Below are 72,089 nucleotides of genomic sequence, written 5' to 3'. Positions count from 1 at the left end.
TAACTAAACTAGGCCGTGAGTCCTTTGGGAAGAACGATACTTGGTCTTACCAAGTTTATTACTTGAACGATTCGGTCATACTTGCCGATTGAAAAACAAGTTTGTGACATCATATTTTGGTGCTCATAAATTTGTCCATCAAGTTTTTGGCGCCGTTGCCGGGGACTCGTGGTTTAACTGGTTAATTTGTGTGATTATTGATTATCTTTGACTTTAATTTTGAATTTCTGTTTTTATTTTTTTTTGGTTATTATTTTATTTTATTTTATTTTATTTTATTTTCTGTTTTTATTTTATTTTATTTTATTTTTCTGTTTTTATTTTTCTTTTTTTATTTCCTATCTTCTTATCTTTTCAATTATATCCTTTCATTTTTTTTTTCTATCTTTTTGTGCTAACAAATATTTCCTAGAGTTTTGTGCCTAATGTTTGCAGGATGCAATTTGGTCAAGAATTTAACTATATGGGCCCTCAATTCTACCAAAGTAATCTCAACCACTGGTGGGAACATGACTTAAGCATGGATCAAAGCAAATTTTGGCAAGCTGCCGGACAATTTAAGAACCAACCACAACAACAATGGCAGCAACAAAGCTTTAAAATCAACAAAGGGAAGCAAGAGATCTCCTCATTTAGACAAGGCATGGAAGAATCACTGGGGCATGCATGGGACAGGTATAAAAGCCTATTACGAAAGACTCCCACGCATGGATTTAACGAAGGAGAAGTAGTCCTAATCTTCCTTGGAGGTCTTGGTTCACAAACCATGATGATGCTTAACGCCTCAGCTGGAGGCAATATCAAATGGAAGACTTCAGAGGAAGCCACAGAAATAATTGAAAACATGACTACTAATGACAATAAGTGGAACAGTGAAAGAGGAGCTCCTATTCAACAAAAAGGAGTTCTACAGTTGCAATCCAATTATGCCTTGATAGCTCAGAACAAGTTAATAACTCAACAATTGGAGAATCTCTCAAAGATACTTGAACAATTGCCACAAGAGTTAAAGACTGTTGCACAGGTACAATCCCAGTTATGCGAATTGTGTGGAGGTGACCATATCAATGGTCAATGTGCCTTTCCAGTTGAAGCCGTAGAGGATGTAAACTACATGACCAATCAGTACCGTCAAGGGAGCTACAATCAAGGGTGGAAACCACACCCAAGTATTGGTCAGGAACAAAGTGGGCAAGCTGGACAAACTGGGAAATTTAACAAGCAACAGCAACAAACCTTTCTATCAGGAAGTTTGGATGACACCCTTCAACAATTTTTGAAAAATTCTGACGCTACTCAGAAAAGCATTGAAGAATCATGTAAAAGGATGGAGATGCAGCTTCATTCCATTAGTCAGAGATTGAATGATGAGGTTAATACTGAAGTTAACCCTAAGGAGGAAGGGCAAGCCATTATCACTGAAAGTGACAAGATTCTTGATGAGAAAAAAATAGGGGGCGATGAGGAAAAGATAGAGAGAAAAGAAAAAGAAGAATTGAGTGAGAGAAATAAAGATGAAGAAAAAGAGAAAGAAGTGGTTGAGAGAGAAGAGAGAAAGAAAATTTGTGTGAAAATAAAGAAGTTGAAAAGAAAAAGAAAAGGGAAGAAAAAAATAAAAGAAAAGAAAAAGAGAAAATTTAGGGAGAGAAAAAGGAAGAAAAAGAAGATGAGAGGAAAGAAGAAGAAATCATATGAAAAATCACATCCTCATCTAAAGAAGAATCATAGGAAGGAAAAGAAATTCAAGTGCTTTATGGAAATCTTCAAGAAATTGGAGATTAAAGTTCCTATGATTGAGACACTACAACAGGTTCCTGGTTTGATCAAATTTCTAAAGAAGTTCAGTAGAAAGAAGAAGGAACATGAGCTTTATTGGGTCAAGCTAGTGACGTTAAAAGAGCGCTTGCTGGGAGGCAACCCAGTGATTTAAAACTTTTTAATTTTTGTTTTGGTGATGTAATTTTGAACTTTTGGGTATTTTTGTTTTTGTTATAATTTTGTTGGATATAGCATCTACTGAAGGATGCTAGGTGGTTAAGTATCTACTGAAAGATACTCAGTTTGTAACACCTACTGATGGGTGTTGGTAAGTTTGTTACACCTACTGATGGGTGTTGGTGGATTTTGGGTCAGGCTCGTGACGTTAAACAAGCGCTACTTGGGAGGCAACCCACTTGATTGAAAATTTTTGTTTGTTAGGGTTTGCATAAGCATTTTTAACATTGAATTGCAGGGAATCAGTGAGGGGCATGTATGGGAGGCATGTAGGTCAAGAAAAGAAGTAGAAGAGCACATCACGAAAGTGCCGCTGAGCGGTACTCTCGCAGATGGGCTTTGGTTTCCCCTCAGCGGGACCCGAGCCCATTAGGGTATTTTTATACCCCAAGCTGCGTTTTAGGGTTTCTTTCCAGACTTTTCTCTGCACAAACACTTCCACACACCTTCTCCTAGGTTTTCCACATTTTTTCACTCTTCCCTCTTAAGAAAATATCTCTTCCACTCACTTTTTCACTAGTGTGCCATCAAAGTTTGGGGTTGGAAGAGAGCATTCTAGCTTGGGAGCATTCTCATTGCATCTAGTATATCCACCCAAGTAAGTAAAAAGCATTTTGTTCATTCTAGGGTTCTTGAATTTGAATGTGATTGTCAAAGCATGAATATTTAGGGGTTTTGATTTCTATGCATGATTTGATGATATATTTGATGTTTGAACTGATTAAACTACATGATTATGAACTGGAAAACTGGAAATTGCATTTGGGTGGAGTTAGGAAAGCTTTAAAACAGGTTTTTCAAAAATCTGCAGAGTTACCGCTGAGGGGTAAACTGCCGCTGAGCGGCACTCTGCCAGATTTGACTTTTCTGGTTTTTTGTGATCTGGAATGTGGTACTGGTGGCGCTGAGGGGAAATTCTGGCCCTCAGCGGTGGTTTAGCTTCGAAAGGAGTTGTGTTCTGTGTTTTACTAATGGTTAACATCATGTTCTGTGGTTTTGTATTTGTGTTTGAATGTAGGAATGGCATCCTCATCAGGAAAAAGATTGAAAACCATGGCAACCAAGAGAAAGGAAAAGGAACCAGAGCAACCCCAATCTAGCAGGTTCCTCTCTAGGAAACATGAGAAGCACTTTAGGGTGGTTCAGGACAGGAGACTTCTGATGGAGAGAAAGGTTGGAATGATACCTAACTTTGCTCCTCAATTTGGAGAGCAAGTGTTAGGGAATGATTGGGGAAAGCTAGCCACTTATCCTGCACCTGCCAACATAGCTGTGGTGAAGGAATTTTACACCAATGCAAAGAAGATTGGTGATTATCCAGCTGATAATTATTTGGGCTATGTCAGAGGCCATGCTATCAGGTATGATCCTGATTCTATCAACAACTTCCTGGATACTGTGTGGGCTGGTGAGCAATGTCAGTTTGCTCTTTGCATGGAGGAAGGTGCTGATTTTGAGGATGTGGAGAGAGTGTTGTGTATACCTGGAGGACACTTCCAAAGGAATAGATCTGGCTCAGTGGTTAACATTAGGAGGACAGATTTGAATCCTCTTGCAAAATATTGGATGGCATTTTCTCATGCCAACATTCAGCCATGTTCACATGTGTCAGATATTACTCTCAGCAGGGCACTATTAATCTATTGTGCTATCAGAAATTTGAATGTTAATATTGGGCAGGTGATAGCTGATGAAATTAGTGTATGTGCTAACACCTCAAACAACAAAGCACCACTAGGACATCCTTCTTTGATCACTCACCTTTGCAAGCTAGCTGGGGTGGACACTTCTGTTCCACCATTTGAGAGGCCAAGAAAAGCTATTGATGAGGCTTATTATAGACAGTACTGTGGAGGTGAGGATGTAGCTCAGCCAGTTCCACCATGCCGGGGTCGTAGAGAGAGAGGGCCAGCACAGAGCCAGACATCTGCTGATACACATGAAGCAGAACCATTCCAGATGAGGGACATGTATATGTCTCTTATAGGTGCTCAGTTGCAGTCCATTCACAGAGGGCAGGTGGCCACTGCTGAGATGATAGTGGGGATGTATGATACACCTCCAGCCCACAGGTGGACTATGGATGAATTCCACAATGTAGTAGCTTGGCCAGAAGAACCAGTACATGGAGGAGGAGCTGGAGCAGCTGAAGCTTCAGCTAGAGATATGGAAGAAGATGAAGCTGAGGAGGAGGATGCATTTGATGATGATGAAGATGAGGAGGAAGAGGAAGATACAGAGGACAGCTCAGACTGATGAGGAGCTGAGATAGCATTTACTGATGAATGCTATCATATGATTATGCTTTTGTGGTTTAAGTTTTCTGAACTTATTTATTTTTGTTTTTAGATTAGGTTTGATGTACTCTATTGGACACCTGGTTTGATGATGGTTTGCTATTAACTATGATTTTGTGATAAGTAATGCTGAATGATGCTTATTGATTGATTGATGTTGAGATAGATGTGCACATTAAAATGCTTATACAGGTGATTCACAAGCTTTGTGAACAAATGCAGGATATCATGATTGTGATTGTGAAATTAAGCAGGATGTGTATGTCAAATGTGAATGAGCTTATATGTGAGGTTTTGAGCTCCAGAGTTTTTGGTATGATTGAATGCTATTACTTTGAAAGCATGAATGACTTTGCCCAGGTTTTCTATGATTGAATCAATTGCTTGTTTTGCATCATATGATCAAGGCCGTTTGTTGGAACCCTTTTTATTGGCCAAATTCATAAAGTTAGCCCACTAAAAGAGAACACTTTGTGTTCTATCCTTTGAACCCTTAGCCTTGAACATACACTGAAAACCCTTGATTGAAAATCTTTACCTTGAGTTAAGTAGAAGATCTTCTGTGGTATTATTAAATGTTCAAGTTTGGGGTTGTTTGGAAAACATGAAAAAGGAAAAGCATTGAGCTAAGAGCTAAAAAGTAAGAATATGCAAAGAAAAAGAAAAGAAAAGAAAAAGAAGCAAAGCTCAATGCGAAGGCAAAAGAAAGTTGGGAATGAATAAGAATGATTGTGTTGTTATGATTCTCTTAACTCAAGGATTTTGTGATCCAGAAAAAACCAATTTTCTTGTTAGCCCAGCCACATTATAAGCCATTGAAAAGTCCTTGTGATGATGCATGCTTGTGAATGTTTTTGATTGTGGTAAAATGAAAGGCAAAGTTGATTCATGTGACATTGTGATAGTAGAGTGAATAAGTGATTACCTCTTATACACTTGTGTGTTGAGTGAAACACTTTACCTAGTGAGGAAATATTCCATAAGCACATGAACATCCATGCTTAATTGATTGATCATTCATGAAAAATAGCATTTATTGGAATTTAAATGACTTTGTGAACACTAAAGCATGTGCACATCTTGATTGAACTCTTGGTCATAAGTTTGAGTGAAGTTGTTACTTATCTTGAAAAAGAGGATTTTTGAATGAGTGAACCATCATATGAATTGGTTGAAGATTGAGTTACATCTTGTTTGCTTGAGGACAAGCAAAGTTCTAAGTTTGGGGTTGTGATAACAGTTGAAAAACTGTTATTTTCAAGCTTAAAACTGACACAAAAAGCAACCTTTACACTTAGAAACTAGCTTGAAATCATGCTTTTATCCATATTTTCAGAAATAAGAGAGCTGGACAGGTTTATGCTTGATTTTAGTGTTTTTGTGCAGGTTTTAAGGTGAATTTAGGGAAAGAAGTGAAGAAGGAGAGAGATGGAATCAGAAAAGTCAACTAGAAACCAGAAAAGACAACCAGTCAACCAGAAAAGTCAACCAGTCAACCAAAAAGTCAACCAGTCAACCAGAATACGAAAAAAGTCAACCAGACGAGTTTTGGGCCAGTTTTATGCGATTTTATGATCTGTTTGGGCCTGGACCCGTTTTCTATTATTTTTATGTCCTATTTAAAGACCTAGATGTCTTAGGGTTGGTATCTTTGACAGAAACGAGGCAAACACTCTCTCTTCCACCCCTTTGAAGGAGGATCTTGGATGCTCAGGCTACCTCTTCACCTTTATTGGGTTTATTCTTTCATACTTTCATTGTAATTCATCTAGGTTCACCATGAATATGGTGAACTAAACCTTGTATGTGTGTTGGGGAATCAATGTAATCTCTTGAAGCTCTCATATATGGAATTTATGCTTGCATCTTAATCTAAGATTTATGCTTTCTTTCATCATTAGTTAGGGTTTTTCCTCTTTGCTTAATGCTTGCATTGTTTAACTCATTCGATGCATGATTATTGGTTTTGTCGATACGGGAACGTACGGGGAAGTCTAGATCCGGGGAATTTCTCCCAATATGATATTGGTTGTCGTTAAGCTCCTGCACTTATGAACTGATCATTAGGAATGCTAGGAATTGTATGAACTCGTGATTGGGGAGAAGCCTTCTAGAAAGGTACTTTAGAGAGTGGCATTAACAATGATGATTTGAATGTTGAATTCCTAAAATATATGAGAGTGGATAAGATGAAATTGACCCCCAACAACATATTCATTAATATATTCCATTGAAAGTGTGTGTCTTTTGTTTTAGCCATTGATCAAAACTTCATGCATACATGTTTATTTTCTGTCTTGCATATTAAACTCTAAATATTTCGTCTTTAAGTCTTAGCTAATCAAGAAATCACATAACTAAACTAGGCCGTGAGTCCTTTGGGAAGAACGATACTTGGTCTTACCAAGTTTATTACTTGAACGATTCGGTCATACTTGCCGATTGAAAAACAAGTTTGTGACATCATATTTTGGTGCTCATAAATTTGTCCATCAGGAGGAAGTGGAGGAAGTGAACGAAGTGGAGGAAATTGACGAAATGGACGAAGTGGATGAAGTGGACGAAGTTGTTGAAGTGGACGAAGTGGACGAAGTGGAGGAAGTAGAGGAAGTGGACGAAGTGGAGGAAGTGGACGAAGATGACGAAGTGGACGAAGTTGACAAAGTGGACGAAGTGGAGGAACTGTAGGAAGTGCAAAAAGTGGGCGAAATAGACCAAGTGGACGAAGTTGGCGAAGTTGACGAAGGGGACGAAGTGGACGAAATGGAGGAAGTGGACGAAGTGGAGGAAGTAGAGGAAGTGGACGAAATGGACGAATTGGAGGAAGAGGACGAGTGCACGAAGTGGACGACGTTGAGCAAATGGATGAAGTTGACGAAGTGGACGAAGTGCACTAGGTGGACGATCTGGACGAACTGGACGAAGTTGACGAAGTGGACGAAGTTGACGAAATGGACGAAGTGGACGAAGTGGAAGAAGTGGACGAAGTAGACGAAGTGGACGAAGTAGACGAAGTGGACGAAGTAGACGAAGTGGACGAAGTGGACGAAGTGGCCGAAGTGGACGAAGTGGGCGAACTGGACGAAGTGGACGAAATGGACGAAGTGGAGGAAGTGGAGGAAGTGGACGAAGAGGAGGAAGTGGACGAAGCGGACGAAGTGGACGAAGTGAAGGAAGTGGACGAAATGGACAAAGTTGACGAAGATGTCGAAGTGGACGAAGTGGAGGAAGTAGAGGAAGTGTAGAAAGTGGAGGAAGTGGACGAAGTTGACGAAGTTGACGAAGTGGTCGAAGTGGACGAAGTGGAGGAAGTGGAGGAAGTGGAGGAAGTGGACGAAATGGACGAAGTGAAGGAAGTGGATGAAGTGGAGGAAGTGGAGGAAGTGGAGGAAGTGGACGAAGTAGACGAAGTGGAGGAAATGGGGGAAGTGCAGGAAGTGGAGGAAGTGGAGGAAGTGGACGAAATTGACGAAGTTGACGAAGTTGTCGAAGTGGACGAAGTGGACAAAGTGGAGGAAGTGGAGGAAGTGAACGAAGTGGAGGAAGTCGACGAAGTGGACGAAGTGGATGAAGTGGACGAAGTTGTCGAAGTGGAGGAAGTGGAGGCAGTAGAGGAAGTGGCGGAAGTGGAGGAAGTGGAGGAAGTGGACGAAATTGACGAAGTTGACGAAGTTGTCGAAGTGGACGAAGTGGACAAAGTGGAGCAAGTGGAGGAAGTGAACGAAGTGGAGAAAGTCGACGAAGTGGATGAAGTGGACGAAGTTGTCGAAGTGGAGGAAGTGGAGGAAGTGGAGGAAGTGGAGCAAGTGGAGGAAGTGGACGAAGTTGACGAAGTTGACGAAGTGGACGAAGTTGACGAAGTGGACGAAATTGAGGAAGTGGAGGAAGTGGATGAAGTTCACGAAGTTGACGTAGTGGACGAAGTGGAGGAAGTGGAGGGAGTGGACGAAGTGGACGAAATGAACGAAATGGAGGAAGAGGACGAGTGCACGAAGTGGACGACGTTGACGAAGTGGACGAAGTTGACGAAGTGGACGAAGTTGACGAAATGGAGGAGGTGCAAGAAGTGGACAAGGTGGACGAATTGGACGAAGTGGAGCAAGTGAAGGAAATGGAGGAAGTGGACGAAGTGGACGAAGTTGACGAAGTTGATGAAGTGGACGAAGTGGAGCAAGTGGACGAAGTGGAGGCAGTGGAGGAAGTGGACGAAGTGGAGGAAGTGGAGGAAGTGGACGAAGTTGACGAAGTGGACGAAGTAGAGGAAGTGCAGGAAGTGGAGGAAGTGGGCGGAGTGGACGAAGTGGAGGAAATGGAGGAAGTTCACGAAATTGACGAAGTGGACGAAGTTGACGAAGTGGACGAAGTGGACGAAGTGGAGGAAGTGGAAGAAGTGGAGGAAGTAGAGGAAGTGGACGAAATGGACAAAGTGGAGGAAGAGGACGAGTGCACTAAGTGGACGACGTTGACGAAATGGATGAAGTTGACGAACTGGACGAAGTGCACTAAGTGGACGAAGTGGACGATCTGGACGAACTGGACGAAGTTGACGAAGTGGACGAAGGTGACGAAATGGACGAAGTGGATGAAGTGGACGAAGTGGATGAAGTGGACGAAGTGGACGAAGTGGAAGAAGTGGACGAAGTCGACGAAGTAGACGAAGTGGACGAAGTAGACAAGGTGGACGAAGTGGACGAACTGGACGAAGTGGACGAAGTGGACAAAGTGGAGGAAGTGGACGAAATGGCCGAAGTGGAGGAAGTGGACAAAGTGGACGAAGAGGAGGAAGTGGACGAAGCGAACGAAGTGGACGAAATGGACGAAGTGGAGGAAGTGGAAGAGAAGGAGGAAGTGAACGAAGTGGAGGAAGTTGACGAAATGGACGAAGTGGATGAAGTGGAGGAAGTGGACGAAGTGGACGAAGTGGAGGAAGTTGAGGAAATCGAGGAAGTGCAGGAAATGGAGGAAGTTTAGGAAGTGGACGAAATTGACGAAGTTGACGAAGTGGAGGAAGTGGACAAAGTGGAGGAAGTGGAGGAAGTGAACGAAGTGGAGGAAGTTGACGAAATGGACGAAGTGGATGAAGTGGACGAAGTTGTTGAAGTGGACGAAGTGGAGGAAGTGGAGGAAGTAGAGGAAGTGGACGAAGTGGAGGAAGTGGAGGAAGTTGACGAAGTGGACGAAGTGGACGAAGTTGACGAAGTTGACAAAGTGGACGAAGTGGAGGAACTGTAGGAAGTGCAAAAAGTGGGCGAAATGGACCAAGTGGACGAAGTTGGCGAAGTTGACAAAGTTGACGAAGGGGACGAAGTGGATGAAATGGAGGAAGTGGACGAAGTGGACGAAGTGGAGGAAGTAGAGGAAGTGGACGAAATGGACGAATTGGAGGAAGAGGACGAGTGCACGAAGTGGACGACGTTGAGCAAATGGATGAAGTTGACGAAGTGGACGAAGTGCACTAAGTGGACGAAGTGGACGATCTGGACGAACTGGACGAAGTTGACGAAGTGGACGAAGTTGACGAAATGGACGAAGTGGACGAAGTGGACGAAGTAGACGAAGTGGCCGAAGTAAACGAACTGGACGAAGTGGACGAAGTAGACGAAGTGGACGAAGTAGAGGAAGTGGACGAAGTGGACGAAGAGGAGGAAGTGGACGAAGCGGACGAAGTGGACGAAATGGACGAAGTGGACGAAGTGAAGGAAGTGGACGAAATGGACGAAGTTGACGAAGATGTAGAAGTGGACGAAGTGGACGAAGTGGAGGAAGTGTAGAAAGTGGAGGAAGTGGACGAAGTTGACGAAGTTGACGAAGTGGTCGAAGTGGACGAAGTGGACGAAGTGGAGGAAGTGGAGGAAGTGGACGAAATGGACGAAGTGAAGGAAGTGGATGAAGTGGAGGAAGTGGAGGAAGTGGACGAAGTGGACGAAGTATACTAAGTGGAGGAAATGGGGGAAGTGCAGGAAGTGGAGGAAGTGGAGGAAGTGGACGAAATTGACGAAGTTGACGAAGTTGTCGAAGTGGACGAAGTGGACAAAGTGGAGGAAGTGGAGGAAGTGGATGAAGTGGACGAAGTTGTCGAAGTGGAGGAAGTGGAGGCAGTAGAGGAAGTGGCGGAAGTGGAGGAAGTGGAGGAAGTGGACGAAATTGACGAAGTTGACGAAGTTGTCGAAGTGGACGAAGTGGACAAAGTGGAGGAAGTGAACGAAGTGGAGAAAGTCGACGAAGTGGATGAAGTGGACGAAGTTGTCGAAGTGGACGAAGTGGAGGAAGTGGAGGAAGTGGAGCAAGTGGAGCAAGTGGAAGAAGTTGACGAAGTTGACGAAGTGGACGAAGTTGACGAAGTGGACGAAGTTGACGAGGTGGACGAAGTGGACGAAGTGCAAGAAGTGCAGGAAGTGGGCGAAATGGACGAAGTGGACGAAATTGAGGAAGTGGAGGAAGTGGATGAAGTTCACGAAGTTGACGTAGTGGACGAAGTGGAGGAAGTGGAGGGAGTGGACGAAGTGGACGAAATGAACGAAATGGAGGAAGAGGACGAGCGCACGAAGTGGACGACGTTGACGAAGTTGACGAAGTTGACCAAGTGGACGAAGTTGACGAAATGGAGGAAGTGCAAGAAGTGGACAAGGTGGACGAATTGGACGAAGTGGAGCAAGTGAAGGAAATGGAGGAAGTGGACGAAGTGGACGAAGTGGACGAAGTTGACGACGTTGATGAAGTGGACGAAGTGGAGGAAGTGGACGAAGTGGAGGCAGTGGAGGAAGTGGAGGAAGTGGAGGAAGTGGACGAAGTTGACGAAGTGGACGAAGTGGACGAAGTTGACGAAGTGGACGAAGTGGACGGAATGAACGAAATGGAGGAAGAGGACGAGCGTGGTTATCTAAACAGTTGGAGGATATGAGTCTTGCACAAAAGACTCACTTTGAGGAGATTTATGAGTGGCAGCGATTTGTTGATGAGTACATGGTTGATCAATTTCTTGATCTTGATGTTCGCCTATCTAACATCGAGGGTCATCTTAATATCCCACCTCCTGAACGTTCTCCTAGTCCTGAATTCTAGGTTTTTAGGCCTCTAAGTTTGATTGTTATGTTATTTTCTTTATGGTATTTAGTTTCTTAATCTTTATGAATTTCATGTAATTCCTTTCTATTCTTAATATAATGAGCTTTCATTTTATGCATATATTCCATTTTTGAGGGGGAGCTCATATTACGGGGGAGGTTATTACATTATTCTTTTTGCTTATGATCAAAAAGGGGGAGAAGAAATATAAGGGGAGGATTAAAGAAAAAAATAGTTTTTTAATTGTACAGGTACTGCTAACTCTGTGGTTGTCCATTAGTTTATATATGTTGCAGGTAAACCTGAGTTGCTTTTAAAAAGAGAGTTTTTGATCATCATCAAAAAGGGGGAGATTTTTACCAATAAGGAGTCTTGGTAAAACCTGAAAATGTGTTTTGATGATGCTGCAACTTATAGATTTTGGATGTAGTAGGAAAATATTTAAAAAAGAAACTTGTAGATTTTGAATGTAGTAGGAAAATGTTAAACATTGTAATTTTTACTAGTATAATCGATTATGGTTAAGCAATAATTGATTATCACAAGTCATACTTGAATAATCGATTATCACTTCATATAATCGATTATCACATTTTTGAAAACCTGTAACGGACTTGAATAATCGATTATCACTTACAATAATCGATTATTCATGGCAGTTGAGAGCTGACCTTTGGCACTCAGTGTACTTGGCTATATAATTTGATTTGGAGAAATCAGAAGGTAACGTTGTTGAACAGAAGCTCTTGCAGAATACTGTTTGTCAGAGGAAGTTCTCAGAAGCTATAGTTCACGTTCCCTTGCTTGGTCTCGTGAACAGGAGAGGCTCGCGTGTCGTGTGTCGATTGTCGGAGCAAGCTCTCTTCGAGTTAGCAAGGTGCTCTGCCTGGTCTCGTGAATAGGAGAAGCTCGCGTTTCGTTTGTCGATAGTCGGAGCGGTTCTCTTCGAGTTGGCAGAGTGTTCTTCTTCCGGTTCGTTCGTCGAAGGAAGGTTTATTTATCTGCTTTATTAACTATTTGTTGTAATCTGTGAAACATCTTTTTAGTGGAATTGTTATCACTTTTTATAGTGATTAACGACTGGACGTAGATTCTGTTGAATCGAACCAGTATAAAAATTACTCGTGTGATTTTCTATTCCCTACACTCTTTATTTTTTACGCATATCAACTGTTTGATTAATTTTCTGAAAGAAAATTATTTTTACTAAAAGGACCAAGTTAATTTTAATTGTGATCGAACACGCTTTCTACTCTCTGAGTTTTAATTCCGCTGCGCTATACTCTTCGAAAAATACCCCCTCCGATACCAACAATTGGTATCAGAGCTTGCTTTGATAGTTTTTCAAAATTTGTGAAAATGGCCGGTTACAATCAAAACCATGTATATGCTGAGGGTGCTTCCATTAACAGACCTCCATTGTTTATTGGTGATAACTATGCTTTTTGGAAAGTGAGAATGGAGATTTTTATGGGGTCTGTTGATAGAGGTATCTGGGAAGCTGTACAAAATGGCCCTTATATTCCTATGAATACTGTTGATGGTGTAGAGACTGAAAAACCTTATTTTAATTGGACTGCTGAAGAAAATAGACGAGCTCAGTTTGATATTAAAGCTCGCAATATAATTTCATCTGCTGTTGTACTTGATGAATTTTATAGAATTTCAGTGTGTAAGACAGCACAGGAGATGTGGGAAGTCCTCAGAGTCACTAATGAAGGAACAGAGGACGTGAAGCGCGCTAGGAAGAACACTCTCATTCAGGAATATGAGATGTTCAGAATGCAACCTGGAGAAACGATCTCTGACGTTCAAAAACGATTCACTCATATTGTGAATCATTTAACAGGGTTGGGTAAGACTTTTGATACTGATGAACTTAATGTGAAAATTATGAAATCTCTGGACAGGTCTTGGCAACCAAAGGTGACTGCCATCTCGGAGTCTCAAAATCTTACTCAAATGTCAATGGCAATCTTGTTTGGAAAGCTCCGTGAGCATGAACTTGAGCTGAGGAGATTGACTGCTGAAGAGGATCAAGGCAAAAGGAAAACTCTAGCTTTCAAGTCTGAAATATCTAAAGGAAAAAGCTCTAAGAGGATCGAAGAAGATGATTCTGATGATGAAAAAAACGTGAGCTTGATGATAAAGAAATTTGCAAAGTTCATGAAAGCAAAGGGAAAGGACAAGTTTCACAAAGATAGGAAAGAAAGTCAAGAATCTCCATCAAACGTAAAGTGCTTCGATTGTGGAGAAAGAGGACACGTAAAATCTGAGTGTCCAAAAAGCAAGAAAAGTGAAGACAAGAAGGAAAGAAAATTTCAAAAGAAAAAGAAAGCATACATAGCTTGGGAAGACAATGCATCTAGCTCAACAAGCTCAAGTGATTCAGATGAAGAAGCCAATATTTGTCTAATGGCTGACTCAGAAGATACTGGAAGCCAAGATCAATATAAGTCCAAGAAGTCACTGTGGTATCTTGACAATGGTTGCTCAAGACACATGACTGGTGATAAGAAAAGATTCATCTCTTTTGAGAAAAAGAAGCAAGGATTTGTAACGTATGGGGATAACAACAAAGGCAGAATAATGGGTACTGGAAACATTGGAGGAGGAAACACTTTGACAATAAAAGACGTCTTATACGTTGAAGGCCTCAAACATAATCTTCTAAGCATAAGCCAACTATGCGACAAAGGTTTCAAGGTAACTTTTGAGAGTGACAAATGTACTGTTTATTATAAAAATTCTGCTGAAATTGCTTTGCAAGGTGTTAGGCATAATAACATATATTTGATTGATATTGAGAGTGCATCTAGTCATAGTATAACATGCTTAGTTGCTAAAGAAGACAATCCATGGCTATGGCATAAAAGAGCTACACATATTCACATGCAACACTTAAATAAATTAATCTCTAAGGATCTTGTGATTGGTTTGCCTAAACTAAAATTTGAGAAAGATAAACTTTGTTCTACATGTCAAAAGGGTAAACAAACCAAATCTTCATTTTCATCTAAAAGCATGATTTCAACATCAAAACCTTTAGAACTTTTGCATATGGACTTGTTTGGTCCATCTAGAATTAAAAGTTTTGGTGGAAACTACTATGCTCTTGTAATTGTTGATGATTACTCTAGATTTACTTGGACTTTCTTTTTAACTCTGAAAAGTGAAGCTTTCAAAGCATTTAAAACTTTTGCTAAACGTATTCAAAATGAAAAAGATTTGAAAATCAAAACTTTGAGAAGTGATCATGGTGGTGAATTTGAAAATGAATCGTTTGGAAAATTTTGTGAAGAATTTGGCATTGCACATAATTTTTCTGCACCTAGAACTCCCCAACAGAATGGTGTTGTTGAAAGGAAAAATAGATCATTAGAAGAATTAGCTAGAACGCTTATGAATGAATCTAATGTGCCAAAATACTTTTGGACTGATGCAGTAAGTACTGCTTGTTATGTGTTAAATAGGATGCTTATTAGGCCAATTCTAAAATTAACTCCATATGAACTATTGAATGGTAGAAAACCAAATATATCTCATTTGAAAATTTTTGGATGCAAATGCTTTGTCTTAAATAATGGAAAAGATAATCTTGGAAAATTTGATGCAAAATCTGATGAAGCAATTTTTCTAGGATATTCTTTGACTAGCAAAGCTTATAGAGTGTTTAATAGAAGAACACTGATAATTGAAGAATCAATGCATGTTGTTTTTGATGAGATTGTAGACCTTGAGGTAAATCCTCTTGAGTCAAATAGACCCATTGCAGGTGATGAGGATTACTTAAGAGAAGCCCTTGAGGAGATGTATCTAAATGAAAATTATCCTCCGGAGCTTCAAGAAACACCCCAAGTCATTGATTCCAAAAGCTATCAACAACCAAGAGGACTATCTTTGGACAACATCATAGGAGATATATCAAAAGGGGTAACTACTAGATATAATTTAAATAATTTTTGTCTAACTGTTGCTTTTGTGTCTCAGGTAGAACCTAAAAATATAAAGGAAGCTCTTCAAGATGACAAGTGGTGCATTGCTATGCAAGAAGAGCTAAATCAATTTGAAAGGAATGAAGTTTGGGAACTTATTCCAAAACAAGAAGAATTCCAAGTCATAGGAACAAAATGGGTATTCAGGAACAAGCTTGATGAGGATGGAAACATCACAAAGAATAAAGCAAGGCTAGTTGCTAAGGGATACTGTCAAGAGGAAGGTATAGATTATGATGAAACGTATGCACCGGTAGCCAGGTTAGAAGCAATTAGATTATTACTTGCATATGCATCTTTGATGAAATTTAAACTATATCAAATGGATGTAAAAAGTGCTTTCTTAAATGGTTTTATAAAAGAAGAAGTGTATGTTAGTCAACCTCCTGGCTTTGAAGATTTTAAATTTCCCGATCATGTTTACAAGTTGAAAAAGGCCCTTTATGGTCTTAAACAAGCACCTAGGTCTTGGTATGAAAGACTTAGTACATTTTTAATTGAAAATGAATTTTCTAGAGGAAAGGTTGATTCAACCTTATTCATTAAGAAAGTAGGAAAACACATTTTAATCGTGCAAGTTTATGTAGATGATATCATTTTTGGGTCAACTGATGATTCTTTGTGTGAAGAGTTTGCAAAAATAATGCAAGGTGAATTCGAGATGTCCATGATGGGTGAGTTAAACTTTTTCTTAGGACTACAGATAAAACAAATGAATGGTGGAACATTCATCTCCCAAACTAAATACTGTAGAGAAATTCTTAGGAAATTTGGTATGGATAGTTGCAAGGAAGCTAGTACACCCATGGGTACTTCATGTTATTTAGATAAGGATGAAATTGGAAAATGAGTGAAGGAAACCATGTTTAGAGGCATGATAGGATCCTTGCTATACTTAACTGCTAGTAGACCAGATATTATGCAGAGTGTTTGTGTATGTGCTAGATACCAAGCCAATCCTAAAGAATCTCATTTGACTGCAGTTAAGAGAATTCTAAAATATCTTAAGGGAACTACTTCATTTGGACTTTGGTATCCCTCTGATGCCTCACCTAGTTTAATAGGATACTCTGATGCAGATTATGGTGGTTGTAAAATTGATAGAAAAAGTACTAGTGGAACCTGTCATTTCTTGGGATGTTCTTTAGTGTCATGGCACTCAAAGAAACAAGCATGTGTAGCTTTGTCTACCACCGAAGCTGAATATATTGCAGCTGGAAACTGTTGCGCCCAAATTTTGTGGATGAAACAACAATTGGAAGACTTTGATATCTTCCTTGACAAAATTCCTCTAAAATGTGACAATACTAGTGCGATAAATTTGACCAAGAACCCCATAATGCATTCAAGAACTAAGCATATAGAAATTAGGCACCATTTCTTAAGAGATCATATTCAAAAGGGGGATTGTCAAATTGAATATGTTGATACCTTACATCAATTAGCTGATATCTTTACCAAGGCTCTACCTAAAGATAGATTTTTTGAGCTTAGAAGAGAGTTACGAGTGTTAGACATATCTTAGAATCAAAATCTATGCAAATTTTTGCATTTTTCGTAAACTTAACGCTTCATAATCGATTATCACTAAGTTATAATCGATTATTCATGTTTAAAATTCAATTCTGGAAAATCTTGAGCAGATAATCGATTATCATTATGCATAATCGATTATCATGCAATTCTGGGCAGTAATTATTGAACGGATAATCGATTATCACGAGCCATAATCGATTATTGCGCTGACAGTTTCAAAAATAGAGCCGTTGGAGCATCCCATAACGGCTATAAACGGCCATAAACGGCTAATTTTTCCATTTTTCTTATAAATAGCCCCCCATAATCGATTATTCGACACTCCTTTGCACCTAAATACTGCTGAAATCAAATCTAGAGCTCAAATCTTCTTCATTTCTCTTTACCTTCTCAAAATCTCTTTTTCCCATTCTTCCTCCATGGCTGACTCAAGAAGGCACCGTCGCAGAACAGTTGGAGCCTCCTCTTCTTCTCAACCACGTCTTGCAAACATAGATGGATGGATTTCAGATCCAGGGAAACATGCAGACTTTGTTAATTCCTGGCAAGAAAGGAAGATCATGGCGGTAAAGTTTATTCGTCTTGACTTTTTCCGCTTCTATGGCTTTCAATTTCCAAACACTTTTGTTGAGCAGGGGTTAACGGATCTGTTAGAACAAAAAGGATGCATTTATCCTGATCTTATAAGAGTCTTCTACTTCAACTTGCGCTATCGAGATGGGATAATATCTACTAAGGTCAAGGGAGTACGCATCATTTTAGATGATGACGTTTGGACAAATGTTGCTCAACTTCCCATCTGGGATGATGCTGTCAAAGTCCATTTAGGACTTGAAGATTTCAACAGGATGATGACTTTTCAATCCTTCCTGCGTCATCCTGAATGGCAAACAAATAGAAGACAATTACTGGTTGGAGGTTTTAAAGTTGAAGAAAGGATGATCCACTACTTGATTGTCTGGATTTTATGTCCTAGAGCAACAAACCATGCTCAATGCTTTGAGCAGAATTTACTTTTGTTGTATGGGATTCTAAATCACATACACATCGACTGGCCTGCTCTCATTGCTGACACAATGGTAAAAGCCAAGAAATCCCATTCATATCAATTTCCCTATGCTCTTCTTATTTCTAGGATTTTAGAATTCAAAGGTGTACCTGTTGAAGGAGAATTTGTTCAAACTATTGAAGCTGTGGGATCAGAAATTGGAGATACTACCTTTCGTCAAATGGGATTCATTACTAGAGGCAGAGTCCTTATTCACAAAGATGATGACCATCCTGATGTAGATGAAGATGATGACATGGACATTCATATGGCTGACCCAGTAAGTGCTGCTGCTCCGTTTGATGCTGAACCATCCAACATACCCTCCTCTTCCTCAACTTCTATGGAAGAACATTTTGCAAGGTTATCTAAACAGTTGGAGGATATGAGTCTTGCACAAAAGACTCACTTTGAGGAGATTTATGAGTGGCAGCGATCTGTTGATGAGTACATGGTTGATCAATTTCTTGATCTTGATGTTCGCCTATCTAACATCGAGGGTCATCTTAATATCCCACCTCCTGAATGTTCTCCTAGTCCTGAATTCTAGGTTTTTAGGCCTCTAAGTTTGATTGTTATGTTATTTTCTTTATGGTATTTAGTTTCTTAATCTTTATGAATTTCATGTAATTCCTTTCTATTCTTAATATAATGAGCTTTCATTTTGTGCATATATTCCATTTTTGAGGGGGAGCTCATATTACGGGGGAGGTTATTACATTATTCTTTTTTCTTATGATCAAAAAGGGGGAGAAGAAATATAACGGGAGGATTAAAGAAAAAAATAGTTTTTTAATTGTACAGGTACTGCTAACTCTGTGGTTGTCCATTAGTTTATATATGTTGCAGGTAAACCTGAGTTGCTTTTAAAAAGAGAGTTTTTGATCATCATCAAAAAGGGGGAGATTGTTACCAATAAGGAGTATTGGTAAAACCTGAAGATGTGTTTTGATGATGCTGCAACTTATAGATTTTGGATGTAGTAGGAGAATATTTAAAAAAGAAACTTGTAGATTTTGAATGTAGTAGGAAAATGTTAAACATTGTAATTTTTACTAGTATAATCGATTATGGTTAAGCAATAATTGATTATCACAAGTCATACTTGAATAATCGATTATCACTTCATATAATCGATTATCACATTTTTGAAAACCTGTAACGGACTTGAATAATCGATTATCACTTACAATAATCGATTATTCATGGCAGTTGAGAGCTGACCTTTGGCACTCAGTGTACTTGGCTATATAATTTGATTTGGAGAAATCAGAAGGTAACGTTGTTGAACAGAAGCTCTTGCAGAATACTGTTTGTCAGAGGAAGTTCTCAGAAGCTATAGTTCAAGTTCCCTTGCTTGGTCTCGTGAACAGGAGAGGCTCGCGTGTCGTGTGTCGATTGTCGGAGCAAGCGCTCTTCGAGTTAGCAAGGTGCTCTGCCTGGTCTCGTGAATAGGAGAAGCTCGCGTTTCGTTTGTCGATAGTCGGAGCGGTTCTCTTCGAGTTGGTAGAGTGTTCTTCTTCCGGTTCGTTCGTCGAAGGAAGGTTTATTTATCTGCTTTATTAACTATTTGTTGTAATCTGTGAAACATCTTTTTAGTGGAATTGTTATCACTTTTTATAGTGATTAACGACTGGACGTAGATTCTGTTGAATCGAACCAGTATAAAACTTACTCGTGTGATTTTCTATTCCCTACACTCTTTATTTTTTACGCATATCAACTGTTTGATTAATTTTCTGAAAGAAAATTATTTTTACTAAAAGGACCAAATTAATTTTAATTGTGATCGAACACGCTTTCTACTCTCTGAGTTTTAATTCCGCTGCGCTATACTCTTCGAAAAATACCCCCTCTGATACCAATAGAGCGCACGAAGTGGACGACGTTGACGAAGTTGACGAAGTTGACAAAATGGACGAAGTTGACGAAATGGAGGAAGTGCAAGAAGTGGACAAGGTGGACGAATTGGACGAAGTGGAGCAAGTCGAGGAAGTGGAGGAAGTGGACGAAATGGACGAAGTGGACGAAATTGAGGAAGTGGATGAAGTTCACGAAGTGGACGAAGTGGAGGAAGTGGAGGAAGTGGAGGAAGTGGACGAAGTGGACGAAATGGCCGAAGTGGAGGAAGTGGAGGAAGAGGACGAGTGCACGAGGTGGACGACGTTGACGAAGTGGACGAAGTTGACGATGTGGACGAAGTAGACGAAGAGGACGAAGTGGACGAGGTTGACGAAATGGATGAAGTGCACGAAGTGGACAAAATGAAGGAAGGGGACGAAGTAGACGAAGTGGACGAAGTGGATGAAGTGGACAAAGTGGAGGAAGTGCAGAAAGTGGAGGTAGTGGACGAAGTTGACGAAGTGGTCGAAGTGGAGGAAGTGGAGGAAGTGGAGGAAGTGGACGAAATGGACGAAGTCAACGAAGTGGATGAAGTGGAGGAAGTGGACGAAGTTGACGAAGTGGACAAAGTGGACGAAGTGTAGAAAGTGAGGAAGTGGACGAAGTTGACGAAGTTGACGAAGTGGTCGAAGTGGACGAAGTGGAGGAAGTGGAGGAAGTGAAGGAAGTGGACGAAGGGGAGGAAGTGGAGGAAGTGGACGAAATGGACGAAGTGAAGGCAGTGGATGAAGTGGAGGAAGTGGACGAAGTGGACGAAGTGGACGAAGTGGACGAAGTAGACGAAGTGGAGGAAATGGAGGAAATGGAGGAAGTGCAGGAAGTGGAGGAAGTGGAGGAAGTGGACGAAATTGACGAAGTTGACGAAGTTGTCAAAGTGGACGAAGTGGACAAAGTGGAGGAAGTGGAGGAAGTGAACGAAGTGGAGGAAGTCGACGACGTGGACGAAGTGGATGAAGTGGACGAAGCTGATGAAGTTGACGAAGTGGACGAAGTGGAGAAAATGGACGAAGTGGACGAAGTGGACGAAATTGAGGAAGTGGAGGAAGTGGATGAAGTTCACGAAGTTGACGTAGTGGAGGAAGTGGAGGAAGTGGAGGAAGTGGACGCAATGAACGCAATGGACGAAGAGGACGAGCGCACGAAGTGGACGACGTTGACGAAGTGGACGAAGTTGACGAAGTGGACGAACTGGACGAACTGGACGAACTGGACGAACTGGACGAACTGGACGAACTGGACGAAGTGGAGGAAGTGGAGGAAGTGGAGGAAGTGGACGAAATGGACGAAGTGGAGGAAGTGGACAAAGTGTACGAAGAGGAGGAAGTGGACGAAGCGAACGAAGTGGACGAAATGGACGAAGTGGACGAAGTGGAGGAAGTGGAAGAGAAGGAGGAAGTGAACGAAGTGGAGGAAGTTGACGAAATGGACGAAGTGGATGAATTGGAGGAAGTGGACGAAGTGGACGAAGTGGAGGAAATGGAGGAAGTGGAGGAAATGCACGAAGTGGACGAAGTGGACGAAGTGGGCGAACTGGACGAAGTGGAGGAAGTGGACGAAGAGGAGGAAGTGGACGAAGCGGACGAAGTGGACGAAATGGACGAAGTGAAGGAAGTGGAAGAGAAGGAGGAAGTGAACGAAGTAGAGGAAGTTGACGAAATGGACGAAGTGGATGAAGTTGAGGAAATGGAGGAAGTGGAGGAAATGGAGGAAGTGCAGGAAGTGGAGGAAGTTGAGGAATTGGACGAAATTGACGAAGTTGACGAAGTGGAGGAAGTGGACAAAGTGGAGGAAGTGGAGGAAGTGAACGAAGTGGAGGAAGTTGACGAAATGGACGAAGTGGATGAAGTGGACGAAGTTGTCGAAGTGGAGGAAGTAGAGGAAGTAGAGGAAGTGGAAGAAGTGGACGAAGTTGACGAATTGGACGAAGTGGACGAAGTTGACGAAGTTGACAAAGTGGACGAAGTGGAGGAACTGTAGGAAGTGCAGAAAGTGGGCGAAATGGACCAAGTGGACGAAGTTGGCGAAGTTGACGAAGGGGAAGAAGTGGACGAAATGGAGGAAGTGGACGAAGTGGAGGAAGTGGACGAAGTGGAGGAAGTGGACGAAATGGACGAATTTGAGGAAGAGGACGAGTGCACGAAGTGGACGACATTGACCAAATGGATGAAGTTGACGAAGTTGACGAAGTGCACTATGTGGAAGAAGTGGACGATCTGGACGAACTGGACGAAGTTGACGAAGTGGACGAAGTTGACGAAATGGACCAAGTGGACGAAGTGGACGAAGAGGACGAAGTAGACGAAGTGGACGAAGTAGACGAAGTGGACGAAGTGGACGAAGTGGAAGAAGTGGACGAAGTAGACGAAGTGGACGAATTGGACGAAGTGGACGAAGTGGACGAAGTGGACGAAGTGGACGAAGTGGACGAAGTGGACGAAGTGGACGAAGTGGACGAAATGGACGAAGTGGACGAAGTGGACGAAGTGGAGGAAATGGAGGAAGTGCAGGAAGTGGAGGAAGTTGAGGAAGTGGACGAAATTGACGAAGTTGACGAAGTTGTCGAAGTGGAGGAAGTGGACAAAGTGGAGGAAGTGGACAAAATGGACGAAGTGAATGAAGTGGACGAAGTTGTCGAAGTGGAGGAAGTGGAGGAAGTAGAGGAAGTGGACGAAGTGGACGAAGTTGACGAAGTGGACGATGTGGACGAAGTTGACAAAGTGGACGAAGTGGAGGAACTGTAGGAAGTGCAGAAAGTGGGCGAAATGGACCAAGTGGACGAAGTTGGCGAAGTTGGCGAAGTTGACGAAGGGGACGAAGTGGACGAAATGGAGGAAGTGGACGAAGTAGAGGAAGTGGACGAAATGGACGGAGTGAGAAAGAGGACGAGTGCACGAAGTGGAAGACGTTGACCTAATGGATGAAGTTGACGAAGTGGACGAAGTGCACTAAGTGGACGAAGTGGACGATCTGGACGAACTGGACGAAGTTGACGAAGTGGACGAAGTTGACGAAATGGACGAAGTGGACGAAGTGGAAGAAGTGGACGAAGTGGACGAAGTAGACGAAGTGGACGAAGTGGACGAAGTGGACGAAGTTGACGAAGTGGACGAAGTTGACGAAGTTGACAAAGTGGACGAAGTGGAGGAACTGTAGGAAGTGCAGAAAGTGGGCGAAATGGACCAAGAGGGCGAAGTTGGCGAAGTTGACGAAGGGGACAAAGTGGACGAAATGGAGGAAGTGGACGAAGTGGACGAAGTAGAGGAAGTGGAGGAAGTTGATGAAATGGACGAAGTGGACGAAGTGGACGAAGTGGAGGAAGTGGACGAAATGGACGAAGTGGAGGAAGTGGACAAAGTGGACGAAGAGGAGGAAGTGGACGAAGCGAACGAAGTGGACGAAATGGACGAAGTGGACGAAGTGGAGGAAGTGGAAGAGAAGGAGGAAGTGAACGAAGTGGAGAAAGTTGACGAAATGGACGAAGTGGATGAATTGGAGGAAGTGGACGAAGTGGACGAAGCGGAGGAAATGGTGGAAGTGGAGGAAGTGGACGAAGTGGACGAAGTGGGAGAATTGGACGAAGTGGAGGAAGTGGACGAAGAGGAGGAAGTGGACGAAGCGGACGAAGTGGACGAAATGGACGAAGTGGACGAAGTGGAGGAAGTGGAAGAGAAGGAGGAAGTGAACGAAGTGGAGGAAGTTGACGAAATGGACGAAGTGGATGAAGTGGAAGAAGTGGAGGAAGTGGAGGAAATGGAGGAAGTGCAGGAAGTGGAGGAAGTTGAGGAAGTGGACGAAATTGACGAAGTTGACGAAGTTGTCGAAGTGGAGGAAGTGAACAAAGTGGAGGAAGTGGAGGAAGTGAACGAAGTGGAGGAAGTTGACGAAATGGACGAAGTGGTTGAAGTGGACGAAGTTGTCGAAGTGGAGGAAGTGGAGGAAGTAGAGGAAGTGGAAGAAGTGGAGGAAGTGGACGAAGTTGACGAATTGGACGAAGTGGGCGAAGTGGACGAAGTTGACAAAGTGGACGAAGTGGAGGAACTGTAGGAAGTGCAGAAAGTGGGCGAAATGGACCAAGTGGACGAAGTTGGCGAAGTTGACGAAGGGGAAGAAGTGGACGAAATGGAGGAAGTGGACGAAGTGGACGAAGTGGAGGAAGTGGACGAAATGGACGAATTTGAGGAAGAGGACGAGTGCACGAAGTGGACGACATTGACCAAATGGATGAAGTTGACGAAGTGGACGAAGTGCACTAAGTGGAAGATGTGGACGATCTGGACGAAGTTGACGAAGTGGACGAAGTTGACGAAATGGACGAAGTGGATGAAGTGGACGAAGTGGAAGAAGCGGACGAAGTAGACGAAGCGGACGAAGTAGACGAAGCGGACGAAGTAGACGAAGTGGAAGAAGTGGACGAAGTAGACGAAGTGGACGAAGTCGACGAAGTGGACGAAGTGGACGAAGTCGACGAAGTGGGCGAACTTGACGAAGTGGACGAAGTGGACGAAGTGGAGGAAATGGAGGAAGTGCAGGAAGTGGAGGAAGTTGAGGAAGTGGACGAAATTGACGAAGTTGACGAAGTTGTCGAAGTGGAGGAAGTGGACAAAGTGGAGGAAGTGGAGGAAGTGAACGAAGTGGAGGAAGTTGACAAAATGGACGAAGTGGATGAAGTGGACGAAGTTGACGAAGTTGACAAAGTGGACGAAGTGGAGGAACTGTAGGAAGTGCAGAAAGTGGGCGAAATGGACCAAGTGGACGAAGTTGGCGAAGTTGACGAAGGGGAAGAAGTGGACGAAATGGAGGAAGTGGACGAAGTGGACGAAGTGGAGGAAGTGGACGAAATGGACGAATTTGGGGAAGAGGACGAGTGCACGAAGTGGACGACATTGACCAAATGGATGAAGTTGACGAAGTTGACGAAGTGCACTATGTGGAAGAAGTGGACGATCTGGACGAACTGGACGAAGTTGACGAAGTGGACGAAGTTGACGAAATGGACCAAGTGGACGAAGTGGACGAAGAGGACGAAGTAGACGAAGTGGACGAAGTAGACGAAGTGGACGAAGTGGACGAAGTGGAAGAAGTGGACGAAGTAGACGAAGTGGACGAATTGGACGAAGTGGACGAAGTGGACGAAGTGGACGAAGTGGACGAAGTGGACGAAGTGGACGAAGTGGGCGAACTGGACGAAGTGGACGAAGTGGAGGAAATGGAGGAAGTGCAGGAAGTGGAGGAAGTTGAGGAAGTGGACGAAATTGACGAAGTTGACGAAGTTGTCGAAGTGGAGGAAGTGGACAAAGTGGAGGAAGTGGACAAAATGGACGAAGTGGATGAAGTGGACGAAGTTGTCGAAGTGGAGGAAGTGGAGGAAGTAGAGGAAGTGGACGAAGTGGACGAAGTTGACGAAGTGGACGATGTGGACGAAGTTGACGAAGTTGACAAAGTGGACGAAGTGGAGGAACTGTAGGAAGTGCAGAAAGTGGGCGAAATGGACCAAGTGGACGAAGTTGGCGAAGTTGGCGAAGTTGACGAAGGGGACGAAGTGGACGAAATGGAGGAAGTGGACGAAGTGGACGAAGTAGAGGAAGTGGACGAAATGGACGGAGTGAGAAAGAGGACGAGTGCACGAAGTGGAAGACGTTGACCAAATGGATGAAGTTGACGAAGTGGACGAAGTGCACTAAGTGGACGAAGTGGACGATCTGGACGAACTGGACGAAGTTGACGAAGTGGACGAAGTTGACGAAATGGACGAAGTGGACGAAGTGGAAGAAGTGGACGAAGTGGACGAAGTAGACGAAGTGGACGAAGTTGACGAAGTTGACAAAGTGGACGAAGTGGAGGAACTGTAGGAAGTGCAGAAAGTGGGCGAAATGGACCAAGAGGGCGAAGTTGGCGAAGTTGACGAAGGGGACAAAGTGGACGAAATGGAGGAAGTGGACGAAGTAGAGGAAGTGGAGGAAGTTGATGAAATGGACGAAGTGGACGAAGTGGACGAAGTGGAGGAAGTGGACGAAATGGACGAAGTGGAGGAAGTGGACAAAGTGGACGAAGAGGAGGAAGTGGACGAAGCGAACGAAGTGGACGAAATGGACGAAGTGGACGAAGTGGAGGAAGTGGAAGAGAAGGAGGAAGTGAACGAAGTGGAGAAAGTTGACGAAATGGACGAAGTGGATGAATTGGAGGAAGTGGACGAAGCGGAGGAAATGGTGGAAGTGGAGGAAGTGGACGAAGTGGACGAAGTGGACGAAGTGGGAGAACTGGACGAAGTGGAGGAAGTGGACGAAGAGGAGGAAGTGGACGAAGCGGACGAAGTGGACGAAATGGACGAAGTGGACGAAGTGGAGGAAGTGGAAGAGAAGGAGGAAGTGAACGAAGTGGAGGAAGTTGACGAAATGGACGAAGTGGATGAAGTGGAAGAAGTGGAGGAAGTGGAGGAAATGGAGGAAGTGCAGGAAGTGGAGGAAGTTGAGGAAGTGGACGAAATTGACGAAGTTGACGAAGTTGTCGAAGTGGAGGAAGTGGACAAAGTGGAGGAAGTGGAGGAAGTGAACGAAGTGGAGGAAGTTGACGAAATGGACGAAGTGGTTGAAGTGGACGAAGTTGTCGAAGTGGAGGAAGTGGAGGAAGTAGAGGAAGTGGAAGAAGTGGAGGAAGTGGACGAAGTTGACGAATTGGACGAAGTGGGCGAAGTGGACGAAGTTGACGAAGTTGACAAAGTGGACGAAGTGGAGGAACTGTAGGAAGTGCAGAAAGTGGGCGAAATGGACCAAGTGGACGAAGTTGGCGAAGTTGACGAAGGGGAAGAAGTGGACGAAATGGAGGAAGTGGACGAAGTGGACGAAGTGGAGGAAGTGGACAAAATGGACGAATTTGAGGAAGAGGACGAGTGCACGAAGTGGACGACATTGACCAAATGGATGAAGTTGACGAAGTGGACGAAGTGCACTAAGTGGAAGAAGTGGACGATCTGGACGAAGTTGACGAAGTGGACGAAGTTGACGAAATGGACGAAGTGGATGAAGTGGACGAAGTGGAAGAAGCGGACGAAGTAGACGAAGCGGACGAAGTAGACGAAGCGGACGAAGTAGACGAAGTGGAAGAAGTGGACGAAGTAGACGAAGTGGACGAAGTCGACGAAGTGGACGAAGTGGACGAAGTCGACGAAGTGGGCGAACTTGACGAAGTGGACGAAGTGGAGGAAGTGGAGGAAATGGAGGAAGTGCAGGAAGTGGAGGAAGTTGAGGAAGTGGACGAAATTGACGAAGTTGACGAAGTTGTCGAAGTGGAGGAAGTGGACAAAGTGGAGGAAGTGGAGGAAGTGAACGAAGTGGAGGAAGTTGACAAAATGGACGAAGTGGATGAAGTGGACGAAGTTGTCGAAGTGGAGGAAGTGGAGGAAGTGGAGGAAGTGGAGGAAGTAGAGGAAGTGGACGAAGTAGACGAAGTTGACGAAGTGGACGAAGTTGACGAAGTTGACAAAGTGGACGAAGTGGAGGAAGTGGGCGAAATGGACCAAGTGGACTGTTGAGAGGGTCGCACCTCACACAAAAGTTGATTGCAAAATTAATGCAGTATAGTTACTAGGAAGTGACTCCTAGGTCGTCTCTCAAGGACCAAATGTGGTTCGGGTCTTAGGACAAACACGTAGTGGGGGGGGTTGAAAGTGTTTTTGTGATTCGAGATAAACTAAATTAAAACTGGAAATTAAATATAACCAAACATAATTAAAAGCATTAAAATGCATGAACACATTAAAGTAAACAATGCAATAGGTAAATATCGAAACGCAATTAAAGTTATTAAAGTATAAACAATCAAATGCACACGGCTGGAATAAAACTTCAATTAAAAGAGTAATGCTTAACTAATAAATTAATTGAACACTACAACAACTCTTGGAAAACTCACAACAAAAAAAAATGAAATGCATCATTCATCACGGAAACGGTATTAAAAACGTTTGAAGAGTGAAAATAAAATGAATTAGTATGCATCTTTCCAAGCTGAATGCATCCCAATATATATAATATCCAATCTGTTTCAGTGCATATACTTGAGCTAATAAACAGAAAATTAAACCTATGGATGCTAACCCCTAGTGGACATAACCTACTGAAGACCGTGCTCTCCTAAAAGAAAGAAAGAAACACCGTGCACATCTTTTTTTTTCAACGCAAGAGTTAATTTTCTTCTTCCATCCAATGCAATGTTTAGCTAAAGAAAATTAATGCTCATTGTGCTCATCTGTCACCACACATTCACCACGGCAAAAAGATATAAAGAAAAGTAATGATGCACATTGAAAAACGTGAATGATGATTTATTGAATTTAACTTCCAAACCTGCAGCTCCTTCACTTTTTGTATTTCAACAACTGGAATGTAAAAATCATTCTCATCCAAGCATGATTACAATATATAAAAGAAAACTTTTATGAACGTGACATCTCCTGCCAGCAGCCATGTCACCATTTGCTTTGCTTTCTTTTCATTCCCAAGGACATCAAAATAAAAACATAAACATCACTTCATTCCCCGTCAACAGCGTGAACATTGAAGCGTAGAAGCAATAAAAGGCTTCAATCAAAGATGCATATAAACCCAAAATGAAAAAGGAGTGAATAATAATTTAAGAGCTCATCCTCCGAGAAAAGCAAGTGTGCCACGCTATTTTCCTCCAAAATCCAAAACAATGTTCAAAGCAAAGAAGAGTGTGCCGGCCGGTTGTATTCAAAATAAAGATAACTGAATAGACACAAAATAATGAACCAAGCGTATCCTTCTTTTTCTAAACAAAGCAAAATGATAAAAATTCATTCCCTACTAAACGCAACTCTTCAGCCGTAGCCCTCCATCATCTGCGTCCCTACCCTGCGTTGTCACTTGCTTCTTTTTAAACTAAAATGAACTTCCCCCCTCTAGGTTGCGGCTGGAGCTTGTCTTCACGCTGGACCGTAGAAGCTTCTTGCTTGTGCACCTCCCATTCTCTTCAAGCACACACCTGCTTCTGCTGGACGCAACCCCTGGACCGTGAAAGTTGCTGTTTCTTCAAAAGCTGCTGGACCGTGCCAAAGAAATTGATGGCCCTTCAAGCGTGCTGTTGCCTTCTGGTTGGACACCTGCTGGGTGTCACTCTTCTTTCTAGACCAGCTGCCGTGAAACATGAATCAGCCCACATGCTTTGCTGGATCAACTTAAGAAACTTGGAGCTATTTTTCTCAGCCCGTCTACGTGTGCTTTCTTTTCAATTTAGAATAATATTCTCTTCTCTATTTTTTTTGTAGGTAGCGGCTCCAACACGTCCAAGCTCTATCCCGTGAAGTCCACCAACACTTCTCTTTAATCATCGTTTTTCTTCCAAAAGCCCTGGACGCGTCACTTCATCATAGGCTATGATGTGCACTTCTAAAAAATGAAGGTCCTCCTTCTCACAGCTAGCTGGACGCGCCTCACATTCATGAAAGTTGGACCGCTTGCTGGACACACCCCTGTGCTTCCCAGTCTACGCGTGAAGCCCCCCATCCGTAGCTGCTTTTGCTGGACCGAAAGCCTCCCTAAAATCCAAGCTGGACGTGGCAGCCAAAGAAATTGCTAAACGCCCTCCTCATTCCAGCACCACTCCAATTAATTTCCATGGGCTGGGTGTGTTGTTGCCTTTTTCTTTGTGCACACCTCCTTTTCCATTTGAAGCACCCCAAAAATGAAATTCACACCTCCTCTCATTTTAGTTTAAAGTATATTTGATGTAGCATTTTCTTTGGACCTCCAAAATGTCCCAAATTATATTTTCAAAATTTTCCTACAATCCAAAATGAAAATAATAAGCTCAAATAATCCAAATTAATTAAAATAACAATTTTTGGTCAAATTAAGCACAATTCGTAAAAATAGGAAAATACTGGACATTCAAGCACAATTCCCTGATTAATTCTAGCACAATAGATTAAGTGAAGTGAAGAAAATATTGACTCATCAAAATAGACCACACTTAGTCTTTTGCACTCCTGGGCAAAACCAAGACGAAAACCAGGGAACTACTCAATTTCGTCCACTTTGTCAATTTCGTCAACTTCGTCCACTTCGTCAACTTCGTCCACTTCGTCTACTTCGTCCACTTCGTCCACTTCGTCTACATCGTCCACTTCGTCCACTTCTTCCACTTTGTCCACTTCGTCCATTTCGTCAACGTCGTCCACTTCATCAACTTCGTCCAGTTCGTCCAGATCGTCCACTTAGTGCACTTCGTCCACTTCGTCAACTTCATCCATTTGGTCAACGTCGTCCACTTCGTGCACTCGTCCTCTTCCTTCAATTCGTCCATTTCGTCCACTTCCTCTACTTCGTCCACTTCGTCCACTTCCTCCATTTCGTCCACTTCGTCCACTTCGTCCACCAACACTTCTCTTTAATCATCGTTTTTCTTCCAAAAGCCCTGGACGCGTCACTTCATCATAGGCTATGATGTGCACTTCTAAAAAATGAAGGTCCTCCTTCTCACAGCTAGCTGGACGCGCCTCACATTCATGAAAGTTGGACCGCTTGCTGGACACACCCCTGTGCTTCCCAGTCTACGCGTGAAGCCCCCCATCCGTAGCTGCTTTTGCTGGACCGAAAGCCTCCCTAAAATCCAAGCTGGACGTGGCAGCCAAAGAAATTGCTAAACGCCCTCCTCATTGCAGCACCACTCCAATTAATTTCCATGGGCTGGGTGTGTTGTTGCCTTTTTCTTTGTGCACACCTCCTTTTCCATTTGAAGCACCCCAAAAATGAAATTCACACCTCCTTTCATTTTAGTTTAAAGTATATTTGATGTAGCATTTTCTTTGGACCTCCAAAATGTCCCAAATTATATTTTCAAAATTTTCCTACAATCCAAAATGAAAATAATAAGCTCAAATAATCCAAATTAATTAAAATAACAATTTTTGGTCAAATTAAGCACAATTCATAAAAATAGGAAAATACTGGACATTCAAGCACAATTCCCTGATTAATTCTAGCACAATAGATTAAGTGAAGTGAAGAAAATATTGACTCATCACTAAGTTTCATGGTTTTACAGGAGAATGCCCACATAGACATTTGGAGGAGTTCCACATCATGTGCTCTTCAGTGAAACCTTCACATGTCCCTGATGATCACATTTTCTTGAGGGCATTTCCGCATTCATTACAAGGAGTAGCAAGGGATTGACTTTATTGTCTTCCTTCAGGGTGTATCACTTCTTGGGAAGATCTTAAGCGATTGTTCTTGGATGAATTCTTCCCTGCTCAGTATGGTTACAACAACGATTCTGGATGGAAGGACACTAGTTTGGGATGGTATGATGCTCCACAGCAATATCAGGAAGCACCATCTCAGAATGCTTTTATGCCTCCACCAGTCCAGCAATACCAGAGTCAACAACATGATGCTCCTGTCCAAATAGCTCCTCAGCCTTCTACTTCTGAGCCTACATTGCAGGAGTTGTTGGAGCAGATGACCATGCAGAACCTTCAGTTTCAGCAAGAGAACATGCAGTTTCAGCAAGAAATAGGAGCTGTCATTCAGAGTATGATTGATCAGATAGGGCAGATGGCCACTCAACTCACTGAGGAACAGTCTCAAGATTCAGAGTTACCATTTCAGACTGTTCAGATTCCAGATGATGATGATAGTGGCATCAACATAGAAGATGGGGAGAAGAGTCATGAGCTTATTGTTGCGCCACTTACTTTCCCATCGCCCTATGGCCCCACTCTTGCACCTGAGGAGACTGCTGAAGATCTTGAGGACCAGGCAGGTATAAGCAGTAATTTTGAATCAGGTAGACAATTTTCATCTTCCACCACTTTTCCAATCTTTAGGGAAGTGGAGGAAAACATACCTAATTTTGACTATGCTGTCGATGATTATGCTGTTGATAGGTATGTTGGTGATTGTATTGTTGATGAGTCTGTTTTTAATTCTTCCTCTCTGCATGATGAGAATCAATTTTTGATATCAAATTCGTATGTTTATTCTCCATGCACTGAACATGAATCTGAGTCTGTGGTTGATATTGTTTCTGAATTTGAAATTGATTCATGTTCTGAGAGTTTATCTGTTGTTCAGCTTGTTACACTGGGATTGGGTGTTATACCCCTGTGTGTCAATTCTTTGGAACCACAATGTACTAACCATGCTGCAGGAGGTACACATGAATTTGACCAACATGCACCCATGCTGGAAGACAAAGGTGCCAGCATTCACGAAAGTTTCAACATCAACAGGCACCTGCTGAACCTGCTCATCAACAATCACTGCATTGATCCAGCTGTGGAAAACATTTCACTGCTAGATCAGATTTGGAGGATGAAGCAGTTCATCTTCAAAACCTCCTTGCTGGATACTATGGTGGAAAACATCTCCCTGAAAGTCCAAAATTGGCAACTGCCACCATGATCAGGGGAGTTTTCCTTTTCTCTTCTCCTCCTTTTCCTACTTTCATTGCACTTGTCCATGATGTGTTGATTGTTCTGATTTCTGATCTTATGCTTATGACACATTGAGGACACTGTGTAGTTTAAGTGTGGTCTATTGGGGGAGATTTTGATTTTGCTTTGATAGCTTTTGTTTTCTTTGTTAAATTTTTTCTTTTCTAGGTGGTTTTTGTCGTGTCTTGTGTACAGTTTTGCATGCTTTTCGTGAATTCTGGATTGTGATTAGGTTGTTAGTTTTCCTTCACTTCATTGATACTCTGAGATGTTGGATTCCTTGCTTTTCTATCCTTGGAACATGATCATGATGTTTGAGAGTTGAATTGATTGTGACACAAATGCCCTGTGTGAGAATTTGAGCCACTTTATGTTCTTTCTTGTGTGTGATATGTCTCTTGATTGCTTGCACATATGCCTTGGCTTGACTCTTGTTGATAATTCTTGATTGATATGCTTGTTTGGAAGTGATAAAGGCAGTTTTGTTCTTGAGCCTCTCTAGCCAAATAAGCTTACCTTGTTCTAATCCTTTGAAAACCCTTTTTGAGCCCATACTTTCCCCCATTTCTTTGTTTTGAATGCTCATACACTAGCCCTAAGTGAAAAACCATGATTACCTTAACCTTAGGGAATTTTGGAGCTTTGGAAGTGTTTTGGGAACAAGTGTGGTCTCTTGGGGGTTTCTGATGAGTTGGCTAGTTGGTTCCTCTTCTTGTTTTGTTTTGGTAAATATATGTGTATCTTGTCTTTTACAGTTTTGTTTTGAAAAGAGAGAAAAGAAAAGAGACAGGATGAAAAAAAAGAAAGCAGAAAAATAGTGAAAAAAAAAATGTGAATAATTGTGATTAATGGAGTCAAGAAGAGGATGGAATTAGAGGTTGTGGGTGTGTTTGAATGTGTTTACACTTGTTCCCCATTGTTCCTCTATTCCTTATGGTTTATAGCTTCTTATCCAGATATATCCTGCCTTGTCCTAGGCCCCATTACAACCATGAAAAGACCTTTTGATTTGAACATGCGTATGTGCTTGAGTGTTGATATTAGAGGCTTGCCAAGTCTATTTGTGTTTGCTTTCTTGAGTGCATTGAGTGACATTGATTTACCTTAAACACTTGAGAGAAACACTGATTGTGTGCATCTGTGAGGCTTTGTTGCTTTTGATTCATCTCTTGAGCTGATTGATCATTTTGCCATGTCTTGAATTGCTTGGGATGATTCTTTGAGTATCTGCTTTCATTGACTTTGTGTGGGATTCTGCCTATACCTTTTACTGTCCAGATTTTGTGAGAATTGTGCAACTGTGTTCCTGTTTTGGAGTCTTTGTTGTCTGTCTGTCGAGTCTGTGTCACCTTCCTGATGTTTGAGTAGTTCCCTGGTTTTCGTCTTGGTTTTGCCCAGGAGTGCAAAAGACTAAGTGTGGTCTATTTTGATGAGTCAATATTTTCTTCACTTCACTTAATCTATTGTGCTAGAATTAATCAGGGAATTGTGCTTGAATGTCCAGTATTTTCCTATTTTTACGAATTGTGCTTAATTTGACCAAAAATTGTTATTTTAATTAATTTGGATTATTTGAGCTTATTATTTTCATTTTGGATTGTAGGAAAATTTTGAAAATATAATTTGGGACATTTTGGAGGTCCAAAGAAAATGCTACATCAAATATACTTTAAACTAAAATGAAAGGAGGTGTGAATTTCATTTTTGGGGTGCTTCAAATGGAAAAGGAGGTGTGCACAAAGAAAAAGGCAACAACACACCCAGCCCATGGAAATTAATTGGAGTGGTGCTGGAATGAGGAGGGCGTTTAGCAATTTCTTTGGCTGCCACGTCCAGCTTGGATTTTAGGGAGGCTTTCGGTCCAGCAAAAGCAGCTACGGATGGGGGGCTTCACGCGTAGACTGGGAAGCACAGGGGTGTGTCCAGCAAGCGGTCCAACTTTCATGAATGTGAGGCGCGTCCAGCTAGCTGTGAGAAGGAGGACCTTCATTTTTTAGAAGTGCACATCATAGCCTATGATGAAGTGACGCGTCCAGGGCTTTTGGAAGAAAAACGATGATTAAAGAGAAGTGTTGGTGGACGAAGTGGACGAAGTGGACGAAATGGAGGAAGTGGACGAAGTAGAGGAAGTGGACGAAATGGACGAATTGAAGGAAGAGGACGAGTGCACGAAGTGGACGACGTTGACCAAATGGATGAAGTTGACGAAGTGGACGAAGTGGACGAAGTGCACTAAGTGGACGAAGTGGACGATCTGGACGAACTGGACGAAGTTGATGAAGTGGACGACGTTGACGAAATGGACGAAGTGGACGAAGTGGAAGAAGTGGACGAAGTGGACGATGTAGACGAAGTGCACGAAGTGGACGAAGTGGACGAAGTGGACGAAGTGGACGAAGTGGACGAAGTTGACGAAGTGGACGAAGTTGACGAAATTGACAAAGTGGACGAAGTGGAGGAACTGTAGGAAGTGCAGAAAGTGGGCGAAATGGACCAAGTGGGCGAAGTTGGCGAAGTTGACGAAGGGGACAAAGTGGACGAAATGGAGGAAGTGCACGAAGTAGAGGAAGTGGAGGAAGTTGATGAAATGGGCGAAATGGACCAAGTGGACGAAGTTGGCGAAGTTGACGAAGTGGACGAAATGGAGGAAGTGGACGAAGTGGAGAAGGTAGAGAAAGTGGACGAAATGGACGAATTGGAGGAAGAGGACCAGTGCACGAACTGGACGACATTGACCAAATGGATGAAGTTGACGAAGTGGACGAAGTGCACTAAGTGGAAGAAGTGGACGATCTGGACGAACTGGACGAAGTTGACGAAGTGGACGAAGTTGACGAAATGGACGAAGTGGACGAAGTGGAAGAAGTGGACGAAGTGGACGCAGTAGACGAAGTGGACGAAGTGGACGAAGTGGACGAAGTGGACGAAATGGGCGAACTGGACGTTGTGGACGAAGTGGACGAAATGGACGAAGTGGACGAAGTGGACGAAGTGGACGAAGTGGACGAAGTGGACAAAGCGGACGAAGTGGACGAAATGGACGCAATGGACGAAGTGGACGAAGTGGACGAAGTGGAAGAGAAGGAGGAAGTGAACGAAGTGGAGGAAGTTGACGAAATGGACGAAGTGGATGAAGTGGAGGAAGTGGATGAAGTGGACGAAGTGGAGGAACTGTAGGATGTGCAGAAAGTGGGCGAAATGGACCAAGTGGACGAAGTTGGCCAAGTTGATGAAGTTGACGAAGGGGACGAAGTGGACGAAATGGAGGAAGTGGACGAATTGGACGAAGTGGAGGAAGTAGAGGAAGTGGACGAAATGGACGAATTGGAGGAAGAGGACGAGTGCACGAAGTGGACGACGTTGACCAAATGGATGAAGTTGACGAAGTGGACGAAGTGCACTAAGTGGACGAAGTGGACGAAGTGGACGAAGTTGACGAAATGGACGAAGTGGAAGAAGTGGACGAAGTAGACGAAGTGGACGAAGTAGACGAAGTGGACGAAGTGGACGAAGTGGACGAAGTGGGCGAACTGGACGAAGTGGACGAAGTGGACGAAGTGGACGAAATGGACAAAGTGGAGGAAGTGGACGAAGTGGACGAAGAGGAGGAAGTGGATGAAGCGGACGAAGTGGACGAAATTGACGAAGTGGACGAAGTGGAGGAAGTGGAAGAGAAGGAGGAAGTGAACGAAGTGGAGGAAGTTGACGAAATGGACGAAGTGGATGAAGTGGAGGAAGTGGAGGAAGTGGAGGAAATGGAGGAAGTGCAGGAAATGGAGGAAGTGCAGGAAGTGAAGGAAGTTAAGGAAGTGGACGAAATTGACGAAGTTGTCGAAGTGGAGGAAGTGGACAAAGTGGAGGAAGTGGAGGAAGTGAACGAAGTAGAGGAAGTTGATGAAATGGACGAAGTGGACGAAGTTGTCGAAGTAGAGGAAGTGGAGGAAGTAGAGGAAGTGGAAGAAGTGGACGAAGTGGACGAAGTTGACGAATTTGACGAAGTGGACGAAGTTGACAAAGTGGACGAAGTGGAGGAACTGTAGGAAGTGCAGAAAGTGGGCGAAATCGACCAAGTGGACGAAGTTGGCGAAGTTGACGAAGTGGACGAAATGGAGGAAGTGGACGAAATGGACGAAGTGGACGAAGTGGAGGAAGTAGACGAAGTGGACGAAGTTGACGAAATGGACGAAGTGGACGAAGTGGAAGAAGTGGGCGAATTGGACGAAGTGGGCGAACTGGACGAAGTGGAGGAAGTGGAGGAAATGGAGGAAGTGCAGGAAGTGGAGGAAGTTGAGGAAGTGGACGAAATTGACGAAGTTGACGAAGTTGTCGAAGTGGAGGAAGTGAAAAAACTGGAGGAAGTGGAGGAAGTGAACGAAGTGGAGGAAGTTGACAAAATGGGCGAAGTGGATGAAGTGGACGAAGTTGTCGAAGTGGAGGAAGTGGAGGAAGTGGAGGAAGTAGAGGAAGTGGACGAAGTGGAGGAAGTGGACGAAGTTGACGAAGTGGACGAAGTTGACGAAGTTGACAAAGTGGACGAAGTGGAGGAACTGTAGGAAGTGCAGAAAGTGTGCGAAATGGACCAAGTGGGCGAAGTTGGCGAAGTTGACGAAGGGGACGAAGTGGACGAAATGGAGGAAGTGGACAAAGTGGACGAAGTAGAGGAAGTGGAGGAAGTTGATGAAATGGACGAAGTGGATGAAGTGGAGGAAGTGGAGGAAGTGGAGGAAATGGAGGAAGTGCAGGAAGTGGAGGAAGTTGAGGAAGTGGACGAAATTGACGAAGTTGTCGAAGTGAAGGAAGTGGACACAGTGGAGGAAGTGGAGGAAGTGAACGTAGTGGAGGAAGTTGACGAAATGGACGAAGTGGATGAAGTGGACGAAGTTGTCGAAGTGGAGGAAGTGGAGGAAGTAGAGGAAGTGGAAGAAGTGGACGAAGTTGACGAATTGGACGAAGTTGACGAAGTGGAGGAACTGTAGGAAGTGCAGAAAGTGGGCGAAATGGACCAAGTGGACGAAGTTGGCGAAGTTGACGAAGTGGACGAAATGGAGGAAGTGGACGAAGTGGAGGAAATAGAGGAAGTGGACGAAATGGACGAATTGGAGGAAGAGGACGAGTGCACGAACTGGACGACATTGACCAAATGGATGAAGTTGACGAAGTGGACGAAGTGCACTAAGTGGAAGAAGTGGACGATCTGGACGAACTGGACGAAGTTGACGAAGTGGACGAAGTTGACGAAATGGACGAAGTGGACGAAGTGGACGAAGTGGAAGAAGTGGATGAAGTGGACGAAGTAGACGAAGTGGACGAAGTAGACGAAGTGGACGAAGTGGACGAAGTGGACGAAGTGGGCGAACTGGACGTTGTGGACGAAGTGGACGAAATGGACGAAGTGGAGGAAGTGGACGAAATGGACGAAGAGGAGGAAGTGGACAAAGCGGACGAAGTGGACGAAATGGACGAAGTGGACGAAGTGGACGAAGTGGAAGAGAAGGAGGAAGTGGACGAAGTGGAGGAAGTTGACGAAATGGACGAAGTGGATGAAGTGGAGGAAGTGGATGAAGTGGACGAAGTGGAGGAACTGTAGGATGTGCAGAAAGTGGGCGAAATGGACCAAGTGGACGAAGTTGGCCAAGTTGATGAAGTTGACGAAGGGGACGAAGTGGACGAAATGGAGGAAGTGGACGAATTGGACGAAGTGGAGGAAGTAGAGGAAGTGGACGAAATGGACGAATTGGAGGAAGAGGACGAGTGCACGAAGTGGACGACGTTGACCAAATGGATGAAGTTGACGAAGTGGACGAAGTGCACTAAGTGGACGAAGTGGACGAAGTTGACGAAGTGGACGAAGTTGACGAAATGGACGAAGTGGAAGAAGTGGACGAAGTAGACGAAGTGGACGAAGTAGACGAAGTGGACGAAGTGGACGAAGTGGACGAAGTGGACGAAGTGGGCGAACTGGACGAAGTGGACGAAGTGGACGAAGTGGACGAAGAGGAGGAAGTGGATGAAGCGGACGAAGGGGACGAAATTGACGAAGTGGACGAAGTGGAGGAAGTGGAAGAGAAGGAGGAAGTGAACGAAGTGGAGGAAGTTGACGAAATGGACGAAGTGGATGAAGTGGAGGAAGTGGAGGAAGTGGAGGAAATGGAGGAAGTGGAGGAAATGGAGGAAGTGCAGGAAGTGAAGGAAGTTAAGGAAGTGGACGAAATTGACGAAGTTGACGAAGTTGTCGAAGTGGAGGAAGTGGACAAAGTGGAGGAAGTGAACGAAGTAGAGGAAGTTGATGAAATGGACGAAGTGGACGAAGTTGTCGAAGTAGAGGAAGTGGAGGAAGTAGAGGAAGTGGAAGAAGTAGAGGAAGTGGACGAAGTTGACGAATTCGACGAAGTGGACGAAGTTGACAAAGTGGACGAAGTGGAGGAACTGTAGGAAGTGCAGAAAGTGGGCGAAATCGACCAAGTGGACGAAGTTGGCGAAGTTGACGAAGTGGACGAAATGGAGGAAGTGGAAGAAATGGACGAAGTGGACGAAGTGGAGGAAGTAGACGAAGTGGACGAAGTTGACGAAATGGACGAAGTGGACGAAGTGGAAGAAGTGGGCGAAGTGGACGAAGTGGGCGAATTGGACGAAGTGGACGAAGTGGAGGAAGTGGAGGAAATGGAGGAAGTGCAGGAAGTGGAGGAAGTTTAGGAAGTGGACGAAATTGACGAAGTTGACGAAGTTGTCGAAGTGGAGGAAGTGGACAAAGTGGAGGAAGTGGAGGAAATGAACAAAGTGGAGGAAGTTGACAAAATGGATGAAGTGGACGAAGTTGTCGAAGTGGAGGAAGTGGAGGAAGTGGAGGAAGTAGAGGAAGTGGACGAAGTGGAGGAAGTGGACGAAGTTGACGAAGTTGACAAAGTGGACGAAGTGGAGGAACTGTAGGAAGTGCAGAAAGTGGGCGAAATGGACCAAGTGGGCGAAGTTGGTGAAGTTGACGAAGGGGACGAAGTGGACGAAATGGAGAAAGTGGACAAAGTGGACGAAGTAGAGGAAGTGGAGGAAGTTGATGAAATGGACGAAGTGGATGAAGTGGAGGAAGTGGAGGAAGTGGAGGAAATGGAGGAAGTGTAGGAAGTGGAGGAAGTTGAGGAAGTGGACGAAATTGACGAAGTTGTCGAAGTGGAGGAAGTGGACAAAGTGGAGGAAGTGGAGGAAGTGAACGTAGTGGAGGAAGTTGACGAAATGGACGAAGTGGATGAAGTGGACGAAGTTGTCGAAGTGGAGGAAGTGGAGGAAGTAAAGGAAGTGGAAGAAGTGGAGGAAGTGGACGAAGTTGACGAATTGGACGAAGTGGACGAAGTTGACGAAGTGGACGAAGTAGAGGAAGTGGAGGAAGTGGAGGAAGTGCAGGAAGTGGAGGAAGTGGACGAAGTTGACGAAGTTGAAGAAGTGGACGAAGTCAACGAAGTGGACGAAGTGGACCAAGTAGAGGAAGTGGAGGAAGTGGAGGAAGTGCTGAAAGTGGAGGAAGTGGATGAAGTTGACGAAGTTGACGAAGTGGACGAAGTGGACAAAGTGGAGGAAGTGGAGGAAGTTGGGGAAGTGGACGAAGTAGACGAAGTGGACGAAGTAGAGGAAGTGGAGGAAGTGCAGGAAGTGCAGGAAGTGGAGGAAGTTAAGGAAGTGGACGAAGTTGACGAAGTTGAAGAAGTGGACGAAGTGAACGAAGTGGACGAAGCGGACGAAGTGGACCAAGTGGAGGAAGTGGAGGAAGTGCTGAAAGTGGAGGAAGTGGACGAAGTTGACGAAGTTGATGAAGTGGACGAAGTGGACAAAGTGGAGGAAGTGGGGGAAGTGGATGAAGTGGACGAAATGGACGAAGTGGACGAAGTGGACGAAGAGGAGGAAGTGGACGAAATGGACGAAGTGGAGGAAGTGGACGAAGAGGAGGAAGTGAACGAAGTGAAGGAAATTGACGAAATGGACGAAGTGCATGAAGTGGAGGAAGTGGAGGAAGTGGACGAAGTGGAGGCAATGGAGGATGTGCAGGAAGTGGAGGAAGTGGACGAAATTGACGAAGTTGACGAAGTTGTCGAAGTGGACGAAGTGGACAAAGTGGAGGAAGTGGAGGAAGTGAACGAAGTGGAGGAAGTTGACGAAATGGACGAAGTGGATGAAGTGGACGAAGTTGTCGAAGTGGACGAAGTGGACGAAGTGGAGGAAGTGGAGGAAGTGGAGGAAGTGGACGAAGTTGCCGAAGTTGACGAAGTTGACGAAGTGGACGAAGTGGACGAAGTTGACGACGTGGAAGAAGTGGAGGAAGTGTAGGAAGTGCAGGAAGTGGGCGAAATGGACGAAGTTGACGAAGTGGGCGAAATGGACGAAGTTGACGAAGTGGATGAAGTGGACGAAATGGACGAAGTGAACGAAATGGAGGAAGTGGACGAAGTGGAGGAAGTGGACGAAGTTCACGAAGTTGACGTAGTGGACGAAGGGGACGAAGTTCACGAAATGGACGAAGTGGAGGAAGTGGAGGAAGTAGGCGAAATGGACGAAATGGACGAAGTTGACGGACTGGACGAAGTGGAGTAAGTGGACGAAGTTGACGAAGTGGACGAAGTGGAGCAAGTGGAGGAAGTGGAGGAAGTGGACGAAGTAGAGGAAGTGGAGGAAGTGGAGGAAGTGCAGGAAGTGGAGGAAGTGGGCGGAGTGGACGAAGTTGACGAAGTGGACGGAGTGGAGGAAGTGGAGGAAGTTCACGAAATGGAGAAAGTGGACGAAGTTGACGAAGTGGAGGAAGTGGAGGAAGTGGACGAAATGGACGAGATGGAGGAAGAGGACGAGTGCACGAAGTGGACGACGTTGACGAAGTGGATGAAGTTAACGAAGTGGACGAAGTGCACAAAGTGGACGAAGTGGACGAAGTGGACGAACTGGACGAAGTTGACGAAGTGGACGAAGTTGACAAAATGGACGAAGTGGACGAAGTGGAAGAAGTGGATGAAGTGGACGAAGTGGACCAGGTGGACGAATGGGACGAAGTGGACGAAGTGGACGAAATGGACGAAGTGGAGGAAGTGGACGAAGTGGACGAAGTTGACGAAGTTGAAGAAGTGTACGAAGTGGACGAAGTGGAGGAAATTGAGGAAGTGGAGGAAGTGTTGAAAGTGGAGGAAGTGGATGAAGTGGACGAAGTTGACGAAGTGGACGAAGTGAATGAAGTGGAGGAAGTGGAGGAAGTGGAGGAAGTGGGGGAAGTAGACAAAGTGGACGAAGTTGACGAAGGTGACGAAGTGGACGAAGTGGACGAAGGGGAAGAAGTAGACGAAGTGGACGAAGTGGACGAAGTGGACGAGGTGGACGAGGTGGACGAAGTTGACAAAGTTGAAGAAGTGGACGAAGTGGAGGAAGTGGAGGAAGTGCTGAAAGTGGAGGAAGTGGATGAAGTGGACGAAGTTGACGAAGTGGACGAAGTGGACGAAGTGGAGGAAGTGGAGGAAGTGGAGGAAGTGGAGGAAGTGGGGTGATAACAGTTGAAAAACTGTTATTTTCATGCTTAAAATTTATACTAAAAGCAACCTTTATACTTAGAAACTAACTTGAAATCATGCTTTTACTCATATTTTCAGAAATAAGCGAGCTGGACAGGTTTATGCTTGATTTCAGTGTTTTTGTGCAGGTTTTAAGGTGAATTTGGTGAAAGAAGTGAAGAAGGAGAGAGATGGAATCAAAAAAGACATCAAAAAGTGCAAATGGAGAAGCCGCAACTACCGCTCAACGGCAGTTTACCGCTGAGCGGAACTCAGAAGTTCACGGGAGGTCCGCTGAGGGGCAAAATGGCCGTTGAGGGGAAGAACCGGGTTTACGCACTCACCGCTGAGCGGTACTTTACCGCTGAGCGGCACTATTTTTGGGCTTAGGCCTAATTTTCTAGGGTTTGTATCTTTGGCTGGGACGAAGCAAACACTCTCTCTTCCACCCCTTTGAAGGAGGATCTTGGATGCTCAGGCTACCTCTTCACCTTTTTAGGGTTTTATCTTTCATTCTTTCATTATTGTTCATCTAGGTTCACCATGAATATGGTGAACTAAACCTTGTATGTTTGTTGGGGACTCAATGTAATCTTTTGAAGCTCTCATATATGGAATTTGTGCTTGGATCTTAATCTAAGACTTATGCTTTCTTTCATCATTAGTTAGGGTTTTTCCTCTTTGCTCAAGGCTTGCTTTGTTTAACTCATTCAATGCATGATTATTGATTTTGTCGATACGGGAACGTACGGGAAAGTCTAGATCCAGGGAATTACTCCCAATAGTATATTGGTTGTCGTTAAGGTCCTGTGCTAAAAGAACTAATTATTAGGAATGCTAGGAATTGTATGAACTCGTAATTGGGGATAGGCCTTCTTAACAAGGTAATTTAGAGAGTGGCATTAACAATGATGACTTGAATGTTGAATTCCTAAAATATATGAGAGTGGATAAGATGAAATTGACCCCCAACAACATACACATCCATATATTCCATTGAAAGTATTTGTCTTTTGTTTTAGCCATTGATCACCCTCATGCATACATGTTTATTTTCGTCTTTTGCATATAAAAAAATTCAATTATTTTGTTATTAAGTCTTAGCTAATCAACAAATCACATAACTAAACTAGGCCGTGAGTCCTTTGGGAGAACGATACTTGGTCTTACCAAGTTTATTACTTGAAACGATTCGGTCATACTTGCCGATTGTAAAACAAGTTTGTGACATCATATTTTGGTGATCATAAATTTGTCCATCAAGTTTTTGGCGCCGTTGCCGGGGACTCGTGGTTTAACTGGTTAATTTGTGTGAATATTTATTATCTTTGACTTTAATTTTGAATTTCTGTTTTTATTTTCGGTTTTTATTTTCGGTTTTTATTTTATTTGATTTTATTTTATTTTATTTTATTTTCTGAATATTATATCTTCTCCTATATCTTTTTGTGCTAACCAATTTTTTTTAGGCTTTTGTTTTCTTGTGCATGCAGGAAGCAATTAGAACAAGGAGCAAGAAAACAACAGAACCTCTTCTTGAAGGTCTTGACGAGAGTAGACGGAGGAGAAGAATCCGAACATCTAGAGAACTCTTCCCTTCTCCGGAAACTCTGTTGCAACCATCACCACAAGGTTCTGACCCTAGCACAGAAAATATGGAGAACAATAATAATAGAAGAACTCTTGCTGATTACACCAATATTACTGGACCTCAGCACTTTAACAGTATAGCTAGACCTAGAGTCAACGCAGCTAACATGGAGGTCAAACCAGCATTAATCCAACTGGTGAAGAGCAATCAATTCAACGGGTTATCTCATGAAAGCCCGTATGAGCACCTCACTACATTTAATGAGATTTGCAACACAGTCAAAATAAATGGGGTGCCAGATGAAGCGATCAAACTTAGCTTGTTTCCTTTCTCATTGGGAGGCAATGCTAAGCTTTGGTTAAATTCTTTCCCAGAAGAAAGTTTCACAGAGTGGGAAGCAGTGGTAACCAAATTTTTAAACAAGTACTTTCCACAATCAAAGGTGACTAAAGGCAAGCAAGAGATTTCTTCATTTAAGCAGGGCATGGAAGAATCACTAGGGCATGCATGGGACAGGTATAAAAGCTTGTTACGTAAAACTCCCACGCATGGTTTTGAAGATCAGGAAGTAGTCTTAACTTTCCTTGGAGGTCTTGGTTCACAAACCAAGATGATGCTGGATGCCTCAGCAGGAGGCAATATTAAATGGAAAACTCCAGAGGAAGCAACAGAGATTATAGAAAACATGGCTACTAGTGATAATGAGCTGCACAGTGAGAGAGGAGCTCCTATGCAACAAAAAGGAGTCCTTCATTTACAGACACATGATGCCCTGCTAGCTCAAAACAAAATTCTAACTCAACAGCTGGAGACTCTTACTAAAACTCTTGCACAATTACCCAAAGAGTTGAAGATTGCTGCACAGGTACAATCCCAGTTGTGCGAATTGTGTGGAGGTGACCATATCAATGGTCAATGTGCCTTTCCAGTTGAAGTCGTAGAGGATGTAAACTACATGACCAATCAATACCGTCAAGGGAGCTACAATCAGGGGTGGAAACCACACCCAAGTATTGGTCAAGGGCAAACTGGGCAAGCTGGTCAATATAATAAGCAGCAGTAGCAACCCACCTTATGGCAACAGTTATCTATGCTTAATGAAAGGTCCATGAGGATGGAGGAAACTCTCAACAATTTCATACAGAAAACTGAGTCTACCCAAAAGAGCACTGAAGCTGCTATCAAAAATTTGGAGACTCAGATGGGGCAGATCACTAAGCAGGTGGAAGAAAGGCCAAACAGAAATTTTGGGGCTAATACTGAGGTTAACCCCAGAGAAGAATGCAAGGTGGTAGAGAGTACTGAAGATGAGAAAGTTGAGTTAGATACAGAAGAGAGAAGAGAAATAGAGAGCAAAAGCACTTTTCCTTTTCCAATACATCAAGGGAAACAACTGGACTTCACAGAATTATTTAAAATGGTGGATAATGATGCACCTTGGGAGCAGATTCTACAACAGATTACAGTTTACACTAAAACTAATGAAGACATCTCTACAAAGAAAAGACGTAGAGATGATGAGGCAAAGGAGTGTATAACTGTTAAAAAAGAGCCATTCCCTCCTAAAGCAACAGATCCAGGCAGCTTTTCTATCCCTTGTACCATAGGAAAGAAAAGGGTGAAGAAAGCTCTTCTTGATTTAGGTTCAAGTGTTAACTTGATACCTTACTCTTTACTGGAGCAAATCGGCAATGTTAATATGAAACCTGTAAAGGTTAAGTTAGTAATGGTTGATGGATCTTCAAAGGAACCATGTGGGATTGCAAAGGACGTTATAGTTTGTGTTGGCAAACTCCAGTTCTTGGCCGACTTTGTGGTGATGAAGATGGAGACAGAGAAGATACCTATCATACTTGGAAGACCGTTTATGAAAACGGCCAAAGCAATCATTGATGTAAATGAAGGTATAGTGGTGCTCCAGGACCGAGAGGAGAGAGTGGTTGTAGATGTCTCTAAAGATGAGACACAAGCATAGGAGGAAGAAGCTAGTTATAAAGCTGCATTTCAAGATGCACACATGACTAGCCATAAAGATGAAAATCCCAAGGTTGCAGATAACCATTGTTTGTTGTTTCAGGTGAGAAAGGAAGAAAAGATTGGAAGAGGATGAGAAATTCCTGATGACTGGGAGAAAGGAAGACCCCAACTTGGTGCACCTGTGAGAATCAAAAACAAGTTGTGGGTTGTGAAAGGCTTCAAAGAGAAGGAGATGATAGAGATAGAATCTCCATGTCTTAGAAGAATCAAAACAATGCACAGGAAACAGCTGAGGAGTTGGTAGGAGAACAACATCAACTATGAATAAGGAACTTGATCTTTACTGGGTCAAGCTAGTGACGTTAAAAGAGCGCTTGCTGGGAGGCAACCCAGTGATTTAAAAACTTTTGATTTTATTTTGGTTTTGTAATTTTTAATTTGTTGAACATTATTGTGTAAATATTTTGTTGGATATAGTATCTACTGAAGGATGCTAAGTTGTAACACCTACTGATGGATGTTGGTGAGAAAATTTTGCACCTACTGATGGATGCTGGTAAGTTTGTAACACCTACTGAGGGGTGTTGGTGGATTTTGGGTCAGGCTCGTGACGTTAAACAAGCGCTACCTGGGAGGCAACCCAGTTGATTGATTGTTTTTGTTTGTTTCATTTTAGTTGCATAATAGGGTTTGCATAAGTATTTTAAGCATTGAATTATAGGGAACCATTGAGGGGCATGCCTAGGAGACACGTAGGTTAAGAAAAGAAGGAGAAGAGCACTTCACGAAAGTGCCGCTGAGCGGTACTCTCGTAGATGGGCTTTAGTTCCCCTTAGCGGGACCCGAGCCCATTAGGGTATTTTTAAACCCTAAGCTGTGTAATTGTTCATTCTTTCAGGCTCTTCTAATCACAAGCACTCCCACATACCTTCTCCAAGGTTTTCCACATATTTTCACTCTTCCCTCTTAAGAAAACTTCTCTTCCACTCACTTTTTCACTAGTGTGTCATCAAAGTTTGGGGTTGGAAGAGAGCATTTTAGCTTGGAAGCATTCTCATTGCATCTAGTATCTCCACCCAAGTAAGTAAAATGCATTTTGTTCATTCTAGGGTTCTTGATTTTGAATGTGATTGTCAAAGCATGATTATTTAGGGGTTTTGATTTCTATGCATGATTTGATGATATATTTGATGTTTGAACTGATTAAACTGCATGATTATGAACTGGAAAACTGAAAATTGCATTTGGGTGGAGTTAGGACAGCTTTAAAAGAGGTTTTTCAAAACTCTGTAGAATTACCGCTCAGGGGTAAACTGTCGCTGAGCGGCACTCTGCCAGACCTGAGTTTTCTTGAATTTTTGCGTTCTGGACTAAGGCACTGGTGGCGCTGAGGGGAAATTCTGGCCCTCAGCGGTGGTTTAGCTTCGAAAGGAGTTGTGTTCTGTGTTCTACTAATGATTAACATCATGTTCTGTGGTTTTGTATTTGTGTTTGAATGTAGGAATGGCATCCTCTTCAGGAAAGAGATTGAAAACCATGGCAACCAAGAGAAAGGAAAAGGAACCAGAACAGTCCCACTCTAGTAGGTTCCACTCTAGGAAACATGAGAAGCACTTTAGGGTGGTTCAGGACAGGAGACTTCTGATGGAAAGAAAAGTTGGAATGATACCTAACTTTGCTCCTCAATTTGGAGAGCAAGTGTTAGGGAATGACTGGGGAAAGCTAGCCACATATCCTGCACCTGCCAACATAGCTGTGGTAAAAGAGTTCTACACCAATGCAAAGAAGATTGGTGGCTATCCAACTGAAAATTATCTGGGCTATGTTAGAGGCCATGCTATCAGGTATGATCCTGATTCTGTCAATAACTTCCTGGAAACTGTGTGGGCTGGTGAGCAGTGCCAGTTTGCTCTTTGTATGGAGGAAGGTGCTGATTATGAGGATGTAGAGAGAGTACTATGCATACCTGGAGGACACTTCCAAAGGAATAGATCTGGCTCAGTGGTTAACATTAGGAGGACGAATTTGACTCCTCTTGCAAAGTATTGGATGGCATTTTCTCATGCCAACATTCAGCCATGTTCACATGTGTCAGATATTACTCTCAGCAGGGCACTCTTCATCTACTGTGCTATCAGGAACTTAAATGTTAACATTGGGCAGGTGATAGCTGATGAGATTAGTGTGTGTCCCAATACCTCAAACAACAAAGCACCCTTGGGACATCCAGCTCACAGGTGGACTATGGATGAATTTCATAATGTGGTAGCTTGGCCAGAGGAGCCAGTGCAAGGAGGAGGAGCTGAAGCAGCTGAAGCTTCAGCTAGAGAGATGGAAGAAGATGAAGCTGATGATGATGATGCATTTGAAGATGATGAAGATGAGGAGGAAGAGGAAGATACAGAGGACAGCTCAGATTGATGAGGAGCTGAGATAGCATTTACTGATGAATGTTATCATATGCTTATGCTTTTGTTGGTTTAAGTTTTCTGAACTTATTTGTTTTTGTTTTTAGATTAGGGTTTGATGTACTCTATTGGAAACCTGGTTTGTTATGATGGTTTGCTATTAACTGTGATTGTGTGATAAGTAATGCTGAATGATGCTTATTGATTGATTGATGTTGAGATGATGTGCACATTAAAATGCTTATATAGATGATTCACAAGCTTTTTGAACAAATGCAGGATATTATGATTGTGATTGTGAGATTAAGCAGGATGTGTATGTCAAATGTGAATGAGCTTATATGTGAGGTTTTGAGCTCCAGAGTTGTTATTGTTGAATGCTATTACTTTGGAAACATGAATGATTTTGCCCAGGTTTTCTATGATTGAATCAATTGCTTGTTTTGCATCATGTGATCAAGGTCGTTTGTTGGAACCCTTTTTATTGGCCAAATTCATAAATTTAGCCCACTAAAAGAGAACACTTTGTGTTCTATCCTTTGAACCCTTAGCCTTGAACATAAATTGAAAACCCTTGAAAATCTTTACCTTGAGTTAAGTAGAAGATATTGTGTGGTATTGTTAAATGTTCAAGTTTGGGGTTGTTGGGAAAACATGAAAAAGGAAAAGCATTGAGCTAAGAGCTAAAAAGGAAGAATATGCAAAGAAAAGAAAAGAAAAGAAAAAGAAGCAAAGCTCAATGCAAGTGCAAAAGGCAAGTTGGGAAAAATAAGACTAATTGTGTTGATTATGATTCTCTTAACTCAAGGATTTTGTGATCCAGAAAAACCAATTTTCTTGTTAGCCCAGCCACATTATAAGCCATTGAAAAGTCCTTGTGATGATGCATGCTTGTGAATGTTTTTGATTGTGGTAAAATGAAAGGCAAAGTTGATTCATGTGACATGGTGATAGTAGAGTGAATGAGTGATTACCTCTTATACACTTGTGTGTGAGTGAAACACTTTACCTAGTGAGGAAATATTCCATGAACACATGAACATCCATGCTTAATTGATTGATCATTCATGAAAAATAGCATTTGTTGGAATTTAAATGACTTTGTGAACACTAAAGCATGTGCACATCTTGATTGAACTCTTGGTCATAAGTTTGATTGAAGTTTTTACTTATCTTGAAAAAGAGGATTTTTGAATAAGTGAACCATCATATGATCTGGTTGAAGATTGAGTTACATCTTATTTGCTTGAGGACAAGCAAAGTTCTAAGTTTGGGGTTGTGATAACAGTTGAAAAACTGTTATTTTCATGCTTAAAATTGATACTAAAAGCAACCTTTATACTTAGAAACTAGCTTGAAATCATGCTTTTACTCATATTTTCAGAAATAAGAGAGCTGGACAGGTTTATGCTTGATTTCAGTGTTTTTGTGCAGGTTTTAAGGTGAATTTGGCGAAAGAAGTGAAGAAGGAGAGAGATGGAATCAGAAAAGACATCAAAAAGTGCAAATGGAGAAGCCGCAACTACCGCTCAGCGGCAGTTTACCGCTGAGCGGCACTCAGAAGCTCACGGGAGGTCCGCTGAGGGGCAAAATGGCCGCTGAGGGGAAGAACCGGGCTCACGCACTCACCGCTGAGCGGCACTATTTTTGGGCTTGGGCCTAATTTTCTGTAATTTACGAATAGTATATAAGCTTTAGGGTTTCCTAGGGTTTGTATCTTTGGCTGGGACAAAGCAAACACTCTCTTTTCCACCCCTTTGAAGGAGGATCTTGGATGCTCAGGCTACCTCTTCACCTTTTTAGGGTTTTATCTTTCATTCTTTCATTATTGTTCATCTAGGTTCACCATGAATATGGTGAACTAAACCTTGTATGTTTGTTGGGGAATCAATGTAATCTTTTGAAGCTCTCATATATGGAATTTGTGCTTGCATCTTAATCTAAGACTTATTGATGAGAGGGTCACACCTCACACAAAAGTTGATTGCAAAATTAATGCAGTATAGTACTAGGCAGTGACTCCTAAGTCGTCTCTCAAGGACCAAATGTGGGTTTAGTCTCAGATCAAACACGAAGTGGGGGGTTGATGAAGAGTGTTTTTGTGATTCAAAATGAACTAAATTAAAACTTAAAATTAAACACAACTGAATACAATTAAAGATATTCAAATGCATCACCTAAACTAGAACATTAAATGCACAATGTTGTAAGCTATCCTACACATTCACCACCAAAAAAAATCATTTCAACATATAATATAAAATATTTTAAGGCAAAAGAAATAAAAGAAATTAAACTTCTCTACCATTAACCACTCATTCATCTATCAAAAGAAATTGAAATTGGCAAATACTTCTAAAACATACTCCTTGGCCGTGACACTTCCAAGAGTTCTCTTTAAAGAAAATTAAAATCATTGGAATGCTTCTTCCTTCCAGCATGGTGCCCTTCCAACATCTTCTCTCAAATTACCACCGTACAACTACTACTCCCATCTAATGAAAAATTCTCAGAGAAATGAAAGAATTGCATCACGTGGGTGCTTCTTCTTTCTTCACGTAATTCACCAGCCACTGCCACTTTTTGCTTTCTAAAGTGGATGACTTATTCTCCACATGACAGCTGCACCGTGACCCCACTTACCTTCAAAAACCGTGCTCTCTTCTTTCATCAAGGAAAGGAAATGATTTGACACCATGAGCATGTTCTTTTAACTAAAATAAATTAACTTTTTCTAAAAGAAACCACCCATCACCGTGAGCAACTCTTCGTGGCTTCCCATCAACTTTCAACTAATCAATTCTTCATTTCTCAAAGCATTTAATTACCAAATGAAAATGATAAAGGCTGCCAGCATGCACACTTTAACTCTAATATAAAAATAAAAATCTGGTTCAAACATGAAGACAAAATCAAGAATAAGACTCTTCAAAATTCTTCTTTGTTTCAACATAGAAAAGAAAACGAAAAAAACCTTCTACACTGCTATCACCATGCGTCTAAGAAAAGAGAATGAAATGCTTCTCTTCCCTGGTTGAAGTGTGCTTCCAGCTTGTAAAGAGTAAATGTATCACTTCCAAAATCAATCATGTGCTTTCTTGTTGCTACCCGTAACCCTCCATGCTTTCTTTCTTTCTTCCGTTCTGCTCCTTTCTCGGTGGTGGCTCTCTCCTCTCTTTCAATACTTCCCAAGATGATGATAATAATTCTCCCTAAAAAGTAACGTTCAAAGTAAAAACAAGCAAATGGTAGCTGGCTGCCTCACGGCCGTGTGCTCCTCCATTCTCATTCAAAAACAATGTTCCCCCCCAAAATCCAAGAGCAGAATGAGAGAATAAATTCCGTGAGGGGTGGCGGCTGCCCTAAGGCCGTGTGTCCTGTTTTTAATAAGGGTGGGTCCACACACAAAACCCTAAGGTGCCAAGTCATTCATGTCCACTTTTGGGTCTAAGTCTACTTACCAAAAATTGACCCAAAATGTGAGAGTTGATTCAAAAATTCTAAACTACTAAATTACAATTTAATTAATTCTACAATGTCTGTGTGGAGAGTCTTGAATTTAATTGCATTCTTCCTGATGTCCCAAAATGTATCTCCAAAATTTTTCCTGTAATTAAAAATGCACTTCATCAGCTCAGAAAACCCAAATTAGCACAATTACCAATTTCCGACCAAATTAAGCAGAATTCAGAAAACGGGGAAATAATACACAATTAAACACAATTCCCTGGTTTATTTAAGTGCAATAAACTAAATATAATTCAAGAAATAACGACTCATCACTTATGCTTTCTTTCATCATTAGTTAGGGTTTTTCCTCTTTGCTCAAAGCTTGCTTTGTTTAACTCATTCAATGCATGATTATTGATTTTGTCGATACGGGAACGTACGGGGAAGTCTAGATCCGGGGAATTACTCCCAATAGTATATTGGTTGTCGTTAAGCTCTTATGCTAAAAGAACTAATTATTAGGAATGCTAGGAATTGTATGAACTCGTAATTGGGGATAGGCCTTCTTGACGAGGTAATTTAGAGAGTGGCATTAACAATGATGACTTGAATGTTGAATTCCTAAAATATATGAGAGTGGATAAGATGAAATTGACCCCCAACAACATACTCCTCCATATATTCCATTGAAAGTATTTGTCTTTTGTTTTAGCCATTGATCACCCTCATGCATACATGTTTATTTTCGTCTTTTGCATATAAAAAAATCCAATTATTTTGTTCTTAAGTCTTAGCTAATCAACAAATCACATAACTAAACTAGGCCGTGAGTCCTTTGGGAGAACGATACTTGGTCTTACCAAGTTTATTACTTGAAACGATTCGGTCATACTTGCCGATTGTAAAACAAGTTTGTGACATCATATTTTGGTGATCATAAATTTGTCCATCATGGGGGAAGTGGACGAAGTGGACGAAGTTGACGAAGTGGACGAAGTGGAGGAAGTGGACGAAGTGGACGAAGGGGACGAAGTGGACGAAGTGGGTGAAGTGGACGAAGTGAACGAAATGGACGAAATGGAGGCAGTGGACGAAGTGGACGAAGAGGAGGAAGTGGACGAAGTGGACGAAGTGGACGAAGTGAAAGAAGTGGACGAAGTTGACGAAATGGACGAAGTTGACGAAGTGGAGGAAGTGGAGGAAGTAAGGGAAGTGGACGAAGTGGAGGAAGTGGACGAAATGGACGAAGTGGAGGAAGTGGAGGAAGAGGAGGAAGTGGACGAAATGGACGAAGTGGACGAATTGGACGAAGTGGAGGAAGCGGACGAAGAGGAGGAAGTGATAGAAGTGGAGGAAGTTGACGAAATGAATGAAGTGGATGAAGTGGAGGAAGTGGAGGAAGTGGACGAAGTGGAGGCAATGAAGGAAGTGCAGGAAGTGGACGAAGTGGACGAAGTAGAGGAAGTGGAGGAAGTGGAGGAAGTGGAGGAAGTGGAGGAAGTGGGTGGAGTGGAGGAAGTGGACGAAGTGGAGGAAGTGGAGGAAGTGGAGGAACTTCACGAAATGGATGAAGTGGACGAAGTTGACGAAGTGGACAAAGTGGAGGAAGTGGACGAAATGGCCGAAGTGGAGGAAGTGGACGAATTGGACGAAGTGGACGAAGTGGAGGAAATGGACGAAGTGGAGGAAGTGGAGGAAGTGGACGAAGAGGAGGAAGTGGACGAAGTGGAGGAAGTGGACGTAATGGAGGAAGTGAACGAAATGGACGAAGTGGAAGAAGTGGACGAAGTGGAGGAAGTGGACGAAGAGGAGGAAGTGAACGAAGTGGAGGAAGTTGACGAAATGGACGAAGTGGATGAAGTGGAGGAAGTTGAGGATGTGGACGAAGTGGAGGAAGTGGACAAAGTGGACGAAGAGGAGGAAGTGGAGGAAGTGGACGAAATTGACGAAGTGGACAAAGTGGAGGAAGTGGAGGAAGTTCACGAAATGGACGAAGTGGATGAAGTGGACGAAGTTGTTGATGTGGACGAAGTGGAGGATGTGGAGGAAGTGGAGGAAGTGGACGAAGTTGACGAAGTTGAAGAAGTGGAGGAAGTGGAGGAAGTGGAGGAAATGGAGGAAGTGGAGGAAGTGCTGGAAGTGGAGGAAGTGGATGAAGTGGACGAAGTTGACGAAGTGGTTGAAGTGGATGAAGTGGAGGAAGTGGAGGAAGTGGAGGAAGTCGGGGAAGTGGACGAAGTTGACGAAGTGGACGAAGTGGACGAAGTAGAGGAAGTGGCGGAAGTGGAGGAAGTGCAGGAAGTGGAGGAAGTGGACGAAGTGTACGAAGGTGACGAAGTTGAAGAAGTGGAAGAAGTGACGAAGTGGAGGAAGTGGAGGAAGTGGAGGAACTGGAGGAAGTACTGAAAGTGGAGGAAGTGGATGAAGTGGACGAAGTTGACGAAGTTGACGAAGTGGACGAAGTGGAGGAAGTGGAGGAAGTGGAGGAAGTGGAGGAAATGGAGGAAGTGGAGGAAGTGGGGGAAGTGGAGGAAGTGGATGAGGTGGACGAGGTGGACGACGTGGACAAAGTGGGCGAAGTGGACGAAGTGGACGAAATGGACGAAATGAAGGAAGTGGAGGATGTGGACGAAGAAGAGAAAGTGGACGAAGTGGAGGAAGTGGACGAAATGGGCGAAGTGGACGAAGTGAAAGAAGTGGACGAAGTGGACGAAGTTGACAAAGTGGACGAAGTTGACGAAATGGAGGAAGTTGACGAAGTGGACGAAGTGGAGGAAGTGGAGGAAGTGGAGGAAGTGGGGGAAGTGGAGGAAGTGGACGAAGTGGACGAAGTGGAGGAAGTGGACGAAGTGGACGAAGAGGAGGAAGTGGACGAAGTGGACGAAATGGACGAAGTGGAGGAAGTGGACGAAGTGGATGAAGTGGAGGAAGTGGACGAAGTGGATGAAGTGGAGGAAGTGGACGAAGTGGAGGCAATGGAGGAAGTGTAGGAAATGGACGAAATTGAAGAAGTTGACGAAGTTGTCGAAGTGGAGGAAGTGGACAAAGTGGAGGAAGTGGAGGAAGTGAACGAAGTGGAAGAAGTTGACGAAATGGACGAAGTGGATGAAGTGGACGAAGTTGACGAAGTGGTTGAAGTGGATGAAGTGGAGGAAGTGGAGGAAGTGGAGGAAGTCGGGGAAGTGGGCGAAGTTGACGAAGTGGACGAAGTAGAGGAAGTGGCGGAAGTGGAGGAAGTGCAGGAAGTGGAGGAAGTGGACGAAGTGTACGAAGGTGACGAAGTTGAAGAAGTGGACGAAGTGACGAAGTGGAGGAAGTGGAGGAAGTGGAGGAAGTGGAGGAAGTGCTGAAAGTGGAGGAAGTGGATGAAGTGGACGAAGTTGACGAAGTGGACGAAGTGGAGGAAGTGGAGGAAGTGGAGGAAGTGGAGGAAGTGGAGGAAGTGGAGGAAGTGGAGGAAGTGGAGGAAGTGGGGGAAGTGGAGGAAGTGGATGAGGTGGACGAGGTGGACGACGTGGACAAAGTGGGCGAAGTGGACGAAGTGGACGAAATGGACGAAATGGAGGAAGTGGAGGATGTGGACGAAGAAGAGAAAGTGGACGAAGTGGCGGAAGTGGACGAAATGGGCGAAGTGGGCGAAGTGAAAGAAGTGGACGAAGTGGACGAAGTTGACGAAATGGAGGAAGTTGACGAAGTGGACGAAGTGGAGGAAGTGGAGGAAGTGGAGGAAGTGGGGGAAGTGGAGGAAGTGGAGGAAGTGGACGAAGTGGAGGAAGTGGACGAAGTGGACGAAGACGAGGAAGTGGACGAAGTGGACGAAATGGACGAAGTGGAGGAAGTGGACGAAGTGGATGAAGTGGAGGAAGTGGACGAAGTGGATGAAGTGGAGGAAGTGGACGAAGTGGAGGCAATGGAGGAAGTGTAGGAAGTGGAGGAAATTGACGAAGTTGACGAAGTTGTCGAAGTGGAGGAAGTGGACAAAGTGGAGGAAGTGGAGGAAGTGAACGAAGTGGAAGAAGTTGACGAAATGGACGAAGTGGATGAAGTGGACGAAGTTGTCGAAGTGGACGAAGTGGAGGAAGTGGAGGAAATGGAGGAAGTGGACGAAGTTGACGAAGTGGACGAAGTGGAGGAAGTGGAGGAAGTGGAGGAAGTGCAGGAAGTGAACGAAGTTGAGGAAGTTGACGAAGTTGAGGAAGTGGACGAAGAGGAGGAAGTGGAGGAAGTGGACGAAATGGACGCAGTGGACGAAGTGGAGGAAGTGCACGAAGAGGAGGAAGTGAACGAAGTGGAGAAAGTGGAGGAAGTAAACGAAGTGGACGAAGTTGACGAAGTTGATGAAGTGGAGGAAGTGGAGGAAGTTCACAAAATGGACGAAGTGGACGAAGTTGACGATGTGGACGAAGTGGAGGAAGTGGAGCAAGTGGAGCAAGTGGAAGAAGTGGACGAAGTGGAGGAAGTGGAGGAAGAGGACGAGTGCATGAAGTGGACGACGTTGACGAAGTGGACGGAGTTGATGAAGTTGACGAAGTTGACGAAGTGGACGAAGTTGACGAAATGGAGGAAGTGGACGAAATGGACGAAATGGAGGAAGTGGACGAAGTTGACGAAGTTGCCGAAATGGACTAAGTGGAGCAAGTTGAGGAAGTGGACGAAGAGGAGGAAATGGACGAAGTGGAGGAACTGGACGAAATGGACATAGTGGACGAAGTGGACGCAGAGGATGAAGTGGACGAAGTGGAGGAAGTGGACGAAATGGCCGAAGTGGAGGAAGAGGACGAGTGCACGAAGTGGACGACGTTGACGAAGTGGACGGAGTTGACGAAGTTGAGGAAGTTGACGAAGTCGACGAAGTGGACGAAGTGGAGGAAGTGGACGAAATTGACGAAATGGAGGAAGAGGACGAGTGCACGAAGTGGACGACGTTGACGAAGTGGTTAAAGTGGAGGAAGTGGACGAAGTGGATGAAGTGGAGGAAGAGGAGGAAGTGGAGGAAATGGACGAAATAGACGCACTGGACGAAGTGTAGGAAGTGGACGAAGAGGAGGAAGTGAACGAAGTGGAGAAAGTGAAGGAAGTGAACGAAGTGGACGAAGTTGACGAAGTTGATGTAGTGGAGGAAGTAGAGGAAGTTCACGAAATGGACGAAGTGGACGAAGTTGACGAAGTGGACGAAGTAGAGGAAGTGGAGGAAGTGGAGGAAGTGGACGAAGTGGAGGAAGTGGAGGAAGTGGACGAAGTAGAGGAAGTGGACGAAGAGGAGGAAGTGAACGACGTGAAGGAAGTTGACGAAATGGACGAAGTGGATGAAGTGCAGGAAGTTGAGGAAGTGGACGAAGTGGAGGAAGTGGACAAATTGGACGAAGAGGAGGAAGTGAAGCAAGTGGACGAAATTGACGAAGTGGACAAAGTGGAGGAAGTGGAGGAAGTGAATGAAGTGGAGGAAGTTCACGAAATGTACGAAGTGGATGAAGTGGATGAAGTTGTCGATGTGGACGAAGGGGTCGAAGTGGACGAAGTGGAGGAAGTGGACGAAGTTGACGAAGTTGAAGAAGTGGACGAAGTGAAGGAAATGGAGGAAGTGGAGGAAGTGCTGAAAGTGGAGGAGGTGGATGAAGTGGACGAAGTTGACGAAGTGGTTGAAGTGGATGAAGTGGAGGAAGTGGAGGAAGTGGAGGAAGTGGGGGAAGTGGACGAAGTTGACGAAGTGGACGAAGTGGACGAAGTAGAGGAAGTGGAGGAAGTGGAGGAAGTGCAGGAAGTGGAGGAAGTGGACGAAGTGTACGAAGGTGACGAAGTTGAAGAAGTGGACGAAGTGAACGAAGTGGACGAATTGGAGGAAGTGGAGGAAGTGGAGGAAGTGCTGAAAGTGGAGGAAGTGGATGAAGTGGACGAAGTTGACGAAGTGGACGAAGTGGAGGAAGTGGAGGAAGTGGAGGAAGTGGAGGAAGTGGAGCAAGTGGAGGAAGTGGAGGAAGTGGGGGAAGTGGAGGAAGTGGATAAGGTGGACGAGGTGGACGAGGTGGACGAAGTGGGCGAAGTGGACGAAGTGGACGAAGTGGACGAAATGGACGAAATGGAGGAAGTGGAGGAAGTGGACGAAGAAGAGAAAGTGGACGAAGTGGAGGAAGTGGACGAAATGGGCGAAGTGGACGAAGTGAAAGAAGTGGACGAAGTTGACGAAGTGGACGAAGTTGACGAAATAGACGAAGTTGACGAAGTGGACGAAGTGGAGGAAGTGGAGGAAGTGGAGGAAGTGGAGGAAGTGGGGGAAGTGGACGAAGTGGACGAAGTGGAGGAAGTGGACGAAGAGGAGGAAGAGGAGGAAGTGGACGAAATGGACGAAGTGGAGGAAGTGGACGAAGTGGATGAAGTGGAGGAAGTAGACGAAGTGGATGAAGTGGAGGAAGTGGACGAAATGGAGGCAATGGAGGAAGTGTAGGAAGTGGACGAAATTGACGAAGTTGACGAAGTTGTCGAAGTGGAGGAAGTGGACAAAGTGGAGGAAGTGGAGGAAGTGAACGAAGTGGAAGAAGTTGACGAAATGGACGAAGTGGATGAAGTGGACGAAGTTGTTGAAGTGGACGAAGTGGAGGAAGTGGAGGAAATGGAGGAAGTGGACGAAGTGGACGAAGTTGACGAAGTGGAGGAAGTGGACGAAGTGGACGAAGTGGAGGAAGTGGAGGAAGTGCAGGAAGTGAACGAAGTGGAGGAAGTTGACGAAGTTGAAGAAGTGGACGAAGAGGAGGAAGTGGAGGAAGTGGACGAAATGGACGCAGTGGACGAAGTGGAGGAAGTGCACGAAGAGGAGGAAGTGAACGATGTGAAGAAAGTGGAGGAAATGAACGAAGTCGACGAAGTTCACGAAGTTGATGAAGTGGAGGAAGTGGAGGAAGTTCACAAAATGGACGAAGTGGACGAAGTTGACGAAGTGGACGAAGTGGAGGAAGTGGAGCAAGTGGAGCAAGTGGAAGAAGTGGACGAGGAGGAAGTGGAGGAAGAGGACGAGTGCATGAAGTGGACGACGTTGACGAAGTGGACGGAGTTGATGAAGTTGACGAAGTGGACGAAGTTGACGAAATGGACAAAGTGGACGAAATGGACGAAATGGAGGAAGTGGACGAAGTGGACAAAGTTGACGAAGTTGCCGAAATGGACGAAGTGGACGAAGTGGAGCAAGTTGAGGAAGTGGGCGAAGAGGAGGAAGTGGACGAAGTGGAGGAAGTGGACGAAATGGCTGAAGTGGAGGAAGAGGACGAGTGCACGAAGTGGACGACGTTGACGAAGTGGACGGAGTTGACGAAGTGGAGGAAGTGGACGAAGTGGAGGAAGTGGAGGAAGTGGACGAAATTGACGAAGTGGAGGAAGAGGACGAATGCAGGAAGTGGACGACGTTGACGAAGTGGATAAAGTGGAGGAAGTGGACGAAGTGGATGAAGTGGAGGAAGAGGAGGAAGTGGAGGAAATGGACGAAATGGACGCACTGGACGAAGTGGAGGAAGTGGACGAAGAGGAGGAAGTGAACGAAGTGGAGAAAGTGGAGGAAGTGAACGAAGTGGACGAAGTTGACGAAGTTGACGAAGTTGATGTAGTGGAGGAAGTTCAAGAAATGGACGAAGTGGACGAAGTTGACGAAGTGGTAGAAGTAGAGCAAGTGGAGGAAGTGGAGGAAGTAGAGGAAGTGGACGAAGTGGAGGAAGTGGAGGAAGTGGAGGAAGTGGACGAAATGCACGAAGTGGAGGTAGAGGACGAAATGGACGAAGTGGAAGAAGTGGACGAAGTAGAGGAAGTGGACGAAGAGGAGGAAGTGAACGAAGTGAAGGAAGTTGACGAAATGGACGAAGTGGATGAAGTGCACGAAGTTGAGGAAGTGGACGAAGTGGAAAAATTGGACGAAGAGGAGGAAGTGAAGGAAGTGGACGAAATTGACGAAGTGGACAAAGTGGACGAAGTGAATGAAGTGGAGGAAGTTGACGAAATGGACGAAGTGGATGAAGTGGATGAAGTTGTCGATGTGGACGAAGTGGTCGAAGTGGACGAAGTGGAGGAAGTGGAGGAAGTGGACGAAGTGGACGAAGTGGACGAAGTTGACGAAGTTGAAGAAGTGGACGAAGTGGACGAAGTGGAGGAAATGGAGGAAGTGGAGGAAGTGCTGAAAGTGGAGGAGGTGGATGAAGTGGACGAAGTTGACGAAGTTGACGACGTGGACGAAGTGGATGAAGTGGAGGAAGTGGAGGAAGTGGGGGATGTGGACGAAGTTGACGAAGTGGACGAAGTGGACGAAGTGTACGAAATAGAGGAAGTGGAGGAAGTGGAGGAAGTGCACGAAGTGGAGGAAGTGGAGGAAGTGGACGAAATTGACGTAGTGGAGGAAGAGGACGAGTGCACGAAGTGGACGACGTTGACGAAGTGGAGGAAGTGGACGAAGTGGAGGAAGTGGAGGAAGTGCAGGAAGTGGAGGAAGTGGAGGAAGTGGACGAAGTTGACGAAGCGGATGAAGTGGAGGAACTGGACGAAGTGGATGAAGTGGACGAAGAGGAGGAAGTGGAGGAAGTGGACGAAATGGACGCAGTGGACGAAGTGGAGGAAGTGGACGAAGAGGAGGAAGTGGAGCAAGTGTAGGAAGAGAACGAAGTGGACAAAGTTGACGAAGTTGATGAAGTGGAGGAAGTGGAGGAAGTGGAGGAAGTGGAGGAAGTGGAGGAAGTGGAGGAAGTGGAGGAAGTGGACGAAGTGGAAGAAGTGGACGAAATGCACGAAGTAGAGGAAGAGGACGAGTGCATGAAGTGGACATCGATGACGAAGTGGACGGAGTTGACGAAGTTGACGAAATGGACGAAGTGGACGAAGTTGACGAAATGGACGAAGTGGACGAAATGGACGAAATTGAGGAATTGGAGGAAGTAGACAAAGTGGAGGAAGTGGATGAAGTTGACGAACTTGCCGAAGTGGACGAAATGGACGAAGTGGAGGAAGTTGAGGAAGTGGACGAAGAGGAGGAAGTGGACGAAGTGGAGGAAGTGGACGAAGTGGACGAAGTGGACGAAGAGGATGAAGTGAACGAAGTGGAGGAAGTTGAGGAAATGGACGAAATGGACGAATTGATGAAGTGGACGAAGTGGACGAAGTTGACGAAATGGAGGAAGTGGAGGAAATGCACGCAATAAAGGAAGTGGAGGAACTGGAGGAAGTGGAGGAAGTGGACAAAGTGGAAGAAGTTGACGAAGTGGACGAAGAGGAGGAAGTTCACGAAGTGGACGAAGTGGACGAAATGGACGAGGTGGACGAAGTGGACGAAGTGGAGGAAGTCGACGAAGAGGAGGAAGTGAACGAAGTGGAGGAAGTGAACGAACTGGACGAAGCTGATGAAGTGGACGAAGTTCACGAAGTAGAGGAAGTGGAGGAAGTAGAGGAAGTGGAGGAAGTGGAGGAAGTGGACGAAATGAACGAAGTGGTGGAAGAGGATGAGTGCACGAAGTGGACGACGTTGATGAAGTGGACGGAGTTGACGAAGTTCACGAAATTGAGGAAGTGAACGAAGTGGAGGAAGTGGACGAAATGGACGAAGTGGAGGAAGTGGACGAAATGGACGAAATTGAGGAATTGGAGGAAGTAGACGAAGTGGAGGAAGTGGACGAAGTGGACGAAGTTGACGAAGTTGCAGAAGTGGACGAAGTTGAGGAAGTGGACGAAGAGGAGGAAGTGAACGAAGTGGAGGAAGTGGACGAAGTGGACGAAGAGGATGAAGTGAACGAAGTGGAAGAAGTTGACGAAATGGACGAGGTGGACGAATGGATGAAGTGGACGAAGTGGACGAAGTTGACGAAATAGAGGAAGTGGACGAAGTGGAAGAAGTTGACGAAGTGGACGAAGAGGAGGAAGTTCACGAAGTGGAGGAAGTGGACGAAATGGACGAGGTGGACGAAGTGGACGAAGTGGAGGAAGTCGACGAAGAGGAGGAAGTGAGCGAAGTGGAGGAAGTGGACGAAGTTGATGAAGTGGACGAAGTTGAGAAAATGGACGAAGTTCACGAAATTGACGAATTGGACGAAGTGGACGAAGTGGACGAAGTTGACGAAGTAGAGGAAGTGGAGGAAATGGAGGAAGTGGAGGAAGTGGAGGAAGTGGACGAAATGGATGAAGTGGTGGAAGAGGACGAGTGCACGAAGTGGACGACGTTGACGAAGTGGACGGAGTTGACGAAGTTCACGAAATTGAGGAAGTGGACGAAGTGGAGGAAGTGGACGAAATGGACGAAGTGGACGAAGTGGACGCAGAGGATGAAGTGGAGGAAGTGGAGGAGGTGGACAAAATGGACGAAGTGGAGGAAGAGGACGAGTGCACGAAGTGGATGACGTTGACGAAGTGGACGGAGTTGACGAAGTTCAGGAAGTTGACGAAGTGGACGAAGTGGACGAAGTGGACGAAATTGACGTAGTGGAGGAAGAGGACGAGTGCACGAAGTGGACGACATTGACGAAGTGGAGGAAGTAGACGAAGTGCAGGAAGTGGAGGAAGTGCAGGAAGTGGACGAAGTTGACGAAGTGGATAAAGTGGAGGAAGTGGACGAAGTGGACGAAGTGGATGAAGTGGACGAAGAGGAGGAAGTGGAGGAAGTCGAGGAAGTGGACGAAGTGGACGAAGAGGAAAAAGTGAACGAAGTGGAGAAAGTGGAGGAAGTGAACGAAGTGGACGAAGTTGATGAAGTGGAGTAAGTGGAGGAAGTGGAGGAAGTGGAAGAAGTTCACGAAATGGACGAAGTGGACGAAGTTGACGAAGTGTACGAAATGGACGAAGTGGAGGAAGTGTAGGAAGTGGAGGAAGTGGAGGAATTGGAGGAAGTGGAGGAAGTGGAGGAAGTGGACGAAATGGACGAAGTGGAGGAAGTTGACGAAGTGCACGAACTGGACGAAGTGGAGGAAGTGGAGGAAGTGGAGGAAGTGGAGGAAGTGGAGGAAGTGGAGGAAGTGGACGAAATGGACGAAGTGGAGGAAGAGGACGAGTGCACGAAGTGGACGACGTTGACGAAGTGGACGGAGTTGACGAAGTGGACGAAGTGGACGAAGTGGACGAAGTGGACGAAGTGGACGAAGTGGACGAAGTTGACGAAATGGACGAAGTGGACGAAATGGACGAAATGGAGGAAGTGCAGGAAGTGGACGAAGTGGAGGAAGTGGACGAAGTTGACGAAGTTGCCGAAGTGGACGCAGTGAACGAAGTGGACGAAATGGACGAAGTGGAGGAAGTTGAGGAAGTGGACGAAGAGGAGGAAGTGGACGAAGTGGACGAAATGGACGAAGTGGACGAAGTGGACGAAGAGGATGAAGTGAACGAAGTGGAGGAAGTTGACGAAATGGCCGAAGTGGACGAATGGATTAAGTGGACGAAGTTGACAAAATGGAGGAAGTGGACGAAGTGCACGAAATGGAGGAAGTGGAGGAACTGGAGGAAGTGGAGGAAGTGGACGAAGTGGAAGAAGTTGACGAAGTGGACGAAAAGGAGGAAGTTCACGAAGTGGACGAAATGGACGAGGTGGAGGAAGTGGACGAAGTGGAGAAAGTCGACGAAGAGGAGGAAGTGAACAAAGTGGAGGAAGTGGAGGAAGTGGAGGAAGTTGATGAAGTGGACGAAGTTGAGAAAGTGGACGAAGTTCACGAAATTGACGAATTGGACGAAGTGGACGAAGTTGACGAAGTTGACGAAGTAGAGGAAGTGGAGGAAGTGGAGGAAGTGGACGAAATGGATGAAGTGGACGGAGTTGACGAAGTTCAGGAAGTTGACGAAGTGGACGAAGTGGACGAAGTGGACGAAATTGACGAAGTGGAGGAAGAGGACGAGTGCAATAAGTGGACGACGTTGACGAAGTGGAGGAAGTGGTCGAAGTGCGGGAAGTGGAGGAAGTGGAAGAAGTGGATGAAGTGGACGAAGTTGACGAAGTGGATAAAGTGGAAGAAGTGGACGAAGTGGACGAAGTGGACAAAGTGGATGAAGTGGACGAAGAGGAGGAAGTGGAGGAAGTGGAGGAAGTGGACGAAATGGACGCAGTGGACGAAGTGGACGAAGAGGAGGAAGCGAACGAAGTGGAGAAAGTGGAGGAAGTGAACGAAGTGGACGAAGTTGATGAAGTGGAGTAAGTGGAGGAAGTGGAGGAAGTTCACGAAATGGACGAAGTGGACGAAGTGGAGGAAGTGTAGGAAGTGGAGGAAGTGGAGGAAGTGGAGGAAATGGACGACGTGGACGAAGTTGACGAAGTGCACGAAGTGGACGAAGCGGAGGAAGTGGACGAAGTGGAAGAAGTGGACGAAATGGACGAAGTGGAGGAAGTGGAGGAAGTGGAGGAAGTGGACGAAGAAGACGAAGTGAACGAAGTGGAGGAAGAGGAGGAAGTGGACGAAGTTGACGAAGTTGATGAAGTGGACGAAGTGGAGGAAGTTCACAAAATGGACGAAGTGGACGAAGTTGACGAAGAGGACGAAGTGGAGGAAGTGGACGAAGAGGAGGAAGTGCACGAAGTGGAGGAAGTGAACGAAGTGGACGAAGTTGATGAAGTGGAGGAAGTTCAGAAAGTGGACGAAGTTCACGAAATTGACGAATTGGACGAAGTGCACGAAGTTGACGAAGTGGTGGAAGTGAAGGAAGTGGAGGAAGTGGACGAAATGGACGAAGTGGAGGAAGATGACGAGTGCACGAAGTGGACGATGTTGACGAAGTGGACGGAGTTGACGAATTTACGAAATTGAAGAAGTGGATGAAATGGACGAAGTGGAGGAAGTGGAGGAAGTGGAGGAGGTGGACAAAGAGGAGGAAGTGGACGAAATGGACGAAGTGGACGAAGTGGAGGAAGTGGACGAAGAGGATGAAGTGAACAAAGTGGACGAAGTGGACGAAATGGAGGAAGCGGAAGAAGTGGAGGATGTGGAAGAAGTGGACGAAGTTGACGAAGTGGACGAAGTGGAGGAAGTGGAGGAAGTGGAGGAAGAGGAGGACGTGGAGGAAGTGGAGGAAGTGAACGAAATGGACGAAGTTGACGAAGTTCATGAAGTGGACGAAGTGGAGGAAGTGGAGGAAGTTGAGGAAGTGGACGAAATGGACGAAGTGGACGAAGAGGATGAAGTGAACGAAGTCGATGAAGTTGATGAAATGGACGAAGTGGACAAAGTGGACGAAATGGAGGAAGTGGAAGAAGTGGACGAAGTGGACGAAGTTGACGAAGTGGACGGAGTGGACGAAGTGGACGAAGTGGACGAAGCGGAGGAAGAGGAGGAAGTGGAGGAAGTGAATGAAGTGGACGAAGTTGACGAAGTTCATGAAGTGGACGAAGTGGAGGAAGTGGAGGAAGTGGAGGAAGTGGACGAAATGGACGAAGTGGACGAAGTGGACGAAGTGGACGAAGTGGACGAAGTGGACGAAGTGGACGAAGAGGATGAAGTGAACGAAGTCGACGAAGTGGATGAAATTGACGAAGTGGAGGAAGTGAAGCAAGCGGAGGAAGTGGACGAAGTGGACGAAGTGGAGGAGGTGGAGGAAGTGGAGAAAGTGGAGGAAGTTGACGAAATGGACGAAGAGGACGAAGTTGACGAATTGGAGGAAGTGGAGGAAGTGGAGGAAGTGGAGGAAGTGAAGGATGTGGAGGAAGTGGAGGAAGTTGACGACGTGGACGAAGTGGACAAAGTGGAGGAAGTGGAGGAAGTGGAGGAAGTTGACGAAGTGGACGAAGTTGACGAAGTTCATGAAGTGGACGAAGTGGACGAAGTGGAGGAAGTGGAGGAAGTGGACGAAATGGACAAAGTGGACGAAGTGGACGAAGAGGATGAAGTGAACGAAGTCGACAAAGTGGACGAAGTGGATGAAACGGACGAAGTGGAGGAAGTGGACCAAGCGGAGGAAGTGGACGAAGTTGACGAAGTGGACGAAGTGGAGCAGGTGGAGGAAGTGGAGTAAGTGGAGGAAGTTGACGAAATGGACGAAGTTGAGGAAGTGGACGAAGTGGAGGAAGTGGAGGAAGTGGACGAAGTGGAGGAAGTGGACGAAGTGGAGGAAGTGGAGGAAGTGGATGAAGTTGACGAAGTGGACGAAGTGGACAAAGTGGACGAAGTGGAGGAAGTGGACGAAGTGGAGGAAGTTGACGAAGTGGACGAAGTTGACGAAGAGGAGGAAGTGGACGAAGTGGAGGAAGTGGACGAAATGGACGAAGTGGACGAAGTGGAGGAAGTGGAGGAAGTGGAGGAAGTGGACGAAGTGGACGAAGTGGACGAAGTGAACGAAGTGGATGAAGAGGAGGAAGTGGACGAAGTGGACGAAGTTGACGAAGTTGATGAAGTGGACGAAGTGGAGGAAGTTCACGAAATGGACGAAGTGGAAGAAGTTGACGAAGACGACGAAGTGGAGGGAGTGGACGAAGAGGAGGAAAGTGCACGAAGTGGACGAAATGGAGGAAGTTCAAGAAATGGACAAAGTGGACGAAGTTGACGAAGAGGACGAAGTGGAGGAAGTGGACGAAGAGGAGGAAGTGCACGAAGAGGAGGAAGAGGAGGAAGTGGACGAAGTGCACGAAGTTGACGAAGTGGAGGAAGTGGAGGAAGTGGAGGAAGTGTACGAAATGGACGAAGTGGAGGAAGAGGACGAGTGGACGACGTTGACGAAGTGGACGGAGTTTACGATGTTCACGAAATTGAGGAAGTGGACGAAATGGACGAAGTGGAGGAAGTGGACGAAGAGGAGCAAGTGGACGAAATGGGCGAAGTTCACGAAGTGGAGGAAGTGGACGAAATGGAGGAAGTGGAAGAAGTGGACGAAGTGGACGAAGTTGACGAAGTGGACGAAGTGGAGGAAGAGGAGGAAGTGGAGGAAATGGACGAAGTGGACGAAGAGGATGAAGTGAACGAAGTCGACGAAGTGGATGAAATGGACGAAGTGGAGGAAGTGGAGCAAGCGGAGGAAGTGGACGAAGTTGACGAAGTGGACGAAGTAGAGGTAGTGGAGGAAGTGGAGAAAGTGGAGGAAGTTGACGAAATGGACGAAGTGGACGAAGTTGACGAAGTGGAGGAAGTGGAGGAAGTGGAGGAAGTGGACGAAGTGGAGGAAGTGGAGGAAGTGGACGAAGTTGACGAAGTGGAAGAAGTGGACAAAGTGGAGGAAGTGGACGAAGTGGAGGAAATGGAGGAAGTTGACGAAGTGGACGAAGTTGACGAAGTGGACGAAGAGGAGGAAGTGGACGAAGTGGAGGAAGTGGACGAAATGGACGAAGTGGACGAAGTGGAGGAAGTGGAGGAAGTGGAGGAAGTGGACGAAGAGGAAGAAGTGAACGAAGTGGAGGAAGAGGAGGAAGTGGACGGAGTGGACGAATTTGATGAAGTGGATGAAGTGGAGGAAGTTCACGAAATGGACGAAGTGGACGAAGTTGACGAAGAGGACGAAGTGGAGGAAGTGGACGAAGAGGAGGAAGTGCACAAAGTGGAGGAAGTGGAGGAAGTGGATGAAATGGAGGAAGAGGAGGAAGTAGAGCAAATGGCCGAAGTGGACGAAGAGGATGAAGTGAACGAAGTCGACGAAGTGGACGAAGTGGATGAAATGGACGAAGTGGAGGAAGTGGAGCAAGCGGAGGAAGTGGACGAAGTTGACGAAGTGGACGAAGTGGAGGAAGTGGAGGAAATGGAGAAAGTGGAGGAAGTTGACGAAATGGACGAAGTGGACGAAGTTGACGAAGTGGACGAAGTGAAGGAAGTGGAGGAAGTGGACGAAGAGGAGGAAGTGGACGAAGTGGAGGAAGTGGACGAAATGGACGAAGTGGAGGAAGTGGAGGAAGTGGAGGAAGTGGACGAAGAGGAAGAAGTGAACGAAGTGGAGGAAGAGGAGGAAGTGGACGGAGTGGACGAATTTGATGAAGTGGATGAAGTGGAGGATGTTCACGAAATGGACGAAGTGGACGAAGTTGACGAAGAGGACGGAGTGGAGGAAGTGGACGAAGAGGAGGAAGTGCACGAAGTGGAGGAAGTGGAGGAAGTGAACGAAGTGGATGAAGTTGATGAAGTGGATGAAGTTCAGAAAGTGGAGGAAGTTCACGAAATTGACGAATGGGACGAAGTGCACGAAGTTGACGAAGTGGAGCAAGTGGAGCAAGTGGAGGAAGTGTACGAAATGGACGAAGTGGAGGAAGAGGACGAGTGCACGAAGTGGACGACGTTGACGAAGTGGACGGAGTTGACGATGTTCACGAAATTGAGGAAGTGGACGAAATCGACGAAATGGACGAAGTGGAGGAAGTGAAGGAAGTGGACGAAGAGAAGGAAGTGGACGAAATGGACGAAGTGGACGAAGTGGAGGAAGTGGACGAAGTGGACGAAGAGGATGAAGTGAACGAAGTGGACGAAGTGGACGAAATGGAGGAAGTGGAAGAAGTGGAGGAAGTGGGCGAAGTGGACGAAGTTGACGAAGTGGACGAAGTGGAGGAAGTGGAGGAAGAGGAGCAAGTGGAGGAAGTGGAGGAAGTGAACGAAGTGGACGAAGTTGATGAAGTGGAGGAAGTGGAGGAAGTGGATGAAATGGACGAAGTGGACGAAGAAGAGGATGAAGTGAACGAAGTCGACGAAGTGGATGAAATGGACGAAGTGGAGGAAGTGGAGTGATAACAGTTGAAAAACTGGTATTTTCATGCTTAAAATTGATACTAAAAGCAACCTTTATACTTAGAAACTAGCTTGAAATCATGCTTTTACTCATATTTTCATAAATAAGAGAGCTGGACAAGTTTATTCTTGATTTCAGTGTTTTTGTGCAGGTTTTAAGGTGAATTTGTCGTTAAGCTCCTGTGCTAAAAGAACTAATTATTAGGAATGCTAGGAATTGTATGAACTCGTAATTGGGGATAGGCCTTCTTGACAAGGTAATTTAGAGAGTGGCATTAACAATGATGACTTGAATGTTGAATTCCTAAAATATATGAGAGTGGATAAGATGAAATTGACCCCCAACAACATACTCATCCATATATTCCATTGAAAGTATTTGTCTTTTGTTTTAGCCATTGATCACCCTCATGCATACATGTTTATTTTCGTCTTTTGCATATAAAATCCAATTATTTTGTTCTTAAGTCTTAGCTAATCAACAAATCACATAACTAAACTAGGCCGTGAGTCCTTTGGGAGAACGATACTTGGTCTTACCAAGTTTATTACTTGAAACGATTCGGTCATATTTGCCGATTGTAGAACAAGTTTGTGACATCATATTTTGGTGATCATAAATTTGTCCATCAAGTTTTTGGCGCCGTTGCCGGGGACTCTGGTTTAACTGGTTAATTTGTGTGATTATTGATTATCTTTGACTTTAATTTTTAATTTCTGTTTTTATTTTTTGGTTTTTATTTTATTTTATTTTATTTTATTTTCTGTTGTTATTTTTTCTGTTTTTATTTTTATTTTATTTTATTCTCTGAATCTTATATCTTCTCCTATATCTTTTTGTGCTAACAAAATATTCTAGGGTTTTGTTCTCTTGTGTATGTAGGAGGCAATTTGAACAAGGAGCAAGATAACTGCAGAACCTCTTCTTGAAGGTTTAGACGAGAGTAGACGGAGGAGAAGAATCCGAACATCTAGAGAACTTTTCCCTCCTCCGGAAACTCTGTTGCAACCATCACCACAAGGTGCTGACCATAGCACAGAAAATATGGAGAACAATAATATCAGAAGAACTCTTGCTGACTATATCAATACAGCTGGACCTCAGCACTTTAACAGTATAGCTAGACCTAGAGTCAATGCAGCTAACATGGAGGTTAAAGCAGCACTGATTCAACTGGTGAAAAGCAACCAATTCAATGGGTTATCTCATGAAAGCCCATATGAGCACCTTACTACCTTCAATGAGATTTGCAACACAGTCAAAATAAATGGGGTGCCAGATGAAGCGATCAAACTTAGCTTGTTTCCTTTCTCATTGGGAGGCAATGCTAAGCTTTGGTTAAATTCTTTCCCAGAAGAAAGTTTCACAGAGTGGGAAGCAGTGGTAACCAAATTTTTAAACAAGTACTTTCCACAATCAAAGGAGACTAAAGGCAAGCAAGATATTTCTTCATTTAAGCAGGGCATGGAAGAATCACTGGGGCATGCATGGGACAGGTATAAAAGCTTGTTATGTAAAACTCTCACGCATGGTTTAGAAGATCAGGAAGTAGTCTTAACTTTCCTTGGAGGTCTTGGTTCACAAACCAAGATGATGCTGGATGCCTCAGCAGGAGGCAATATTAAATGGAAAACTCCAGAGGAAGCAACAGAGATTATAGAAAACATGGCTACTAGTGATAATGAGCTGCACAGTGAGAGAGGAGCTCCTATGCAACAAAAAGGAGTCCTTCATTTACAGACACATGATGCCCTGCTAGCTCAAAACAAAATTCTAACTCAACAGCTAGAGACTCTTACTAAAACTCTTGCACAATTACCCAAAGAGTTGAAGATTGTTGCACAGGTACAATCCCAGTTGTGCGAATTGTGTGGAGGTGATCATATCAATGGCCAATGTGCCTTTCCAGTTGAAGCCGTAGAGGATGTAAACTACATGACCAATCAGTACCGTCAAGGGAGCTACAATCAGGGGTGGAAACCACACCCAAGTATTGGTCAAGGGCAAACTGGGCAAGCTGGTCAATATAATAAGCAGCAGCAGCAACCCACCTTATGGCAACAGTTATCTATGCTTAATGAAAGGTCCATGAGGATGGAGGAAACTCTCAACAATTTCATACAGAAAACTGAGTCTACCCAAAAGAGCACTGAAGCTGCTATCAAAAATTTGGAGACTCAGATGGGGCAGATCACTAAGCAGGTGGAAGAAAGGCCAAACAGAAATTTTGGGGCTAATACTGAGGTTAACCCCAGAGAAGAATGCAAGGTGGTAGAGAGTACTGAAGATGAGAAAGTTGAGTTAGATACAGAAGAGAGAAGAGAAATAGAGAGCAAAAGCACTTTTCCTTTTCCAATACATCAAGGGAAACAACTGGACTTCACAGAATTATTTAAAATGGTGGATAATGATGCACCTTGGGAGCAGATTCTACAACAGATTACAGTTTACACTAAAACTAATGAAGACATCTCTACAAAGAAAAGACGTAGAGATGATGAGGCAAAGGAGTGTATAACTGTTAAAAAAGAGCCATTCCCTCCTAAAGCAACAGATCCAGGCAGCTTTTCTATCCCTTGTACCATAGGAAAGAAAAGGGTGAAGAAAGCTCTTCTTGATTTAGGTTCAAGTGTTAACTTGATACCTTACTCTTTACTGGAGCAAATCGGCAATGTTAATATGAAACCTGTAAAGGTTAAGTTAGTAATGGTTGATGGATCTTCAAAGGAACCATGTGGGATTGCAGAGGACGTTATAGTTTGTGTTGGCAAACTCCAGTTCTTGGCCGACTTTGTGGTGATGAAGATGGAGACAGAGAAGATACCTATCATACTTGGAAGACCGTTTATGAAAACGGCCAAAGCAATCATTGATGTAAATGAAGGTATAGTGGTGCTCCAGGACCGAGAGGAGAGAGTGGTTGTAGATGTCTCTAAAGATGAGACACAAGCATAGGAGGAAGAAGCTAGTTATAAAGCTGCATTTCAAGATGCACACATGACTAGCCATAAAGATGAAAATCCCAAGGTTGCAGATAACCATTGTTTGTTGTTTCAGGTGAGAAAGGAAGAAAAGATTGGAAGAGGATGAGAAATTCCTGATGACTGGGAGAAAGGAAGACCCCAACTTGGTGCACCTGTGAGAATCAAAAACAAGTTGTGGGTTGTGAAAGGCTTCAAAGAGAAGGAGATGATAGAGATAGAATCTCCATGTCTTAGAAGAATCAAAACAGTGCACAGGAAACAGCTGAGGAGTTGGTGGGAGAACAACATCAACTATGAATAAGGAACTTGAGCTTTACTGGGTCAAGCTAGTGACGTTAAAAGAGCGCTTGCTGGGAGGCAACCCAGTGATTTAAAAACTTTTGATTTTATTTTGGTTTTGTAATTTTTAATTTGTTTAACATTATTGTGTAAATATTTTGTTGGATATAGCATCTACTGAAGGATGCTAAGTTGTAACACCTACTGATGGATGTTGGTGAGAAAATTTTGCACCTACTGATGGGTGCTGGTAAGTTTGTAACACCTACTGAGGGGTGTTGGTGGATTTTGGGTCAGGCTCGTGACGTTAAACAAGCGCTACCTGGGAGGCAACCCAGTTGATTGATTGTTTTTGTTTGTTTCATTTTAGTTGCATAATAGGGTTTGCATAAGTATTTTAAGCATTGAATTACAGGGAACCATTGAGGGGCATGCCTAGGAGACACGTAGGTTAAGAAAAGAAGGAGAAGAGAACTTCACGAAAGTGCCGCTCAGCGGCAACTTACCGCTGAGCGGTACTCTCGCAGATGGGCTTTTGTTCCCCTTAGCAGGACCTGAGCCCATTAGGGTATTTTTAAACCCTAAGCTGCGTAATTGTTCATTCTTTCAGGCTCTTCTCTGCACAAGCACTCCCACATACCTTCTCCAAGGTTTTCCACATATTTTCACTCTTCCCTCTTAAGAAAACTTCTCTTCCACTCACTTTTTCACTAGTGTGTCATCAAAGTTTGGGGTTGGAAGAGAGCATTTTAGCTTGGAAGCATTCTCATTGCATCTAGTATCTCCACCCAAGTAAGTAAAATGCATTTTGTTCATTCTAGGGTTCTTGATTTTGAATGTGATTGTCAAAGCATGATTATTTAGGGGTTTTGATTTCTATGCATGATTTGATGATATATTTGATGTTTGAACTGATTAAACTGCATGATTATGAACTGGAAAACTGAAAATTGCATTTGGGTGGAGT

The sequence above is a fragment of the Vigna angularis genome, chromosome 2 (genome assembly GCF_016808095.1).
Source record: "Vigna angularis cultivar LongXiaoDou No.4 chromosome 2, ASM1680809v1, whole genome shotgun sequence".
In the NCBI taxonomy this organism is placed as follows: domain Eukaryota; kingdom Viridiplantae; phylum Streptophyta; class Magnoliopsida; order Fabales; family Fabaceae; genus Vigna; species Vigna angularis.
This window is presented reverse-complemented; position numbering follows the sequence as displayed.